General features: G+C 39.0%; 2 protein-coding genes across 2 annotated transcripts; both read left to right on the forward strand.

Annotated features, from left to right (window-relative positions):
* Positions 1-5,303: 5,303 nt before the first annotated feature.
* Positions 5,304-40,862, forward strand: LOC306994023 (FYVE, RhoGEF and PH domain-containing protein 6-like). The gene is made up of 21 exons (XM_079604299.1): positions 5,304-5,436; positions 9,690-11,523; positions 12,350-12,449; positions 19,855-19,919; positions 20,245-20,275; positions 20,451-20,602; positions 22,009-22,165; positions 22,476-22,563; positions 25,890-25,940; positions 26,076-26,134; positions 26,223-26,294; positions 26,380-26,448; positions 26,813-26,896; positions 27,125-27,204; positions 27,454-27,556; positions 27,634-27,780; positions 29,702-29,810; positions 29,899-29,996; positions 30,835-30,969; positions 40,277-40,419; positions 40,524-40,862. The coding sequence occupies exons 1-21, from the start codon at positions 5,424-5,426 to the stop codon at positions 40,558-40,560; spliced, it is 3,627 nt and encodes a 1,208-aa protein (XP_079460425.1). The 5' UTR covers positions 5,304-5,423; the 3' UTR covers positions 40,561-40,862.
* A 173-nt stretch (positions 40,863-41,035) lies between these two features.
* Positions 41,036-53,697, forward strand: hic1l (hypermethylated in cancer 1 like). Its single transcript, XM_079604300.1, has 2 exons — positions 41,036-41,187; positions 48,836-53,697. Exon 2 carries the CDS (start codon positions 48,867-48,869, stop codon positions 50,220-50,222), a length of 1,356 nt encoding a protein of 451 aa, XP_079460426.1. The 5' UTR covers positions 41,036-41,187; positions 48,836-48,866; the 3' UTR covers positions 50,223-53,697.
* The last annotated feature ends 18,392 nt before the right edge of the window (positions 53,698-72,089 follow it).

Here is a 72,089-nt window from a genome sequence, read left to right on the forward strand (position 1 = left end):
CGCAGCAGACAGGCGGGGGAAACTGCAACCCTTTGCTGCTTGAAGGCGAAGATCACTGCACCGCGCCGTCACACCAGCGATTCTGCTCTCCCGGTAAGGTTTGTTGTTGTTCTCTAGAAGGCTTAGGAAATCAACAGTAGTAACTGAGGCTCCGAAGCGAAAGGCGATGATGCAATGTTTACTTCCGGCTTTATACCCGCGCTGACGGGCGGGTCCGCGGAATGCAAATGTTGCATGCCAATGTTCATTGGCTTTTTGTTAGTTTCTCGAAGGTAATAGGCTCCCTAGCGTGATCCCAATTTCGTCAGGGTAACCCGACGTACGTCGGAGTTCCCTGGACGAAAGGGAACAATAAAATGTCTCCTCCTTATTCTATCAATTAAGTCAGTATAAATATTAGGCCTATATGAATGGTGTCTATATGAGTGTGTCTGTTGTTTCTCCCCACTATCTTCCGGGAGAGAGTGCGAGGATCTTTTGAAGCTGTATAAAGATGTATTGGATTACCAACATGTCTATGAGTATTCTTTTTATACATTTATTCCTGTCATCTGCGTACCCTAAAACACTCTGGTCGCCGTTACAAAGTGGCGGCTGAACTTCTGGATCTACACATGTCATCGGTAAATCTGATCACGGGCATGTTGCACTTTTATCTGAGGTGAGAATTGTGTGATTCACTCCAGCCACGGACGATGGCTGACTAGCGTGCTAACCGCGGGGACCATTGTCACGATCCCACACAAGAACACAAGAGATAGATCCAATCGCAGTAGTCTTTATTGAGAGTAATCCGAATACGGAGTCAAGTCCAGGCATGGGTCAAAAACCAAAAGAGAAATCCAACATACAAGGCAAGAAACAAAACACAGAAGTGGCGTGATAAATACAAGGACTCCGTGACACATACTAAAACAGACAGGGTATATATACACAGGGAATAGACAATGATAATGGGGAAATGGCTGAGTGCAATGATCAGTGATAAGGAAACAGCCGAGTGCAATGAGAAGACAAGGATCGTGGGAAATGTAGTTCAATAGTGTGATGGACACCGTGGGGAAGGAGGACATCTAGTGGTGACCCAAGGAACATAAACCAGACACTGTGACATAACCCCCCCTCTACGGAGCGGCTACCAGACGCTCCAAGACGTGACCGACAAACAAGAGTCCAGGCGGAAGGTGGAAAGGTGGAGGATCAGGGGGTGGGATGGGGGGCCAGGTCCATGGAGGGGAACAGGAGCAAGGGGGAACGGCTTAAGCGGCGGCCAGGGCGAAACAGACAGTCCATCGGGCTGCCAGGGCGAAGCAGACAGTCCATCGGGTGGCCAGGGCGGAGACGACCCCTCGGGCGGCCACGGCGGTGAAGACCCCTCGGGCGGCCACGGCGGTGAAGATCCTTCGGGCGGCCACGGCGGTGAAGACCCCTCGGGCGACGACCACTCGGGCGGCCACGGCGGAGACGACCAGGGTGAAGACGACCACTCGGGCGGCCACAGCGGAGACGACCAGGGTGAAGACGACCACTCGGGCGGTCACGGCCGGAGACGACCAGGGTGAAGACGACCACTCGGGCGGCCACGGCGGAGACGACCAGGGTGAAGACGACCACTCGGGCGGCCATGGCGGTGAAGACCAAGGCGGGACAGGGACAGACCCTGGCTCAGGAACAGTCACAGACACCAGCGGCTCAGGAACTGCAACAGACACCACCGGCTCAGGAACTGCAACAGACACCACCGGCTCAGGAACTGCAACAGACACCACCGGCTCAGGAACTGCAACAGACACCGCCGGCTCAGGAACTGCAACAGACACCGCCGGCTCAGGAACTGCAACAGACACCGCCGGCTCAGGAACTGCAACAGACACCGCCGGCTCAGGAACTGCTACAGACACCGCCGGCTCAGGAACTGCTACAGACACCACCGGCTCAGGAACTGCTACAGACACCGCCGGCTCAGGAACTGCTACAGACACCGCCGGCTCAGGAACTACTACAGACACAGCCGGCTCAGGACTGCTACAGACACCACCGGCTCAGGAACTGCAACAGACACCGCCGGCTCAGGCACTGGAACAGGCACCGCCGGCTCAGGCACTGGAACAGGCACCACCGGCTCAGACACTGGAACAGGCACCACCGGCTCAGGCACTGGAACAGGCAACACCGGCTCTGGATCAGCTGTGCAGGCGACTGGCTCTGGATCAGCTGTGTAGGCGACCGGCTCTGGATCAGCTGTGCAGGCGACCGGCTCTGGATCAGCTGTGCAGGCGACCGGCTCAACTGGCGTGCCGTGAACAGTCCCCGGATCGACAGACGTGACCTGAACACTCCTGGGAAAATCTAGGATCTTGAATAGTGTAGAGAAATATCCCAATAGAGTTTCAGCGGCTATGGCGATAGCGGGCAGTTCAGGGACGGCCTCCGGGATGCCAGCTGGCTGTTCGGGCACTGCCTCCGGGAAAACAGCGAGCTGCTCGGGTACGGCCTCCGGGAAAACAGCAGGCTGCTCGGGCACTGCCTCCAGGAAAACAGCGAGCTGCTCGGGTACGGCCTCCGGGAAAACAGCGGGCTGCTCGGGCACGGCCTCCGGGAAAACAGCAGGCTGCTCGGGCACTGCCTCCAGGAAAACAGCGAGCTGCTCGGGTACGGCCTCCAGGAAAACAGCGGGCACAGACTTTAAACGTGAACCTGTGATAAACACTGAATGGCGCTCACGTGCGCATCAAGAATTATTTCTATAGGTATATACGTTTGAATATATATGCGCAGGTTTGTAATTCCCTGCAAACCATGCCTAAACAAACTACTTGTCTTAAATTTTGATACAGAATTTAATTTGATCACTTCAGGGTGTATGCGGGCCAAATTTCCCCACAATGCTTTATCTGTAGAATGGTAAAGGGATCCTCCATAGGGAGAGGCTAGTTGGCACTTCAGCACTGCGTTGTCATCGGGTCCAGGCGAAGGTCCTTCGTCAGATCTGGATATGGCCTGAATCCGGCAGGCTGCGGGAAAACCTCGGGATAAACAAAGACACTAAAATTAGCGTAGATTCCATTCTTCTTATGATGTAACCAGTACATCAGGATATAAGGGAAGTGTTCCCAGTTCAAAACTGGGATGGTGAAAAGAATGGAGAAAAAAAAACCTTGGGAGAAACCAGGCTCAGTCGGGAGGCCAGTTCTCCTCTGGCCGACGAACGAACATTGTATGATTATGATTCGGGCAGCATTACAGGTCAGAAGTCAGATTGTATCAGAACATTCAGAGTACTTATCCATTTCCATCTGGTTGGAAGTCGGAGTCATCACGCCGGTATGGAGACGAGTTTGTTGAGGATCAGTGCCGATGGCTGTCGTGTCGATGAGGCCTGGCACTTCAGGGATGCGTTGTGGATGGGTCTAGGCGCAGGTCCACCACAGGGGAGAGACTAGTTGACACTTCAGGACTGCGTTGTCGTCGTGTCCAGGCGAAGGCCCTTCATCAGATCTGGATACGGTCTGGATCCGGTGGACTGCGGTGAACCTCGGGATAAACAGAGAGACTAAAATTAGCGTAGACGCCATCCTTCTTATGATGTACCGAGTACATCAGGATATAAGGGAAGTGTTCCCGGTTCTAGCTGTTCTAAACTATGCAGCCTAACATTGAGTTATAGAAGTCTATAATGCATTATGTGAATGCTAGGTCAAAGAGATGTGTCTTTAATCGCTTTGAACTGACAGAGTGTGGTCTGCTTCCCGGACAATGGTAGGAAGACTGTTCCAAAGTTTTGGTGCTAAATAGGAAAAGGATCTACCGCCAGCAGGCGATTTTGATATTCTAGGTATTATTAACTGGCCGGAATTTTTAGATCGCAGTAGACGTGAAGGACTATAATGCGTTAAGAGCTCGCTCAAGTACTGCGGAGCAATATAAAATATTTAAAAATTATACAAAAAATTCGGCTTTGCTCACATGAATAAATTAGGTTATATTTTAATATATATTCACAAATTATTTTAATTTGTAATACTATTTCACAATATTACAGTTTTACTGTATCTTTGATTAAATAAATGTAACATAGGAGACTTTCAAAAACATTACAAAGGCTTTCAATTAGCACGACATTATTCATATACTTTATTGTCAATAAATAACTTGAGAGGGCTTTAAAAACACACATAGGCCTAAACCACATTGTCACAATCATGTGTTTGTTGTCTTCATGAGGTCTTCAACTTTGGAGACCTCCATGACCGATTTAAACAAATGAGACAGAGGACAACTATGTAGGCTACAAGAAAAATCATTAACACTTTACAATAAGGTTTCATTAGTTAACATTAGTATACTTTATAATTACATGAACTAAGAATGAACAATACTTCTACAGCATTTATTAATGTTAATGTTAATTTAAACATTAATGCACTGTGAAGTAACAACAAACAATGAACAACATATTTTTTATTAACTAACATTAAGAAAAATTAATAAATACTGGAACAAATGTATTGCTCATTGTTAGTTCATGTTTGGTAGGCTAATACATTATCAAATGTTAACTAATGAGCCCTGTTCTTTTACCTTTAGTTTTTCTGCCAAAGATCTCAAACGGACATTGGAGTATTTACAGCATGGTTTCATGACTGCGTTCACCTTTGTCATGGCGAGCCTAGTTAAAATTGCGCCCACAGATCAGATTTTAGCAGTGGCTCGTTATGGAATAAGCGCCCTTGTCTGATTAGATTTGAGGACGCTGACTGGCTCAATTTTATGTCATATCTTTAAATACGGCCCTGTCTCAAATGGCACATTCATATGCACTTTCGGTCTCGTGGATTTACAATGGCCGTTAAGTTCATGAGACGTTAGGGCAGCGATAGGCAACTCCGGTCCTGGGGGCCACTGTCCTGCAGAGTTTAGCTCCAACTCTAATTAAACACACCTGAACAAGGCAATCAATGTTTTCAAGAAATCAATGTTTTCAGGATTACTAGACAGATACAGGCAGGTGAGTTGTTATCAGGGCTGAAACTAAACTCTGCAGCACAGTGGCCCTCCAGGACGGAAGTTGCCTATCCCTGCCGTAAGGTGTCCCATTTGTCATTTTAGACTTCATAAGGGTGCTCGCGAGCGCTCCCTTGCGGTCGATATGCGCGCTCGATGCACACTTTTGCCGAGCCCGCGCTGATGCGGATCAACACAGCCAGGCACGCACTCAATGGAATGGCGAATTAGGCTACTCTACTATTTCCAAAAAGGCACGTGTGTATGTAACCCGCCCTCTCTGAGCCTCTGAAAGAATTTGATCACAGTCTTTCCTCATTAAACTGGACTGGAAACGTCTCCTTGAATGGTAGTTGAGCTTCTAGAAAACTGGTACTGTGGTCACGCATATCTCATGAATAAGTGAATATTGTGGGAAGATGAAGCGCACAGGTGAGAGTTTTTTTTATTTTTTACATGGATCATTCATACTAAGTCACAACTACAACCATTTTAATAGTAAGCCGATGTTTACTTTTAAGAGGTTTTTAATAGGCCTAAATTGTATAATTTAAAAGTCAAAGTGCAAAACATAGGCCTATCTGTCACCACTGGAAAGTTTATTTTATATACTTGTTGAACTGACTTTTTAAAGGCAAAAGCAAAGAGACACTGACTACTCTGTCCCACGGATAATATATCAAATATTTCTGTAACAAATGAGTTTTCTCTAGAAGTGTTTTTGTTTATTTATATGTTTTAAGAACCTAGTTCAAGCATAAATATTAACTGGATCAAAAGTCTGACAGCTATTCACATACCATTTATTTTGAATGGGTCTTTTGTTTGAAAATTTAATAGAATAGCCTATGCTAGGCTATATAAATCTTGCTGAATTCCATTGGAGCTATATTTTTAAGTATACTTACTAATATCAATGTACTATAAGTTTACTTGTAAGTGTGCTGTTTCAATACTTGTGACTAAATTGGCCCACTTTTTAGTGTATAAAAGTATACTTTTAAGTAGGCTATACATTTTCACACGTCTAGTACAATTATGTGGTTTTGTTTCATTAACACAGTGTATACTGTATAGGTTAACATGCCCATATGACAGATTAAAACAGATATAAGATTAATATAATATCAGATTTGTCTAGTTTTAAATAAACACACAAAAAACAGTGATGAAAAATTTACTTAAGTAAGAAATGTACTTTTACGTTCAGTGATATCTTCCAAAGATTTTTTAATTTTGGAGCAATTCTTTTCTCTATATAGTGTTGATATGACAACTTGTAGAATCATGCTAGCATGTGTGGAACTAGCCCTGCGTTAGGTTGTGTCCCGCTCACCCCTACACAACTAGTTTACAACTAAGTTTTTCATTGTACTGCATATACTGAACTTATAGCTTATAAGTGAACTTATAGTTTACTATTCAAATACTTGTAGCACATTTTTATAGTTTATGAAAGTACATTTTGAAGTATACTCTAAATAAACTTAGTAGTAGTTTTATACTTCAATTATACTTGTAAGTTTTCTTTAAATAAACATAACATCATATTTAAAGTGCAAAAATAATATAGTTGACTATAAGTATACTATGTTCTTAGGTATTAGTTTACTGTACTTTAGCTCTTTCCATTTTAAAAACATTTTATTCTAGCTGCATCCTTTTTTATCAACACTTGAATGTGGGTAAGAACACATTCATACGAATTGTTTTCATAAGAAAAGCATCATTTTAAACAAAAAGCCCCAATGTGACGAACCCCCCCGGAAACCCCCCTAATGTGGAATGTTGGTCCACTATTGATATAAAAAATGACCTAATAAAATAAGGTAATGTTAATATTGTTATAATATATAGCTATAGCCTATAATTCTCATCTCACACATCTTGATCTGCATTCAGACGTTTTTTATTTATTTTTGCTACAGGACGTTTTTGCTATAATGTATTTCATATACCGTAGACATATTATATGATATGATATATCAGTAACACTTTATTTTACAGTGTCCTTGTTACATGTTGTATGTTACATGTACTTACCATAATAATAACAGTAAATTATGCATAATTACATGCAATTATCCCTCAATGAAACCTAATCCCCTAACTCTACATGCTGTAAATTATTATTACTCAGTACTTAAATATGTAATTACATTGTGACAATGACACCTTAAAAAAAGTGTAACCGATATATCTTACATTTTATGCAATGTGGAAGAAAAAATGACTAAACAAAAAATAAACGTATACAGCCATGTTATCTTTACAACAACAGACTGTATTTAGTTTAATCAGTCTTTATTTGTATTATATAATTCACATCAAACAAACAACATAGTTCTTATTAACAGTGATTAAAGATTATTTAACGATAAGATCGAAAAATTATTGCACAACCATCAAATAGGGGGTAATATGCACTAAGCATTTAACAAAAGAAGAAGAAAGAAGCAGTATGGCGCACTTTTTCTTAGTGTCCGTTTCCATGGTGACTCGTCGATTCGTCGCTCTGTTGAGAATGTCTGGTGTGTTAACCGTTAACATACTCTGAGTTGGATCAACTGTGTTTTTGAAACCTGCATACCTCGAGTAAGCAAGGTTTGGTTTAATCAACCGAGAGTTCAGGGTATGTTTGACGGTAAGATAATCTTGCTTTCTGGAATACACCCCTGGATCAGATTCAGAACGATGATCAAAACACAGATGAAGAAGATCGAGTCCATCAACACCCCTAAAGCCTTACAGCCGTTTCCACATGGGTTCGACTTTTTATTCTACATTAGGCAGCTTTGATTTATATGCTGTTTGATGATTGTGTTAATTTACATTGTGTAAGCAATCTTCTATCACTTTTTCTGCTTCTTCTTCACCTGTGTTTTGATCCGGAGATTTTGTACTAGAAGATGTGTAATAGCGCCCCCTACCGTATACCGAAAACATGGATGGTGGGGAAAGAGTAAAGTAAATTTGAAGCAAATTCCTATACACTACCAGATTTGCCTACAATCTGGCCTACACAAAAATGCACATACACAGAATTAGGAACATATATGTTTTCTTCATAAATCAATATTTTCAAACAATGTAGGTTTGAAAACTATGTGAATAAAAAGTATTTAATAGACTACTCAATCAGGAGGAATGTACAGTATACTTAGAATACTTAATTATACTTTTAAGTATATCTCGATCAAAAGATTGAGTACAAGTACAGACCAAATATGTATACTAAAGTGAAATTTTAAGTATATTTCTGAGAAGGACATAAAAAGTAGACAAAGTATACTTTCTTGTTTTTAGTTTAAAAGACATGTACTAATAGCACACTTGAATAAACTTCTTTTTCGTTAGGGATAGCCTACTGTACATTCCTCCAATGTAGTGATCAATGTAGAAACTGAAAATGACACCACCTTTAAAGTTGTTAAAATAGAGTTTCTAACCTTTCAAGTCCTTATCCTTTCTGTTTTGGGTTCTGACAGACCCCAAGCCTAATGGATGGTTCAAACAATGATTGACACTTAATGAATTTAACAACTTAAATAATGTTTATATATAATATTACTAATACAAGTTCTAAAAATGTTACATTATATTTCAGGTATTAAACAAATACACATGGATTTTCTATTGTTGCCTAGATTTGTAGTTTGTAGTTGACAAAAACAAAAATGAATAAAAAACATCTTTCCAAGAAAGTATATTCTTCACTCTAAAAAATGCTGGGTTGTTTCAACCCAATTTTGGGTCAAATATGGACAAACCCAGCCGTTGGGTTACATTTTTTTAATTAAATTTTTAACCCAACATTTGGGTTTGTCCATATTTGACCCAAAATTGGGTTGAAACAACCCAGCATTTTTTAGAGTGTTTCTTTGTCGTAAAACGTGTTAAATCTTCTACTAGATATTAATTCAGAGAAAAATATAGTATTAATATTATTTTGATACTCTAAAAAATGCTGGGTTGTTTCAACCCAATTTTGGGTCAAATATGGACAAACCCAAACGTTGGGTTAAAAATGTAATTTAAAAATGTAACCCAACAGCTGGGTTTGTCCATATTTGACCCAAAATTGGGTTGAAACAACCCAGCATTTTTTAGAGTGATGGGAGATTGAAAAAGTACAATTAAACAAACATTCACGAGAAAGGACCACGCAACAACCATGAATGTTAGAAATGATTTATTGAAGAGAGTTGGGGATGAATGAAGGATGAAGTGGGGAAAATGGGTGGTAGTCATATTGATCTGTTATTGAGGAGAGTTAGGTATGATTAGGGAAAGGATGAAGTGGAAGGGGAAAAGTGATGATAGTCAGGTTGATCTGGGCGTCTGTTGTTGGCGGCCAGGAGACTCAGAGTGGGGCATAATCTCAGTTAAATGTAGGCCAAGTGATTAGGACCCCCGATACAACCTGGAAGGGAAGAAAAGAGAGGGATGGGAAGAGAGGGTTCGAGAGAACGAGACAAACAGGACTGTAAGGGGCGGCCCAATATAAGAAGGTTTTGAGAAGTCAGGTCACTGGTTGAGGCGTGGGCCCACTCCCGAACCTCAGTTAACTAGTCAACTCTATGAAAAAGTGTATCAGGGACAAAATGTGGTTTAATGGTGAACTGTATTTAAACCAGAGTGTTCTTTCCTTGTTTTTCTGTCCCCGTGTGCTTTTTTTTTCTTAGTGGGTGATCCGAAACCACCGGTGGCTCCAAAACCAAAGGGTTTCCTAGCACCAGTGCAAACAGAACATCCACCTGCTTCCAAGTTGTGTGTTTACCAACAGGACTCACCAGCTGTTAATAGTAAAGTTAAGCCTGAAGTAGCACCAAAACCATGCCTTTTCAAACCTCCCTCTCCTTTAAATTCAAAACATCTCACATCCAAAGAGGTCCATCAACCTATACAAGAAAAGTCTGACATCACAACGAATGTTGGCGTTCTAAATTTCAGAAATGGAATGCACACTGGGAACAACAAGCCAAAGTGGGATTACATAATTCCAATCTGTGTATGCAACGACCGAAATTGTGCTGATTGCGCACCGAAGGAAAACAACCAAAATGTTAATCAACATGGGAATAGTCCTCATCCGTGTAAAGCAGGAAATACAGAAAGTTCATCCAAACCTCCGCTGAGAACACCGGAGGAAGAAAAGCATTTGGTGACACCTATTTTGTCAAAGTGCGTCTCTGGACTCCGCTCATTCAATAACAATAAATTCCCTCCAATTGAAAAATCTCAGAAAACATCCCAGATCCAGAACAAGGAGCATTTGAAGGCAAATCAGAGTGATTCTGAGATGCAAACGACCAAGAAACACCAAGAAAACATGGTCTCTATCGTTAATTCCTCTGTTGATAGTGGCCAAACACCAGAGCCTCTAAAACGCAGTGTGCCTTATAGTCCGTCCCCTACTAAGCCTCTTAAGAAAGCACCACCGGTAGCCTTGCAGCGCAAACATAAGATGGAACAACCCAATGTTATCCATCAGGAGTCAGCGGGCCTTACCAAGTTCACTGTCTTACCTGTTGATGTAAACAATCCAGATCCATTATGGAGAGAAAGTCCTAACAAGATGAAGATCAATGCTGTAAGACATTCTAGAGAGAACAAAGGTCCTCAGGCCATAAGGAGCTTTACATGTACCCAGGGCACCCCAGCACCTGTCCCACCCCAGAAAATCCCTCAGCTGCAACTAATTAAAACCCAGCAATTTGTTGTACAGGGGACTGAAAATAAAGAACAAAATCTGTATGTATCTTCTGAGGTATCAAGCAATACCCATCTGAAGAAGTCCTCCCAGAAACCTCAACCTGATGAGCATTGGGTCTACGATAACATTGGGTCTACAGAACTTTTACTAGATAGACTTCCTAAAAAGACTCTGGCATTCAAAGGTCCACTGAGAAATGATGGTCACATTAATGCAATAAATACTGAAGGAAATCCCCCTCTCGCATTTGAAGGACAAATTGCCAATCAGAACCAAGCAAGTGATGTGCCAAAAAAGAAGACCGGCTTCACTCTCAAGCCTAAATCAAAGTCCTTATCTTCAGCAGATATACGTAAACCTGATGGCCTCAATAAGACCTCCTTTCTAAGGATCATGGACCTTGACCGTGTCAAAAAGGTTCCCAAGTTATCTGTCAAGAGTGCCCTTGATCTCACTCCAGTTATGAATGAGCAGTCAGTGGATACAGAGGAAAGCCACTGTGAAATCTGCTCTCATACACTGGCGTTACTGCACAATGGTCACCTTGATGCGAATATACCTCGAGTTGAGCAGAGTGTGGATGAAGATCTTGCAGAACATCTAGAGAATTCTGATGAATCTGAACATGCATATGAAGATATCCCAGAATATGAAAACCTGCCTCCTTTTAGCACTACAAACGCACAGGATGCTGATAAATCCCAAAATCAGCCAACGATGTATGATGACGATGGTATTTATGAAATTCCAGATGTGTTCCCTGAACACTACGCAGACACCAAAAAGCAGCAGTTTCTTAAAAGGTACAATTTTAGCCGAAACCGATGAATAATTAATGAGAACGTTGAATAGTTGAGATGAGGAAAGTTGAAAAGTAGCAAATTGAAGTACTGAATTTGATTGGCAAAATATAGAATTATAGAAAATAACAAATTTTTAACTAGTAAAGTAACGTTTTTGGCGAAGGCTTTGAGGTTTTAGAAAAAAGTAAACATCCTTGACGTTTACGGGCCTTATTAGGGGCAGATATTTATACTTTGATTTTATCATCAACTTTACAAATGTATAAATTTAATTCAAAATCTATACCAATAATAATAAATCCCCTAGTCTTGGTTAAAAATATACAATGGCCCTAAAAGGTATTTGGACACTTAAGCAACACTTACAAATTTACGGATGTAATTTTTTTAATGTAATTTGATTTTGATTGGATCAACAATTTAGTCAAAAACAAACAGATTTCGCTGGAAATGACCCTGGGCTATTTTTACATGCAGTCTAATTTGATTTAGGGCTGTGTTCTTGTTAGCAATCCAATAATTAGACACTTCGTGGCTAACAGAAAAAAAAAACTTTATGTAAATACAAAGTTAAGAAGTTTAGTTTGATTTATGTGACACCTGTTTGACATGGAATTTAAAGAATGGTTGCAGCATTCTAGTTGTTGAATCATTTTACCTTTCACCGACATCTAGTTCATACTACAGATTCATTAGATTACTATTGACTCTTCTGCTTCTAAAGCTATTATGGCGTGAAGAACCGAAGTTTGTTGTTTTGGACATGTGACACCTCTTCAGTTCAACTCACATACTTTTAAAATCTGGCTTTTTGATTTATTTTTAGAAATGAGTTTGAAGAAGTGCAAGAATTGGAGGATATGCATTCGGAAGAAGAGGAATCCAGCTCAGAAGAGGAGGATAACACCATCAATAGAGAAAAACAGGTACTGTATTCACATTCACAGGATATTAAGAAATATTTAAGGGTGTTTTCACAATTGGTCATTTTCAGGGTTCTGAGCACGGTTTGGGCCCATATGTGGACACCAAATGATCTCTGACCCTTTTTGATTGCTCCTGTCTGCCTCGCTGTGACTGCTGCTGCTGTGAGTTTGTTTGCTGCGTCTAAGCCTCGTATTAGCTTCGTATTTCTTTCTGTTTTGAACCATCATTTATTATAAATTCTAGTTGTTTATACTACTAAATACATCTTACTCAACATCTCAGATTAACCTGACATTGCTAGCTTCCGTTATTGTCAGCACAATACGCTAACTCGCTAGCCTTTTAACGCACCACCCGTGCGCTCAGTTATTTATTTTTCTCTCGCGCGCCCGCGCCTTTGAGTTCATAAAAGCCCAGGTGAGTAAGAATCAGTCAACAAACACGGTGAGTAATGTCTTCTCCTGTTATTGTCACCTGCACTTCATGTCACATGTTTACCATAGCCTTCTCTGTCGGCAATATAGGATTTATATGTGATAAATGCAAGGAGACAGTCAGGCTGACGGAGAAGATTTCAGAACTAGAGACACGCATCCAAACTTTAATCGAGAATAGTAAGAAGAGTGCTAGAGCTTTAGATACTATTTTGGATGCGCCTAGCCTAGTGAACTCTTTACATGAGTCGGTTCCGGCTGAAGTAGAGCCCGTGCAGCAGGGCAGATGGGTGACAGTGAGAGATCGCTGTAGTCGCGGATCAAAAAAACCCTTTTCCGTTCCGATAACAAATCGATTTGCCCCGCTCAGTGAAACACCCACTGAGAATTATTCTGATTGTGCCCTAGTTATTGGCGATTCTATTACACGGAACGTGAAAATAGAGACACCAGCCACCATAGTCACATGTTTGCCGGGAGCCAGAGCGCCTGACATCAAAGCAAATTTGAAAGTGCTGGCTAATGCTAAACGTAAATTCTCTAAGATTATTATTCACGTCGGCACTAATGATGTTCGACTTCGCCAGTCGGAGATCACCAAAATTAATATTAAAGAGGTGTGTGAACTCGCAAGTACGATGTCAAGCACTGTAATTTGCTCTGGCCCCCTTCCTGTTCGCCGGAGTGATGAGATAGTTAGTAGATTGTGTTCACTCAATGGCTGGCTGTCTGGGTGGTGTCCGCAGAATAATATAGAATTCATAGACAATTGGAAAAGTTTTTGGGGCAAACCTGACCTGTTGAAAAGAGATGGTATTCATCCCTCCTGGGATGGTGCTGCTCTTCTCTCTAGTAATTTGGCTCATAGTCTTAGAGCTAAAACATGACAATCTGGGCCTCAGGTCAGGAAGCAGACAGACTGGCTTACCCGACCGTCTGCTAGCGGCCTCACGTCACCAAGGTCAGATAAATCCCATCACATAGAGCCTCTTTCACCGAGATATCATCATATAGAGACTGTGTCTGTTCCCCGAACTTGGAAATCCAAAATACGTTCAAACCCATCTAAGGTTAAAAATTTAATTGATGTTCAACAAATAAAAAACAGATATAATACAAATGAGCAAATGATAAAGCTTGGGTTGCTGAATATTCGATCTCTTACTTCAAAAGCGCTAATAGTTAATGATATGATTACAGATTATAACCTAGATGTGCTGTGTTTAACAGAAACCTGGCTAAAACCAAACGATTACATTGCTTTAAATGAGTCAACCCCACAAGATTACGGTTATAAACATGAACCTCGTCTGAAACGCAAAGGAGGAGGTGTTGCTGTAATTTATAGTAATATTTTCAAAACCACTAAGAAATCTAGTTGTAAATATAATTCTTTTGAAGTGTTGGTGCTTAATGTAAAAATATCTAGTGTAAACGATAAATCACGTTTGAAAATTCTGCTGGCTACTGTATACAGGCCACCAGGGCACCATACAGACTTTATCAAAGAATTTGCGGACTTTCTATCAGAATTAGTATTGGCTGCAGATAAAGTACTAATTGTTGGTGACTTTAATATACACATAGATAATGAAAAAGATGCATTGGGATTGGCATTTAAAGACATTATAAACTCAATTGGAGTTAGACAACACGTGTCAGGACCGACTCATTGTCGTAATCATACTTTAGATCTAATACTATCACATGGAATAGATATTGATGCCGTTGAAATACTGCAACAGAGCGATGACATCTCAGATCACTATCTAGTCTCGTGTAAATTACATTTAGCCAAGGCTGCAAAGCCGACTCCGTGTTATAAATATGTTAGACCGATCACTTCTGCCACTAAAGATTGCTTTATCAATAATCTTCCTAATCAGTTTCATCATCTCAGCATCCCGGATAGCTTAGAAGAACTTGATATTGCAACAGAAACTTTTAACTCTCTCTTTTCCAGCACTTTAGACACAGTTGCTCCGCTGCGCTTAAAGAAGATTAAAGAACATAGTCCAACGCCGTGGCACAGCGAGCACACTCAGGCCCTTAAGAGAGCAGCCAGAAAAATGGAGCGCAACTGGAAGAAAACAAAACTAGAGGTGTTTAGGATTTCATGGAAGGAGAGCTCGATTGCTTACAGAGAGGCTTTAAAAGCTGCTAGATCTGCTTATTTTTCAACCCTATTAGAAGATAATAAACATAATCCTAGGTATTTATTTGAAACAGTGGCTAAACTAACGAAAAAGAAAGCTTCAAGCCCAGAAGTTTCCATGCAACACAGCAGTAATGACTTTATGAACTTCTTCACTTATAAGATCGATAATATCAGGGACAAAATTATAACTATGCAACCGTCTAATACAGTATCGCATCAGGAAGTGCATTGTAGTCTCCCTGAGGGAAAATTTGATTCATTCATTGCTATAGGAGAGGAAGAATTTTGCAAACTCGTCAAATCATCTAAATCGACAACGTGCATGTTAGACCCTATACCGACTAAGCTGCTGAAAGAGATGCTTCCAGATGTCATAGATCCTCTTCTTAATATCATTAATTCATCTTTGTCTCTAGGATACGTACCAAAAACCTTTAAGCTAGCTATGATTAAACCGCTTGTTAAAAAACAGCAACTTGATCCTACAAAGCTAGTCAATTACAGGCCGATCTCTAATCTGCCATTTCTGTCAAAAATATTAGAAAAAGCAGTATCCTCACAACTGTGTTCCTTTCTTGAAAGAAATGATATCTGCGAGGATTTTCAGTCCGGATTTAGACCGTACCATAGTACCGAGACAGCTCTCGTTAGAGTCACAAATGATTTGCTCTTATCATCCGATCGTGGTTGTATCTCTCTATTAGTATTACTGGATCTTAGTGCTGCATTTGACACCATTGACCACAACATCCTTTTAAATAGACTCGAACATTATGTTGGCATTAGTGGAATTGCACTAGCATGGTTTAAATCATACTTATCTGACCGTTATCAGTTTGTAGCAATAAATGAAGAGATGTCTTATCAATCACAAGTTCAGTATGGCGTACCACAAGGCTCAGTACTAGGACCGCTGCTGTTCACTCTGTATATGCTACCATTAGGAGATATCATTAGGAAACATGGAATTAGCTTTCACTGTTATGCCGACGATACTCAGCTGTATATTTCTTCAAAACCTAACGAAACCTACGAATTCACAAAATTAACGGAATGCATAGCCGATATAAAAAATTGGATGACTAGTAATTTCCTACTACTAAATTCAGAAAAAACAGAGATTCTAATTATTGGACAAAAAACTTCCACACGTAATAACCTAGAGTACTGTCTAACACTTGATGGCTGCTCTGTTAAGTCTTCGTCGTCGGTTAGGAACCTGGGTGTGCTCTTTGATACCAATCTTTCATTTGAAAGTCATGTGTCTAGTATCTGTAAAACCGCTTTCTTCCATCTTAAAAATATATCTAAATTACGTCATATGCTCTCAATGAATAATGCAGAACAATTAGTTCATGCGTTTATGACCTCAAGGCTAGATTATTGTAATGCTCTACTGGGTGGTTGCCCTGCACGCTTAATAAACAAACTACAGCTAGTTCAAAACGCAGCAGCTCGAGTTCTTACTAGAACCAGGAAGTATGACCATATTAGCCCTGTTCTGTCAACACTGCATTCGCTGCCTATTAAACATCGGATAAATTTTAAAATATTGCTGATCACTTACAAAGCACTAAATGGTTTAGCTCCGCAGTACTTGAGCGAGCTCTTAACGCATTATAGTCCTTTCACGTCTACTGCGATCTCAAAATTCCGGTCAGTTAATAATACCTAGAATATCTAAATCGACTGCTGGCGGTAGATCCTTTTCCTATTTAGCACCAAAACTTTGGAACAGTCTTCCTACCATTGTCCGGGAAGCAGACACACTCTGTCAGTTCAAATCTAGACTAAAAACACATCTCTTCAGCCTAGCATACACATAACACATTATAGACTTATATAATTAGGCTGCATAGTTTAGAACAGCCGGGACCGGGAACACTTCCCGTAATCCTGATGTACTTGGTACATCATAAGAAGGACGGCGTCTACGCTAATATTAGTCTCTCTGTCTATCCCGAGGTTTACCGCTGTCCACTGGAACCAGGCCGTATCCAGATCTGATGAAGGACCAGCGCCAGGACACGACGACGACGCCGCTGACCTGAAGTGTCAACCAGTCCCTCCTCCTCTCCACTCTGACTTCAAACAACCGGAACTGGACAAATACTCTGATTCATTCTGAACTTCATACACTGTTTACTCATTGGCCAGAGGAGAACTGGCCCCCGACTGAGCCTGGGTTCTCCCAAAGTTTTTTTCTCCCTTCTGTCACCTGATGGAGTTTTGGTTCCTTGCCCCTGTTGCCTTACCTTCTGGCTTGCTTAGTTGGGGACATTCAATATTCAACAATATTATAGATCTGCCTTAAAGGTGGATGATGATGAAATTATTTTTTGTATTATTTTCATGTTATCACTGTGAAGCTGCTTTGATACAATCTGTATTGTAAAAAGCGCTATATAAATAAAGATGACTTGACTTGACTTGACTAAAGCAAACCGAACCAAGACCATCTCAGGAGGTGGCCAATCTGACTTCTGACCTGTAATGCTGCCCGAATCATAATCATACACTGTTTGTTTGTTGGCCAGAGGAGAACTGGCCCCGACTGAGTCTGGTTTCTCCCAAGGTTTTTTTTCTCCATTCTGTCTCCTGATGGAGTTTTGGTTCCTTGCCGCTGTTGCCTTGGCTTTTGGCTTGCTTAGTTGGAGACATTTAATGTTCAACAATATTATTGATCTGGCTTACTTAAAGGATTAGTTCACTTTTAAAAAAATAATTTTGCTGATAATTTACTCACCCCCATGTCATCTAAGATGTCCATGTCTTTCTTTCTTCCGTCGAAAAGAAATTAAGGTTTTTGATGAAAACATTTCGTCAACGGGCTTTAAACGTCACCAGACGATGAATAAGGGTCTTATCTAGCGAAACCATCGGTCATTTCAAAAATAAATAAAAAAGTTTAAGTTTTATAAGCACAAATGCTTGCCTTGCTCTGTTCTGTGATGCGCGTTCGTGATTTCACGCAATTACGTTGAAAAGGTCACGCTTGACGTACCGAGTCAGTGTTTACAAATGTGCGGAAGGAGGACCATATACACATATTCAAATGTCTTTGTGTCAGTTTATCGTTTAAAATGCCCATTTCGTGTGCGTATCCTGGGTGTTGTAATATTAAAAAGCCTAAAAGAAAATGTTCATCAGGACAGAATTTATTTTACTTTTCATAGAAGCGTGACCTTTTCAACGTAATTGCGTATTACATGACGTCACGAATGCGCATCACAGAACAGAGCAAGGCAAGCATTTGTGCTTATAAAACGTAAACTTTTTTATTTATTTTTTAAATGTCGTTTCGCTACAGACCCTTATTCATCGTCTGGTGTCGTTTAAAGCCCTTTGAACTGACACTGTCATTTGGACCTTGAACCGTTTGGGGCCCATTGACGTCCATTATATGGAGAAATGTTCTCATCAAAAACCTTAATTTCTTTTTGACTGAAGAAAGAAAGACATGGACATCTTGGATGACATGGGGGTGAGTAAATTATCAGCAAAAGTTTTTTTAAAAGTGAACTAATCCTTTAAGGTGGATGATGACGCAATTTTCTTCTAGAAACAACTTTGTTGTATTATTTTTATGTTATTACTGTGAAGCTGCTCTCAGCTATTCACTAAAAACATACATTGTGAAATTCATTTGTAAATTCCAAATTATTTTGGTCATCAGATGCCCGTACATTCATCCTGTCTGCTTCTGCTGGCAGATCTCTCCAAATGATTTATTCATGACATGCACTCGTCTGTGATTTCAACCGCTTCCAAACTCTGTGAGGGAGACACAAATGTGAACGTCTTGTTTTTATTTTTGCGTTAAGCCGCAAGATATTTAATTATATTATTAAACCACTGCATGGAATGCTTAACATAATGTATGTTCAATAGTAAATGGAGTAAATAATGGCTAGTTCTCATAATGCCTGATTTCACCAGTAGATTGAATAAAGCAACTGTATGAACACAAAGATGTCCCCATTATTACTTAAAGAGATACTTCACCGATGAGCATTGTATCAGTAAACCCGGTAGTATTTTTGAATGACCGTGCTTCCCTCCCTCATGTCCCCCTGAGACGAGAGATTCTTGTATTGTGTGTCTGGAAAAAAAGGCTTTTTTAACCAGAGGCTAGAGACTAGAGCTAATAGTAGGAGCTAGTCCCGCATGTTTTCAGCCCGCCCATATCGGGTTTTCGCAAAACTGATATAAATCCGATCAGTATTTAAATTAATTTATCAACTAAATCGTCACAGAGACTCACGATAAAACGACGTCTTTTCAGTTTCGAGTCAACTCGTTAAATCATTTCTTCCGATACTGCTCTCTGTAACCAGTAGGCGTGGCTTGGGAGTGACCTCGTAGGGCAGCGAAGCAAGTGCATTCTGGGAGTTGTTGTCTTTCATGAGCCAAAAATACCAAAAATACATTTTCTAACTTTTCTCAGTCTAGAAGGCACCAACTTCTAAAATAATTTCTACTACTGTACATAAATTACCCAATTTAAATACACATTCATCTTTCCAGCGGTGAAATATTCCTTTAAGTGGACCAAAAAAGGATCTGAGCTTTTAAAGGGGACTCGAGTGTGAAAGCACCCACAATGTTATGAAATCTTCTAACACTTTATAAGATATAACAATTCATTGTTCCTAAAAGATAAATGTTATATATTTATAGAAATATTACAGAACAGCATATGCAAAGATAAAACGGTCAAGTGCAATTTATAAATGCGTTCTATACATAGTTTGCATAATTAACTACAGCTAAATATTTAGTTTTGATGGTAATATTCAATTTTTTTTCTAGACTGAGGAGAAGAAGACCAATAAAACTGAACACATTGTAAATGAGATCTTGTCTTCAGAGAAAATGTAAGTCTGTTTTATTCAGTCAAACCTTTTTTAAAGGATCATTACCATGTTATTCATAACATGTATGCTTTTTTTTTTTACTGTGGAACATACAAGTAGCATTTTGAAGAATCTTCATCCAGCCCTTTTCCATCCGGCCCTTTTTTAGTTTAATTTCATGTGGGTGTTACTTTCTGGAAAAGAGTTTCATCAAATTCTCCTTTTGTGTTCCAGAGAATAAAGAAAGTTTGGATCTTTAATGTTTGCATAAATGAGTCCTCTTTTAATAAATGTATATATTTTTATGTTTCTCTTTATTATACTTTTTCTCTTTCTTTATTCACAGATTTGTGCAAGTACTAAAGCTCCTCCATGTAGTAAGTGTTTCCTCTATAACTTGTTGATCTGATTTAGGTGCAGTCAAAGACTAAGTACAAAGACTGGCCATTATCAGTGCTTTCGTTGTTACTGATGGTAAAATGTCATTATGGTGACTCCTAAAATAACAATTTACTTTTCTATAGTTTAATCTCACTTCCCTAAACCTTGCAGGATTTCCGTGAAGCTGTACTGAAGGCCTCCTGTCAGGCGGGAAAAGCCGTAATCGACGAGCGAGTCGTGAACCAGATCTTGTGCTCTTTGCCTCAGCTGTACAAGCTAAACTGCGACCTGTTGAACGAGCTGGAAGAACGGGTTGCTCACTGGTAATGCAAATGCACCAACACATACCAGAAAGCAGCAATCTTACATACCTTCTTATTTATATTTAAACAATGGGAAGTCAGCCTTACAGTATCTGTACTGTGCATTTGTAGGTTTGCCGTGATTTCATGGAAATAGTCACTGTAGAAACTGTTGAAAACCACATCATGTTTATTATAGCTAGGCTAGTGAAATAAATATGGGTCAATGGCATATAACAGTGGCATATATATATATATATATATATATATATATATATATATATATATATATATATATATATATATATATATATATATATATATATATATAATTAACAACAATTGATGTTCTTAAAAAAGAGTGCCCCTGCTCGTCATAGAAAATGTGTTTTCAAGTCTTTGTATTTATGAATTGCAGTTTTAATGTAGTGACAAATATGAGTATCACATCATTGACCTATATACTCTTTGGGTCTAATTTCTTAAAGCATTTTACTCACAAAGGGTCTGGAAACTAGATATGACCAGTACCGGTAGTTTTCAAGTCATTGAAAAAAATGGCATTCTACATTTTTGGTAACATTTTAGTTTAGGATCCAATTCTCATTGCTTATTAGCATGCATATTACTAGGATATTGGCTGTTTATTAGTACTTATAAAGCACATATTAATGTCCTCTGCATTACCATATACTCCCTCAATCATAACTCATACCTAAACTTAACAACTTCCTTACTAACTATTAATAAACAGTAATTAGGAGTTTGAGGCAAAAGTCATAGTTAGTGAGAATTGGACCCTAAACTAAAGTGTGACCAAATTATTGATAAAAACTTAATGGTTCACTGTAAAAAATGTGGCTATAACAACTTAAAAATTTTTGAGATAACTTAAATATCCAACTTAACTAAACTGAACTAAAGTTAACTAAACTTAATATTTTAAGTCAAGCATGAATACATTTCACATTTAAGTTGAAACAATGTTGGATTTTAAGTTGTTATAAATAATCGCAGCAATTTTTTTACAGTGTTTATTTAAAAATGAATATTTAAAAATGAATTGGCCTGTTCTGTCATCATCTACTCACTCACATATCATTCCAACCCTGTACGACTTCTGCAGAACACAAAATAAGAGATTTGCTAAGTTGCTCTTTAAATCTTGAGCCACTGAAAATCTTGACATGTGCACTTGCCATCCTGGAGAATTAGCAATGTCCTTTTCAACATTCCTTTGAGTCTTTTCAATTAAATAAGTTGATCTTGTTGTCTGAATGATTCAAAAAGGGCAATCTTCAAAATATCTTTTGAGTTCCATGGATGATCGAAAGTTACACGGGTTTGGACAATATGTGTAAACAATTATGTCAGATTGTATTTTTATGTGAACTAGTCTATTTATAGAAGTTTCCTTGTTCAAACAGGAACAAGCATTGTGTTGTAGCAGATATATTTGTGAAGAAAGGACCTTTTCTCAAAATGTACTCCAATTATATTTGTGAGTTCGACAAGAATGTGGGACTTCTAGAAGAGCATTGCCGGAAAAACCCAGCGTTTGCCAAAGTCGTCAAAGAGTTTGAGGTATTCGAACCACTCCGACCTGTTTTTAGTTCATACCTAGATGCCTTTGTAGTGATGTGAATAGTCTCTTGGGTGTTTTTGTTTGTTTGTTTTTTTACATTCTTAAACTACCCTAGAAAAAAAAAAATACTAAAATGTATTTGAAATACATTTATTTTATGCTAAGTATACTTCAAATGCAGTTACATATTTATTGACTTATGTAATATAAATACCCTACAATTGGAATACTAAATTGGATAAACTGTAGCTACTAACACAAATTCATCATCTGTCTTTCTTTCTCTGTCTTACCTTCTCAATGATGCAGAGCAATCCGTGCTGCGCTAACCTCGCAGTGAAACATTACATGCTTAAACCTATCCAGAGGATTCCACAATATCAACTCCTCCTTACTGGTGAGAATCTTTACACTTTAAGAAGATTTTATGAAGGAAATGCGAGTGCTTTTCTACACAAAAATCCCTGCCACAATGCTAGGGTGTTGCTATGCAGTTGCTTAGGGGTTCTGAGTGTGGCAGTGCAGTTGCTAGGCTATTGTAGGTGGTTTCCAGGGTGTTGCTATGTGGTTGCTAAGGTTTTCTGAGTAGTTTTGTCAGCACATTGTGGTGCAGTTGCCAGTGTGTTGGCTTGTTGCCATATGTCACTAAGGTGATTTTAGTGTGTTTTTATAGCACATTGCAATGTGTGTTTGACTGAACTGACATTTTTGTACGTGAACAATGACACTATTGTCTTTTTAGAGCTGCTTTACATCACAATGGAATTTTGTTCACATCCTTGATCATTATTTTCCTGTTTTTCACTGTAAAACTTCTTTGAAATAATCTTTATTGTATGAATCACTGTATAAATAAAGATGACTCGACTGACTTGGTTGCAACAATTTTTTGGCCAGGTTGTGTTGTTCTATGTGGTGTTTCAGTTAGTAGCACAATGTATTGTGGATGGTTGCCAGGTTGTTGCTATCTGGTTGCTAAGCTATTCTGGATGGTATTTAGCACATCATGCAGTAAGTGTGGTTTTAGTACACGTAAGAGGTTAAGAGAGGTTTTAGCTCATTGCAGTTGTTAGCACTGATCTGTATAATGAGATATAATATAATAAACTGCCATCAGCCGGAAGTGTTCGAGCGGCCATCTTATTATTCCCTACCGACAGAGGGCATCATTGAATAACAGCCCAAACATTGATCTAAAATCACCCGATTTCCAGCATCTCAGTCTCGCAGGATTAGTTTTACGATATATGTATGTAAATTAAGATGTTGTCTGTAATGTTTATGGTCTTTTTGGAAAGGATAAGTCCTATATTGAAATCGTTAATGGGTGTGTCTACTGCACACTTCTGACAAAGGTAACCGACCTAACGCAAAATATATTTCTTTATGTATGTAACTATGGATGAAATATTAAACATGAACATACAGTATATCTGTTTAGCTGTAGGAATTTATTAGAAAAGCCTATACATATTAATAAATATTAATACAAGCCACTGTTACTATATTGCACTATATTGTTTTAAAATTCAAAGTTTACCATGCATTGTCTTGGAAATAAAGCAGTCTGTGTTATTTGACTGAATAAGTTATGATGATGTGTTTTTTTATTTCCTGATTGAGCAACATATTTCAGATGCATATTTCCCGCCAAATCGATCCAATGACAGTTTCCGATAAGGTTTACTGCGTGTCACTGTCTTTTCAGTGTGAAAAAGTAATTTAATTCCATTTAAACGTTTATCTGGGAACATTTATTAAAGGAGTTGTGCACTTTAAAATGAAAATTACCCCATGATTTACGCACCCTCAAGCCATGCTAGGTGCATATGACTTTCTTCTTTCAGACGAATACAATCGGAGTTATATTAATAAACACCCTGGTCCAATATTTGGTGTTTATATTAATAAACACCAAAGTAGTCGATTGTCGAGTTCACGCGCGTGATCATAGGTAACTAAACCTATGCGCGTGAACTTGACAATCGACTACTTTGGACTTCGACCAAAAACAGGATGTAAATACAGGTATTTGCGCTGGCTGAAATAACATAATTTTTATTCATATCTTTCACATCTAATGCAGTCAGATTCACCGTGTTCACTCTGAAGGAATCATCTAACATGGCTGGGCAATTCTATGACACATCAAGGATGTTAAGAGGCTAAAAGCAGGTTTAAAACTTGCCCCATTGAAGTCAACAGGGTGCAAATTTTAAAGAGGATAACACGGTGTAGGCAACACTGATTTTTGTCGTTGTTCTCTGTATTGACAGCACTCCAAATTTACAAACAAATGAGCTCAATTTTAAAATTGAGTTAAAGTGTGAAAAACTGTCTGCTAAATATTCTGTATGATGATATACCCGCTGATGGCTTTCAAGTTTCTGGAACGATGAGTCCAGGTTTGCAGTGTTGAATTGGCTTTAGCCTCCCTTTGCTCTTTCTCACTCGGCCTTCTTTTTGTGAAGGCAATGTTTATTGTCTACAAAGTGTGTTGACAACAGAAATGTTATTTATGTATTAGTGTTACTTATATTAGATCAGATCAGGTACAATCATTTTATTAGACAAGAATTCTTATTATCTTCCAAGAACGTGGATATTTTGCACAAGTTGTTAGCACTATTAGAAAACCAGGACATCACCGACAGAAATACAAAAACAAACTACTGTAGCGTTTCGCTAATAGAAGTAAACAGACGGATTCGTTCTCCTTCTGAGGCTTTATTCAAGAACTGCAGGGTTACTGTTATGGCCGTAACCCACGCCGTACATAACATGAAGAAGAACTCTAGCTCGCTTCTCTGGCTGTTTTAAACTCACTCTCCACTCTCACTTCCCGCTCTGAACTCTCTCTCTCTAGCCCGTTAACTCCGCCCCTTAAAGTGAACCAGGGACTAACAGATAGAACCACTTCTTATTCCATTAACACTGTTGAACAACATCACATTAACTAGTGTTTCTCAGCATTTATAATGACATTACACTACCAAATTACTAATTTCGTGGATCAACCACTGTCTGTAATGTGGATTGTATAGGGCATAGGGGCAGTGGCTGTAGCCGCCGGGACACCCCCCTGTGTACGGCCCCGCTGGGTTTATACAGATTTCCTTTATGATTTCCTTTATCTTTATGCAGATTTCCTGAGTAAGAGCAAGAGTAACAGTGATGCTTGACTTGGCAAACACCATAAACAAGGACACTTGTTGTAACATCCAAATATCTAAGCACAAGAACAGCTTTCAGAACATTGTTGTGTGATGATATGTCAGATATGTTGGTGTTAATGCTTTTATTTTACTACAGCAAACACATACAGAAATCTGATTTGTGCGCCACATGTTTTGTGTTGTGTAAGCTGTAGAGGCTTAATGATAAAAAAATGTAAAAAATGTATTTATTAATGTTAATGCACTGATTACATAACTAAGGATTATTGTAGATTATTAGAATTACTTTACAGTGAGCTTCTATTGGTTTGAAACTAAAGGCAGCATGGAGGGAGCGTTTGCAACACGTGATTATGTTTGCTGAGTAAAAGTTTGGATCATGCAAGCAGGATAATGGCCGCTGAGACTAACCCTTACGCGACTAAATCAAGCTTAGAATGGAAATTGGCTAAAAATGAGCTAGTGAAATGGCAACTTCTTATTGTTTATTATTAAAAATATATATTTTTAAATTACTCATATTTTTTTATATTTATTTTTTCCTCAGATTATTTGAACAATCTAGATGAAGAATCCCCAGACTACAGAGATGCAGAAGGTGAACAGAAACGCTCTCGAAATCTTCCATTATTAGGCACACCTTTAAATCCTCTAAATACACACAGTACAACTAAAACTTGATCTGAATCTTCTATTATATTAATTTTTTATATATCTTTATAAATATTTACAGCTGCCCTAGTGATAGTAAAGGAGGTGGCCAATCATGCCAATGCATTCGTAAGACAAGGGGTAATTCAGAATAATTTTTTAACTTTCTAAAAGATCCATAACTTTTCTTGGTAAATCTTGAGAAATCCAAATTTTTGTTTACAAACAGGATAACTCCCAGAAGCTCTATGAGGTTCAGTGCCGCTTAACTGGGAATCATGTGATTGTCCAACCAGGAAGGGTATGTTAACTACAACGGTTCACTCTTGTTAAACTATTTCAACAGTACAACTGCTTTAGAAATATATCAATGTATGTTTCTTTAGGTTTTGTTAAAGGAAGGGATCTTGATGAAGCTCTCCAGGAAAGTGATGCAGCCTCGAATGTTCTTCTTAGTAAGTGACAGTTGTCACAATTCTCATTCAATTTGATTAAAAATAACATGAAACAATATTCACAATGCAACTGTATATGAGACATATTTCCAAGTGAAACACTCTATTCAGTGTGCAGGGCTTCATTTTGCCATAGGACTTCATTTGTTCATAGATGTTAGGGTATGATAGTATTCGTGAACAATATAGAATACAGAAAAGAAAATCGAATCAAAGGCAGAACTTGTGGTGTTTTTTGCACCAACTTTTGCACTATAACTATAAAAAATAACATATCTAATAACAAATAATATATCTATAACATAAAAAAAAAACTCAAATATCTTTTTCTCTATAAAAATGTATTTCTATTGTATTTGAACAGACAAACGATAGTCTTCTTTATACCACGCAAGTAGCATCGGGCAATTTCAAACTAAACAACATACTCTCATTGGCTGGGATGAAGGTGAGATCTTTATTCTAAATTTATTATTTCGTCACCTTCCTAAAATAATTGCCTAAGTCATTTGAAAATGAAAAGGACTTAGGCAATTATTTTAGGAAGGTGACAATATTAAAATTAAAAATAGTTTTATTCTTAATTAAACAATTGTCTTCAATCATTTTAGTAAAAAGTGCAATATTTATATAAATTTCATAGTCTTTTTTCTGTTATTATCTGTATTTTCCTCAGGTTAGTAAACCTAGTCAAGAGGGGTATCAAAATGAGCTGAACATTGAGAGTGTCGAACGATCTTTCATTTTATCTGCCAGGTGAGGATCTTTAAAAAGTTTTAAACCATGTGGGTCGATGATGTGATGCTAATTTTTTGTCCGGGCCGTTGAATTATTCGAAAAATTATTATTCCTTACTTGGTATGACAAACGCGTAAATAAATTATGATAGAATTTTAAGATTTTTTGCTCAAATTTTCCCAACGATATGTGAATACTGACCCTTATTTATAACAAATTCATGTGTATGTTTCTGCTTTACAAACTCTCGTGGTTTTATCCGCAAAGCTCTGCTGCATGTCGAGATGAGTGGCTACAGGCTATTTCTACTGCAATCGACGATTACACCAAGAAAGAGACCACCTTCACCTCAGTTAGAAACCCTGAGATGGTAAACTAACTCATAAACATTATTATAATCTTCATGTGTGCAATTTTGTTGTAAACTAAATCAATGAAATTTTCCAGGCAACCCAAGACGTTGTAGACAATAGGGCCCAGCTGGGAACCATACGCCCAATATGGATCCCAGATCAGAGAGTCACCATGTGTAGTATCTGCACCTCTGAGTTCACCCTCGCCTGGAGACGCCACCATTGCAGAGCCTGTGGGAAGGTGAGAAGATGTTGCTCCCTTTAGACCCCATTTACATCTGACATCAAATTCCATTCTTGGTAATCCAATCACAAGCATCAAAGCATGTCCACTGAAGGCGAGTTGCAGGTGAACCCAAGGGCAGTTTTATTTGAATACAAATATGAACAAAATACAAAATAAACAAAGAACTGGCTTGAAACATGATCTTGAACATGGACTTAAAAGGTTAGTTCGCCCAAAAATAAAATTTCTGTCAATAATTACTCCCCCTCATGTAGTTCCAAACCCGTAAGACCTTCGTTCATCTTCAGAAAACACATTAAGATATTTTTTATGAAATCCAAGGTTTCTGACCCTACATAGGCATCAACGTCATTGCAACTTTCAAGGCCCAGAAAGGTAGGAAAGACATTGTTACAACAGTCATGTGACTACAGTGGTTCAACCTTAATGTTATGAAGTGACAAGAATACTTTTTGTGCGCAAAACCCCCCAAAAATAATGACTTTATTAATCAATCTCTTCTCTTCTACGTCATTCTCCCATGCTGTTGAAGTTGTGTAAACAGCACAGCGCTTACTATTACTATTTCACTATTGGCCGACACTGGTCACGTGAGCACCACGACATGCTTGTGATGCTAACGCAGGAGCTAGCCAATAGTGAGGCGGCGTTCTGACGTAGAACCAGGAAGCGCTGCACTGTTTACACCCTGTCAACAGCGTAGGAGAATGACAGAACAGAACTGAGAAACCACATGACTACATCAACCAATGACAACATGACAACATGACACATTCACAAGGGGAGCATATGGCACAATCGTGACGTCAAAAACTGGAATACTAATTCACCAGTGGTTCCCTTGTGATTTTTCCTACGGGTTTTTATATTGAGTTTTTATATTTATGAGTAAAATAAGGTCAGTGGTAAATATCAGTTGACGTTAATATTGAACATTTTGTTCTACAACGTAAATTATAAGCACCCATATTGAAAACACGAATTTTGAAGCTATGTTTATAAAAAACATTACAAAAACATGTTTCTAATAAATAAATAGGTGTGTGTGTAATTTACATTGGCAAAACGTCCAAGTATCGTCAACTTATGTTTACCACAGATTTTATTTTATTCGTATATTGAAAACCCCATAGGAAAATTAGTCTTCCGGGTTTTCACGTCATTCTTGCAACAACTCTACTAGCGACACCGGTGGCCGTTAAGTGAACTGCAGCCAGCAACTTATTGCTCGTGCATGTACAAGAGACGTGATTCAAGACAGATGAGGGAATTAAAGTTACACTGTTATAATAGTTTGATTATAAAGTATATTTGAGACTATAGATAGAGTATATATGTGAGACTAGTTTGAATCCCCTTTCTTTGTATGACACATTGACATAAGTAAATTCAAATCAAGTCACCTTTATTTATATAGCGCTCTTTACAATACAGATACCGTAGTTGAAGCAGCTGTACAGTGAGAAATGAATGCAACAAAGGTTGTTTTGGCTGAATAGAAGCTCTAGAAGAAAGTCATTGTCCAGTTTAAGTAAGTTTAGTGTTGATTCATTTCCATTGAAAAAAAATATATTAGTTTAGTATAATAGTATAATTAGTATAATCAGTCTACAGGCTTTCATAGACAGATGGCAGGGAAGGTCTTGTTTTCTAAGTTTTGTTACAAGCTGTTCATACGTTGGCAATAAAATTTTTATTAATACATGAAAATGTTATAAAATTTAGCCCCCTTTATAATTCATATTAAAAATTCATACGATTTTAAAAATACTTTTTACTTTTTTATTGTAAGATGTATTTAAGCAAATCGTTCTTATATATGTGATTGTAAGGAAAATGTTTTTTTCAGTATTTATGTTGCATAATTGTTCAATGATGCTTATGTGCGCATGCATGCTTTTCTCTTGGCATGTAGGTTGTATGTCAGGCCTGTTCGACTAATGAACAGCCACTGAAGTACATGAAGAATCGTCTTGGGCGAGTTTGCGATCTCTGCTCCTCTGCATTGCAGCAGATCAATTCAGGTTCAACACTGTCTGCTTTAATGTATTTTTATGTATTTGTATTGATTTCTATAAAATAAGAGCCTGTGTGACTTTTTTCTTATATTAGGCGAGGAAGCACCCAGTCATATGCCTCGTTCACCTACGAAGTCCCCTGGTTCCTTTCCATTCAGAAAGCAGAAGAAAATACCAGCAGCCCTAAAAGAGGTGATGATCCAAAGAACTGCAACTATCTTTTAAATGCCAATCAAAACGGACTTAATCTGAGCTAGATAATAAAGACAGTTTCCAGTTCACAGTGTATTGAGCCATTGACCATGGTCTTGTACCGCCTTTAGCATACTTTATCAAATTATCTTAAAGACATGTAATATGTGATGAGTGATATTTAAATCTATAATTTTGTGTAAATAATGCTAATATTTGATTTATCAACCATGCTTGAGGGATTTAATTAAAACGTGATATGTTTACAAGTATTTTTGGCAGATGAAAATATGCAAAAAATAATAATAAAATCGCGAAATTTGAAACCCCCGTTGAAACGAAGAGTTTCAACAGGCAGAAAAAAATCTCAAAAAATTTGGATGAGAAAATAAGACAAAGTAATAAATGAACAAATTTGGCAAATTGAGAGATTAGTTTTTAAACACTATTTTGTTTTCGGCCTGACTGATTAAAAACAACCGTGAAAACTGGAAAACGGACTACTATATATCTGACTAGTATGAGTTACATTTATGAGTTAATTTCACACACTACCGTTCAAACTTTTTTTTTTTTTTTTAAGATGAGAAATGGATTGCTTGCTTTATTCAGCAAGGATATATTAAATTAATCAAAAGTGACAAATACATTTATAATGTTACAAACGATTTTCAAATGAATGCTTTTGAATCATTAAAAAATATAAGGCAGCACAACTGTTTGATAACAATAAGGTTTTTATTATTAAAAAATACCTTTTTCAAATAATTAAAAAATCTTAGCAATCCCAAACTTCTGAACAGTATGTCAGTAAATCGAATCCATTCGTTAATTCTAGGTTTCAGCGAACACCGATGGGTCCTCAATGAGCGGCTACTTGGACCTCTCCAACAGGAAAGCCAAAAGGAAACCGTGGAAACGGTTCTGGTTTGTCATCATGAACAAAGTTCTGTACACATATGCTGCCAGTGAGGTAAGATTATATAAAAAAATATATCAAATCTATACAAAGATTATTTAGAAATATAATGAAATAAATGCATAAATGAGTACACCCCCTCTGAGCATAAACATATATTTTGGTAACACTTTACATTGTTAACATGGACTAAGAATTAAAAATATACTTCTACAGTATTTATTAATCTTAGTTAATGTCAATTTCAACATTTTCTAATACATTAATAAAGTTTTATTTGTTAACATTAGTAATGCACTGTGAACTAACATGAATAAACAATGAACCGTCGTATTTGAATTAACTAATGTTAAGAAAGATGTAGAAATACTGTAGCAAATGTATTGCTCATTGTTATTAATGTTATAGTTAACTGATTTTAACGAATAGAACCGGATTGTAGTGTTGCCGATATTTGTATTAATATATTTATTAATGATCACTATTACGATTCATTTAAAGATAACATTTTTGTATTAAACGTACTAGGCTATACTTAATAAAAACAGAGAAAAATGTCATAAATATCTGTAAAATAAGTAAATTGGCCAAATTTGCTTAAATTAATGGTTGCAAAAATTAGTTCACTCTTGATTAAATCCAAGAAACAACAAGTAATATTCTAGTACATCCTCCAAAAATGTAAGTATACGGCTCTGACCCTTCTTGGCATTGAGTGTGCAAATTCACGACAAACTTTTACATCTGATGTTTAACTCCTGGAGTTTGACCTTGAGTGATGTTTGATGGGGAGAGCTGGTCCCCCATAAAGTCCCGTGACATACTACTGAAGGATTTTCACCTTGAGAGAATGTATAGAGTCATTGTCATGTTGAAAAAGTCTCCAACAATGCATGGAATAAGGAGAAGACTGACTAAGATTACCTCCCCCACTCCTTCCGCACAACCAGGCTCTTCTCACTGCAATTGACATTCTACTGACTATAAGTAACATGGCAACTACAAGTCAACTTATTCTCCTAACCCGAACCCTAACCCTAACACCTACCAGTCTACTAATACTCCAATGAGAGTTAGTTCACATGTAGTTGAAAAGTTACTTCTAGTTAGTAGAATGTCTAAAGTGGACTATCGAAATAAAGTGTAACCGAATAAACTTCTATAGATATTTAACCCATACGAATTTTTAGGGGCACCAATAATTGGGGCCGACGTGTATCAGAGAAAAACCTTGATTTGATAATGTGATTTCCCCCCACTTTCATTAGTTCTCTTACGAGAGGTTCTCTCGTACTGCGTAATATAATTATTGATGAGGGAATTAGAATTATCTAGATGAGGGAACGAGTACTGCGTAACCTGCCATGATCGCGCCCCGAGCTCACTTCGCTTCAAGCGATGAAAAACCAGCTAAGCAGCCCCCAAGCCCTTCATTTTATACGCTAAGCCACCCCCATTCTGGCGGGCTATGACGCGTGAGGGCTCGAAGCGCCCTCATTGGGCGTGATGTCGCGCCCGGCTCAGTGGTAGGCTGCTGCAGTTGCCGCGAGGCAGCCAATGGGCATGCTAGTCAGCCTGCTCTAGGTCTGCCTGCTGCTACACTGCGTTGACAATGTATACAAAATTTAAGGATAATTTTTTGGCTTCATATCTCGAGCAAAGATGACTTTACCCGTTGCGTAATTCTATTACGCAGTACTCGTTCCCTCATCTAGAGAGAACGTACTCGGTTACTAACGTAACCTCGGTTCTCTCTAGGAGAGTTCTCTCGTACTGCGTCGAAAGACGCTACGGGAAAGATTTATTTTTCGAGATTGAAGCCTAAAAATTAATCCTTAATTTTGTAAAATATGTAAAACGCTTTTCTGTAGCATACAACCTTAGGCGGAGCAAATCGCGCGCCCATTGGCTGCTCCGCCAGAAAAGCACAGCCTATGCGAGGCCAGTGACGCTTGACCAATGAGGACGCTCTGCGCCCTCTGCGTCACCTCCCGCCGAAACGGGCGTGGTCTAGGCCTATAAATACAAGCATAGCTGTCTTCCACTCTGATTTTCGTCACTGAAGCGACGCAGCGTGGGCACGCATGGCCTGAGACGCAGTACTCGTTCCCTCTCCTAGAGAGAACCGAGGTTACGTTAGTAACCGAGTACGTTCTCTTACGTAGAGTTATCTCGTACTGCGTCGAAAGACGCTACGGGAACCTCTGTAACACGCCGTGCGTGCTCTTGGACCGACACAGACACCCGAGGGCGTGTGCGCCCTGGCATACAAGCGCCTACACCAAGAATTTATAGGGAGAGCGGCTAGAATTAGCATCATCCCTTTATAATAGCGCCCCTAAGGGCATAATAACATATATATGTAAATAATAGATATATATGAGGGGTCATAGCATGCTCATGGGACACATTGTCAGTGAGTGATGCTTAAAACATTGGAGTGACCTGGGCCGCAGCACGGGGCAGGAACACCATACATAGTCTTCTAGACCGAGAGCAGTTTAGCCTGCAACGCAGGAACCTCTAGGTTATAGAACCTTATAAATGTAGACGGGGAGGCCCAGCCTGCCGCCATACAGATATCTTGTAACGAGATCCTGCTATACCAAGCCCACGAAGGCCATGCCAAACCTCTAGATGCGTAGGCCAGCGCAATGGCGTCCACTACCCATCGAGACAGACTCTGTTTCGTCGCGGCTCGCCCCTTAGAACGCCCACTGAACGAAACGAAGAGCTGCTCCGTCTGTCGAAAAACAGCGGAGCGGGACACATAAGCTCTTAACCCTCTAAGCGCCAAAGTCGCAAAATTGCGACAAGACGTCATACTTAATAAAACAGGCTGTAGATCCTAATATGGTGTAATATCCCATTTGTATTCCCTACCACTAGATGGCAGACATGTAATACTTTGATTCAAGACCAAAATGACGTCATGTTCCTATTCAAAGTATTGGAGAAAACAGCAGAGCAAGTGAGCGCTCTTGTCATTGATGCGGAAGCAGTTCAGTTCAGAGCGTCTGAGTAAATTGTGAGATTTGTGAGATAAAATCATCAAATGGCTAATAAAAACTTTTGTGTTGCAAATGTTATTCGCCGATTCTGACTCTGAAGGGGAATATTTGCCTTTTGAAAATGACGATCGCGCTTCTCCCGGTACATCTTTGCCGCGAAATGGTGCAGCTCGCGCTTCTCCCAGTAACGTTACATTTTTGCCGCGCAGTGGTGCAGCTCGCGCTTCTCCCGGTACATCTTTGCCGCGCAGTGGTGCAGCTCACGCTTCTCCCGGTACATCTTTGCCGCGCAATGGTGCAGCTCGCGCTTCTCCTGGTACATATTTGCTAGTATGGTATGTTAGACGATGTCAAAGTATGCATAGGACAGTTATGGGGCAACGTGGGGAGTCGCAATGACAATGACAGTAGTTCGAGCAGAGCTATGCGCACTCGGCGCGCGCGTGAGGCAGATCTGGCCGCGCCCGTGCGCTCGTAGCAGGAGCAGAGGCGGTGTGCCACGGGGCAACTAAACAGGTCTTGTCTACTTGTGTTTGTGTGTCATATGAATAATATATATATATATATATATATATATATATATATATAATCAGAGTGCCTACTGTATGTAGTAAATGGAAAATCTCTACAACAAAAGTCCAACCACTACATGCATTCGGTTTGTTTCTACCATTTATTAGTAATGATTTACACAGTTTGTTTACTACTTACTATTTACCTGAGCATTCAGTATTGTGCAATATAGCATACAGAAGGTGAGGGACATTTTGGGGGGAAAGAAGTGCTGCATTTTATCATTTAAACTTGTGACTTTTCATGAAAATTCTATAATCCATGACGGCCGCCACCATATGACGTCATAATATGCAAATTAGATGGGAAAATGTAATCCCTACATAAACTTTGGGTCATCCTTAATATTTCTCTAATTTACAGAAAGTATCTATCTTTTATTACTTTTAAGATATAGCCTTTTGAAATTAAGATGTCAAAATCGAACGTTTTAAGAAAAAACCTCTGGCGCCTAAAGGGTTAATGCCCTGACCGGGCAAAGGGAGCTATTTCCGTCCTCAGAGGCCGGCAGAGCCGACAGGGAGATGACCTGAGCCCTGAACGGTGTGTTGAGGGACTTAGGTACGTACCCATGCTTCGGTTTTAACACGACTACAGAGTCGTTAGGCCCGAACTCCATACAAGACGCTCTGACTGAGAGTGCTTGTAAATCCCCCACACGCTTCACTGAAGCAAGAGCCAAAAGAAACACGGTCTTGAAAGACAGGTGCTTCATGTCAACTGAGTGAATAGGCTCGAAAGGGGCCCCTTTCATAGCGTTCAACACCGTAGAAAGGTCCCAAACGGGGACTGAAGGAGGCCTTGGAGGATTTAACCTCCTGGCTCCTCTAAGGAAACGGACCACCAGGTCGTTTCTGCCCAGTGAACGGCCAAGCGTTGGATTAACGAACGCTAATATGGCTGCCACATAGACTTTGAGCGTGGATGGGGTTCTACCCTTATCCAATAGCTCCTGCAGGAAGGAGATAATCTCTGTTTCCCCACACTGAAGGGGTGACAGAACTTGGTCTGAACACCAACCAGAAAACACAGACCATTTGGAAGCGTAGAGCCGTCTAGTAGACGGGGCCCTAGCCTGCTCGATCGTGTCTAACACTCCCTGTGGGAGGTTAGCGGGTACCCGTTTATGGCCCACACATGTAGGGACCAGAGATCCGGGCGAGGATGCAAAATCGAGCCCTTGGCCTGCGAGAGGAGGTCCCTCCTCACTGGAATCGGCCACGGGGCAGTGCTCTTCAGCCGCATCAAAACTGGGAACCAAGGTTGATTCGTCCAGTATGGAGCAACAAGTAGCACTGAGCATCCGCTTTCCCTGATTCGCTCCAGCACCTGAGGCAGGAGTGAGACAGGAGGAAAAGCATAGAGCGGACGGCGGGGCCAGACACTGGCCAGCGCGTTCACGCTCTTTGAAAAGAATTCCGGGCAGTGAGCGTTTTCCTGGTTTGCGAACAGGTCTATTTCCGCTCTGCCGAACGTTCTCCACAACAGGCGCACTGTCTGTGTGTGTAGCGACCACTCTCCTGTCGGAACGTTGTTCCGTGAGAGTCTGTCTGGGCCTACGTTCAGGTGACCTGGCATATGCATTGCTCTCAGCGAGCGCAGGTTGTGCTGGGCCCATACCAGGATGCGTTCCGTCAGCCTGAAGAGGTTTCGGGATTTCACGCCACCCTGGCGGTTTATATAGGCTACTACCGACATGTTGTCCGAACGGACCAGGACGTGGTGCCCTTTTATCCGAGGACGAAAGCGCCTCAGCGCAAAGTCCACCGCCATCATTTCCAGGCAGTTTTATGTGCGGTAGTCTGACTCGTTCTGCCCACTGGCCAAAGAACGGTCTGCCCTCGAGCAGTGCTCCCCAGCCTGAGGTGGACGCGTCCGTGGACACCACCTTCAGGCTCGAGGAAGTCCCCAGGCTTACATCTGACCGGTACCAGTCTGACACTCTCCATGGTGTCAGGGCTGAAATGCATTCCTGATTGACCTTGAGGCGATAACGACCGTGAAACCATGCTCGGCGCGGTACACGCGCTCCCAGCCAGAACTGCAGTGGGCGCATGCGCAGCAGGCCCAACTGTAGTACTGCCGAGGCTGAGGCCATGAGGCCTAGCATTTTTTGAAATCTCTTGAGCGGCACTATAAGGATTTTGCCATTTGCAGGGTGTTTCGCCTGCGCTGTGATGACAGCCGCGCTGTCATAGACAGTGAGTTCAGATCCAGTCCTAAAAAGGAGACCCTTTGACTGGGAAACAGTGAACTTTTCTCCCAATTGACTCTCAGACCTAAGCACTCGAGGTGATTGAGTATTAGGGTCTTGTGGAGAGTGAGTTCTGAAGGTGATTGAGCTAGAATCAGCCAATCGTCCAAATAATTCAGAATTCGAACGCCTCGGAGTCTCAGGGGTGCCAGCGCCGCGTCCATGCACACTATAAATGTACGAGGTGCTAGGGACAGGCCGAATGGCAGGACTGTGTACTGATATGCCCGGCCCTCGAAGGCGAATCTCAAAAATCGCCTGTGACGTGACGCAATTTGTATGTGAAAATACGCGTCTTTCAGATCTATTGCCATAAACCAGTCTCCTCGGCGAATCTGCGCGAGGATTTTTCTGGTCGTGAGCATTCTGAACTTTCGCTTTGTTAGCGCTTTGTTCAGATGCCTCAGATCTAAAATGGGTCTTTCTTCGGTACCAGGAAATATCTGCTGTACAGACCCCCTTCGCTCTGAGCTTGAGATAAAGGCTCTATGGCCCCTTTACTCAATAGCTTCGCTATTTCGGCTCGAAGTAGATGTGCTACTTCTGCTTTTACCGTGGTTTCGACTCTCGCCGTGTAACGGGGAGGGCGTCGATAAAAATGTAGCGAATAGCCTCTTTTTATAGTCTCTAGCACCCATTCTGAGACCCCGGGAAGTCTTTCCCATGCATCTGCACGCGTGACTAGGGGTTGAATGTAATCTGGGCCCTGGTCGCGAAATGGCGGCGACACGAGAGCAACCGTGTGCTGTAACATGGACGCCGTGGCGTCTGAGGCGGGGGGCACGTTTAACACAGCTGGTATCCCGCGCGCGCTCGACTCTCTGAGTTGAGAGAGAGAGCGCGCGGGGCGAGCCCCGTAGGGCTCGTTATGTTTGTGAATAAATGTGGGCGCGTGGTAGCGGGCACATTTATAACACCGGGGATACTGTGTTTTTGAACTGACTGACCGTGCGTTGGTTTCGTTTTTACAGAAAACCGCGGGACGTGCAGTGTGTAGTGGTTGTGGGCACTAGATAGTGGGCACGCTCACTACATGTGATGCAAAATCGACATGAATCGATTTCTTTCGTGCAGACCCTGTGTTGTACGGGGCTGTGCTTGCACGGGTTGAAAAACCGGGCTCTGGTCGCGAAATGGCGGCGACACGAGAGCAGCCGTGTGCTGTAACATGGGCGCCATTGCAGTTTTTCGTATGATGCGGGGGCGCGCTTAATCGAGCGGGCAGCCCGCGGGCGCTCAGCTCTCTCAGCTGAGAGAGAGAGCGCGCGGTGCGAGCCCCGTACGGCTCGGCATGTTTGAGAATAAATGTGGGTGCGTGAACGCGGGTACATTTATAGCACTGGGAGTACTGTCTATTAGAACTGACTGACCTTGCATCGGTTTCGTTTCATAGAAACCGTGTGACATGTAGCTTGTAGTGATTGTGGGCACTTGAAAGCGGGCACGCTCACTACATATGATGCACAATCGACATGAGTCGATTTTATGTGTGCAAGCCCTGTATTGTGTGGGGCTGTGCTTGTGTGTACGAATGGGCACTGGGTCGTGGGCATACAGTTACACACATTACACCATCAGCCGTGGCCGGGACACCGTGTAGCACTGAGAGTACTGTCTATAAGAACTGACTGACCGTGCATTCGTTTCGTTTTTACAGAAAACCACGGGACATGCAGTGTGTAGTGATTGTGGGCACTGAAAAGCGGGCACGTTCACTAACTTACATGTGATGCACAATCGACATGAGTCGATTTTATGTGTGCAAGCCCTGTATTGTGTAGGGCTGTGCTTGTGTGTACGAATGGGCACTGGGTCGTGGGCATTACGGATACACACATCGGCCGTGGCTGGGACACCAGAAAATACATTTTCAGATTTACCTGGGACATTTGTGTGCTGGCAAACGGGCCTTGATGCCGGTTTGGTGACTGCAAAATACACTGGCACGGTCGCGTATGTTGGGACTGTGCGAGCGAGACATTTTAGTGAAATCCGGCCATGGCGGGATTTTAACACTGTAGCTTTCCTCGAAGGCTGAAAACGGGGCTTTCCGGGACTCCGCGATTTCTTCGTGAATTCAGGAAGAAAAAGGCGCGGGTCGTGAGGACGGTAACGTACGCAGCCATCCAGCCGGTAAGCGCATCGATGCTGGTCTTTCTTCGTCGACGCTCACGACCGGCGGGGGAGGGGAGGTAGATGCATACAGGATGTAGCCGCTTTGGAAAGTCTCCCCCTTCTCGGATTCTCTCTCCGAACAGAGAAACCAGAATCATCATTGCATTTTAAACTTTATCACAAAAAAATGCTTAACTACATTTTCAGAGCAAGTGACAGCCAGAACTTTGAAAGGTAAATTGATATAAAATATGAAGGTACACGTGTAGTAATAATTACATAATAATATTACATTTAAATATAATAATCATCTTATATAATTTTTAAAGGGCTCGTCCTGCTGAGGTGCTTGTATCTGACGGCTGTGGCGGCTCGAATCCAGTCCTACGATGCGTGTAGCTTCGTGAAGAATAGAAAATCGGAGTGGAAGACAGCTATGCTTGTATTTATAGGCCTAGACCACGCCCGTTTCGGCGGGAGGTGACGCAGAGGGCGCGGAGCGTCCTCATTGGTCAAGCGTCACTGGCCTCGCATAGGCTGTGCTTTTCTGGCGGAGCAGCCAATGGGCTCGCGATTTGCTCCGCCTAAGGTTGTATGCTACAGAAAAGCGTTTTACATATTTTAAAAGATCAAAGGATAAACAATGCAGATTTATTTTCACATCATTCTTTGATCATATTTACCAAGGGTGCCAATAATTCTGACCGACTCTATGTATATTTAATTTGGAGATCTCCATTCATGAAAAAAAAGACAGTTTGCTGCAAATCCCAACAAGTTAAAATCCCAACAAGTCAACCAGAAACCTTGAGATAAAGGATTAGGTTGTGTCAGATAAAACTATTTTGATGAAAGCCTACTAAGACAAACGTTTGGAATTTGGCATGGCAATGATGGCAATGCACGTGAATTGAGCACAATAATACCAAGAAGGTGTATTAATAAAATAAATCAGAAATATCAGAGTCTGAAACGGACTGAAATGATCAGGGAGGGAAATGCTACTCCTATTTCTAGTGCTTCTGGTGTTTTGAAATGATAGTATCTCTCCACTGACTTGGTTGGTCTGAGTTTCTGAGCACAGAAATAGTAATTGATGTGTAAATCTGGCCAATCATGTGTTAACGTGTGGTTTCTGTCATCAAACTTCCAGCAGTTTTTTCAGCTTTAACTTTTTTTCTCATCAAATGATTAAGTAAATTAAGTTTTAAGTAAAGGTTGTGTTATGCTGCTATATTTTTGATTTATGACCACACTTTATTGTATTTAATCAACTAATGAATCCACTGTTACCAGTTCATTGTACTATACATGTATTTTATACACTATATTATAACTATTTTCAGTTCAACATTTTTTGTTATTTATTTTGCCTTTATATATTATTGTAATTGTTGTATCCATACAGGATGTAGCCGCTTTGGAAAGTCTCCCCCTTCTCGGATTCTCTCTCCGAACAGAGAAACCAGAATCATCATTGCATTTTAAACTTTATCACAAAAAAATGCTTTACTACATTTTCAGAGCAAGTGACAGCCAGAACTTTGAAAGGTAAATTGATATAAAATATGAAGGTACACGTGTAGTAATAATTACATAATAATATTACATTTAAATATAATAATCATCTTATATAATTTTTTTCTTTCTCATAGATGGATTGAAGCTTTCCAGGAAGCCACGGTTCTCTAACCTTCTCTTCCTAACAGCCTTGACAACAACTATCAGACCAGATCTTCATACAAAAGTTGTTAATATTGTAATACACACAATATTAAAGTTATCTCATGACTAACTTGTTTAAATTTGCGGCTCACCACGTTTGTATGCCCAATTGTTACAGTGAAAATTGTGAAGTGAGTGTTTTTAGTTATTAAATTCATAATATATCTGATAATGCTTTTGCATAATATAGGAAAAATCATTTTATTAAGCAGTTATATGTATCCTTTACAAGTGCACTCAATAAATTTATTTTTATAGTTTTTTCTTTCATTTCAGTATTTTGTCATTTTAGAATGTGTTGTTTTAGAATATTTTATATTGTATTCCCAATTAGTCTAATATAATTCTACATGTATTATATTCAACTATTATCACTCATCTGGCACAGGTGAACGTATTTATAGTATTACAAGCTTTATGTGGCACTCCGAGAGAATAACCTGAGGTAATACTATGGTAATGCCTCCAGAAGGACAGGTAGGGGGTGAGACTGATCTGAACTGGGTCAGGGGTCAAACTGCCTACGTCACAAGCTCCTAAGATGGCGTTTTGATGACGACGGGAGAAGTAAGGACCCCTGCCCTTGTTTAAAAGGTATTTGAAAATAAATGTATATTTGTTTTCGCATATATATGATGTAAACAAACGCGTTGTGTTGAACTTAAGAACTAATATTGATTATTAAAACACAAACGGCATTAAATGCATAGCGCGATCCGCTTACCTAGCCCACAGCAGCCTTGCAAGGTATCATTTCCTGTTGTTGTTTTTTTTACTTTAAACGAGCTTAAAAATTGTTCAGTGTTTGTCTCATTGTTAACATCTATACTATCATCCATACTATTCAGGCGAGGCAGAGATGATAAAATAATTAATTTGGCATACGCACGTAAGCACGTCTGGAAAGGATTGGTATCCGCAGTTCCGCATTTATTAAGAAACAGATACGTGTATTTTTTTACCTAGGACCCACCGTGTGCTTTAACGAGCTCGGGCGTGTTATTCACGAACATGCTGTGTTTTCGACGAGTAGCCTATATGTTGATGTTCTTTTAAATATTTTGAAATGAAACCAAAACTCGATTTAAAACGCGTGTAGTTTCGCAATTGTAATCAAAGACCAGCCCCAATTAATTAGCACATGCGCGTTTGGACTCGTTATCCGTAACCCGTAGTGTTTAAATGTTAGATTATTGTTTGTGGATCAATACAACACCATACATGCCTCAAAAACGCCCAATGACTCTTAATATACTTTAATTATGACCATAATGACTAATGTCCCTTTGAAAGTGAACAAAGCTTCTGCTAAAATGCTGCAGTTTGTGCAGTGTTTATCAATACTGTAAAATCATAATCAATAATTGTGTTTCTTTAAATAGGGTAAGCTTTATACATTTATTTTTTGTATTTCATTGTTAACCTTTTTGTGGACTGTCTTGGCTGATATAAAGTTACCACCGTTTAATTTCAGTAACAATAACTTGAAGTGACTTTTATGGCAAAATCTGCGTACCATGGGTGTTTCTGGTAAGAGACATTCATATATCTTAATGCCTTCTAAACACTTCATGGCCACAACTGAGGGACAACAGTACAAATCACATTTGTGTTTTGTTTTTCAGTAGATACATTGTTGGCAAACTCCCATAAACCATTGTAATCGATCATAGTTGGTCACACTACTACACTCTCAAACTACTCATTTGGTGTATGTGAATATTTTGCAGTCAACCTTTGTTTAAAGTGAACATGCTTAACATCATTTTCTATTAAACCATTATTTTCGGTTCATATATTTCTTCCCCAATGATTCATGATTCAAAAATGAAAATAATGTCATTAATGACTCACCCTCATGTCGTTCTAAGCCCGTAAGACCTCCGTTCATCTTCGGAACACAGTTTAAGATATTTTAGATTTAGTCCGAGAGCTTTCTGTCCGTCCATTGAAACTGTATATACAGTATACTGTCCATGTCCATAAAGGTAATAAAAACATCATCAAAGTAGTCCATGTGACATCAGTGTGTTAGTTAGAAGTTTTTGAAGCATCGAAAATACTTTTTGGTCCAAAAATAACACAAAATAAGACTTTATTCAGCATTGTATTCTCTCCCGGGTCTGTTGTCAATCTGCGTTCAGGACTCCGCAGTGACGCTGCTGACGTAAGACGCTGATGACGTGTTATCTGGTGCGCCCGAGCTTCGTTTACAGTCTGAGGGAGACGCACGCTATATTCAAGCTATTCTACATTGTTTGCGTGGATATCATTTTTTTAATGGTGCGTAAATGTGCATGTCGCGGATGAGACACTTTTACAGCGTGCGTTTCCCTCAGTCTATAAATGAAGCTCGGGCGCACCAGATAACACGCCATCAGCGTCTTACGCCATCAGAGTAACTGAAGGATTGACAACAGACCCGGGAGAGAATACAATGCTGAATAAAGTCTTATTTTGTGTTATTTTTGGACCAAAAAGTATTTTCGATGCTTCAAAAACTTCTAACTAACCCACTGATGTCACATGGACTACTTTGATGATGTTTTTATTACCTTTATGGACATGGACAGTATACTGTATATACAGTTTCAATGGATGGACAGAAAGCTCTCGGACTAAATCTAAAATATCTTAAACTGTGTTCCGAAGATGAACGGAGGTCTTACGGGCTTAGAACGACATGAGGGTGAGTCATTAATGACATTATTTTAATTTTTGGGTGAACTAACCCTTTAATGATTTTATTGTGAACAAATTTAATTTTGATCTGTCACTACTTCCATTTAGGGTTGGGTGGATACAAAAATGTTTGGCGTCAGTACGAGCATTTACATTTAATCATTTAGCAGACGGTTTTATTCAAAGCTACTTATTAGCAGAATGTAATACCTCTGTTTCGATACTACATTTACACCATAGGTGACTAGCAGCCTCAAAAGATAACTGAATTAAAACAATTGCATTAAGAACAGTTGAGAAACTCTGCAGTAACAATGTGTTGCTTGTTTTTAAGCATAAATATATAAACAGTACTAATCTGTCCTCCATACTTGTGAAACACTTAAAATTGTATTTTTTTCCCCCAATTGAATTATAAAAAAGTGCCATTTCCTATAAAAAGAAAGTGAAAAGTAAGTGGCACATCTTTTAGTTTGCATTTACGATCCAAGACGTAATGCACACAGATCTATTTTGACATACAGTATCATCAGGATTTTGTTGTTTTTTGGTCTCGTCCGTTGCTATAATAATCACTATCGATCATCGCAGTTACGAATCTCAATCCACCATTTAAATGAGGTTGTCAATCCAGAAACTTTGAAACGAAGCATGACACAACAAGTGAGCGAAGAGCGCTCACATGATAATCACTGAAGCTCAGCGCCGCCACCTTACTGACTTACAAAACTCACGTTATAATCAATCTCTTATTTACACAAGATAGTGGTAGGCTAAGATTTAAGATAAAAAGATTTGGTCTTTTAATATTAGCCTTTTGTCTTAATCCATTACGTTAAGCATTTTCTTTATAACGAGGAAACATTCGATGTGAAACTTTGTGTTTTTGAGTTCATATTTTTCTGCTAGTCTGTACAAAGCGACGTTTATATTAATAACAACATCACTTTTTTAAAGCCATATTAAGTGTTTTACATGGGGAAGAACGCAAGATTACGGTGCGGTTGTGTGTTTAGTAGGCTACTGCTATCTAGTGGTAGCAGCTTTTCTCAGAATGTGTGTGTGGATCGTGAAAGGCTAAACCGGCGGAATAAAAGACTAGGGCTGTTAAACGATTAATCGCGATTAATCACTTCCAAAATAAAAGTTTGTGTTTACATAATAAATGTGTGTACTGTGTATAATTATTTTGTATATATAAATACACACACGTTCATGTATACAGTCATGGCCAAAATTGTTGGCACCCCTGGTAAATATGATCAAAACTGGCTGTAAAAAATAAATCTGCATTGTTTAGCCTTTTGATCTTTCATTCAAAAAATTGCCAAAATTCTAACCTTTCATTGAAGCAAGAGAATTGAAAGTGGGGCTAAATCACATTATGAAATAAATGTTTTTCTCCAAAACACGTTGGCCACAATTATTGGCACCCTTTTATTAAATACTTTTTGCAACCTTCTTTTGCCAAGATAACAGCTCTGAGTTTTCTCCTATAATGCCTGATGAGTTTGGAGAACACCTGACAAGAGATCAGAGACCATTCCTCCATACAGAATCTCTCCAGATCCTTCAGATTCCCAGATCCATGTTGGTGCTTCTTCTCTTCAGTTCAGTCTACTCATTTTCTATAGGGTTCAGGCCAGGGACTGGGATGGCCATTGCAGATCTTGGTTTTGTGCTCAGTGACCCATTTTTGTTTTGATTTTGATATTTGTTTTTGGATCACTGTCCTGTTGGAAGATCCAAACATGGCCCGTTATAAGATTTCTAGCCCCGGCTGTTAGGTTTCGATTTTTTATCTGTTGGTATTTGATCCAATCCATGATGCCATGTATCTGAACAAGATGTCCAGGACCTCTGGCAGAAAATTAGGCCCACAGCAGTAAAGATACAGCAGAGTATTTCATTTTACACATGGGGTACTTTTTTATCCCTGTGTGCACCAAACCCATCTTAAGTGTTTGCTGCCAAAAAAGCTATTTTTTTGGTTCCTCTGTCCATAGAACGTTTGAAAAGTACCTGACACTACTGGCACTTCAAACGGGACGGGTTCTATGGTCAGATGAAAAAAAAAAAAAAAAAAGCTTTTTTGGCAGCAAACACTTAAGATGGGTTTGGTGCACACAGGGATAAAAAAGTACCCCATGTGTAAAATGAAATACTCTGCTGTATCTTTAATGCTGTGGCCTAATTTTCTGCCAGAGGTCCTGGACATCTTGTTCAGATACATGGCATCATGGATTGGATCAAATACCAACAGATAAAAAATCGAAACCTAACAGCCGGGGCTAGAAATCTTATAACGGGCCATGTTTGGATCTTCCAACAGGACAGTGATCCAAAAACAAATATCAAAATCAAAACAAAAATGGGTCACTGAGCACAAAACCAAGATCTGCAATGGCCATCCCAGTCCCTGGCCGGAACCCTATAGAAAATGAGTAGACTGAACTGAAGAGAAGAAGCGCCAACATGGATCTGGGAATCTGAAGGATCTGGAGAGATTCTGTATGGAGGAATGGTCTCTGATCTCTTGTCAGGTGTTCTCCAAACTCATCAGGCATTATAGGAGAAAACTCAGAGCTGTTATCTTGGCAAAAGGAGGTTGCAAAAAGTATTTAATAAAAGGGTGCCAATAATTGTGGCCAACGTGTTTTGGAGAAAAACATTTATTTCATAATGTGATTTAGCCCCACTTTCAATTCTCTTGCTTCAATGAAAGGTTAGGATTTTGGCAATTTTTTGAATGAAAGATCAAAAGGATAAACAATGCAGATTTATTTTTTACAGCCAGTTTTGATCATATTTACCAGGGGTGCCAACAATTTTGGCCATGACTGTATATTCAAGAAAAAATTGTTATTTATATATAAAATATTTATAATTTATATTATAATATAATATATATATATATTTATATATATAATATAAATTATATATAAATCTATATACATGCAAATATTTCTTAAATATACACAAGCATGTGTGTGTATTTAAATATATCAAATTATTATACACCGTACACACACATTTATTATGTAAACAAACTTTTATTTTGGATGCGATTAATCGTTTAACAGCCCTATAAAAGACTCAATCCAAATGAATCAGAGGCTGCGTTTACACTTGGCGTTAACATGCGCCCTGTATCCGGATGTTGTCCACATACACATTGAAAAGACAAGTGGAAACGCGTTTCTGATGGGAATGTTATCCGATCAGCGTGTCCAGGTCCAGAGGTAGTCGAGGACGCATTGTGATCGGATCTCAGTGTATTGTAAACGCATTCCAGCCACCGTGTGTGTGTGTGTGTGTGTCTGCATTCACAGGTGGACGTCATATAAATCTCCGCCCAGTTTCCCCACGTGCTGTCAGAAAATATTGACCAGACGCAGTTTAGACAAAATAAACTTATTTGAACCTTACAATAAACGTCAATATTTAAAACAGTTTATTTAGACTTATATGATAGCTACTGTGTGTGTCATTTTTCATTTTAATTGTGCAACATTATCTGAACAAGGCGATCGCCTGTACAGTCACAGCTGTGATCAGTCATGAGATCTTAATGAAGAGCGTGCGCTGCTTTGCCAGAGGAATAACGGGAATAAACTTTTTATTTTTTTATGTTTTAAATGTTGAATGTTTTTATTGTTTCAGCGTGTTTATTAATCTCCCATATAGTCATTGCACGCTATAACCTTAAACCTCGATTATTGATGACTTGTTTGACATTTATTTTTGAATGATCAACTCTGGAAATATTCCTTCATTCAAAAATGTAATTTGATCTAAGACTGGAGATTGCATTGGAAAGTAAAGTGAGTGAGTGAAAGCAATTGGGACATTGCTTAATTTTTATCATCTTTACTCTTAATTTGGTGTCGTGCTACAGACCTAATTAAAATATTATGCAAAAAACAGAAATCCAATCGGTTATCCAGATACAGAGGCTACTTAATATGAACAAATGTAAATGCACCGTGTCCTGATTGGCTAATGATCCGATCTGCTTGATTGGATCATGGTGATCGCATGTTAATGCCAAGTGTAAACGCAGCCAAATAGGATCGACTCGGAAACGAGTTTGTGCATGCATGTGTTAATCATTTTGAGACTAAATTCATCCCATAGAAGCCCTCTCCCCTGATATATCATTGCACACGTAGCTCAACCGACTCAAGAGACGACCTGCAGGGAAGATGAGCTATTCTACAAACACATTTTTTTGTCATGCATAAATATATATTTTTTTGTATAAGAATGAATAGTTATACTAATGTTTAGATGACTGGCTGTAATTTGTGAGAGAGTTTTAGCCATCTTCTCTAGCTTGCTAATAATTGTCATAAAATCATTGTCTAATAATCTGACTCGAGTTACAGAACAGGCAATAACAACATTAGCTGATTGTTTTTGTGTCAAGACGTGACAACTTAGCAGAGCGCCCCGCAATGTTAAAGTCCTGCCCACACATGCACAGTGTTTTGTGATTGGCGGAGGCTACACACCCACTGGCCAAAGATTGTCATCAAATTTATTTTATTAAAATTGAAAGCTGTCAATTTTAACATTTATTAGGCTCCAAAAAAATCAAACCTTTTATTTTAAGTGAACTTAAAACAATCTTCACATAAGTCCATAATAAATATTTACCTGTGGCTTTTTTCTCACGACTCTTTACATTAATTTAAGACTTTATTTAACTCATTTAAGAGAGCTCTTATGAGGATACTCAACAAAACAGAAATTGTGGCATAATTGTGTGTTATTATTGGTTCACGTGCGAAAGAGAAGTCTATTCTGGCGCGCGTCGTTCTGTGCGTCGTGTGTCAGCATGACATTTACAGGCAGCGTGTTCTCTTTTGTCATGTCGCGCTTGATTGGTTTAAAAGCAATTGAATAAAGAAGAGCGTGATCATATAATGTATCGCTAGCCAAAGGATGACTGAAAAAAAAAAGGATGCTGTGTTAATTGCGATAAATATTTTTAACGCGTTAAACTGAAAAACATTAAATGCATGCGTTACTGTTGACAGCACGGACATAACCGATGTGTTTGTGAATACGCGGCAAGACGGACGTTGTGACAATATTTTTGTGTGTATTTGACCGTAAGTGCAACAAGCCATGAAAAAGAGCCAGCTGTATATGTACGCACTAGGAAATTATGCGCAATACACGCAATTCAACGCCGAAAACGTGCGATTTTTATTGTAAATTTGTGTGCATTATTTGTTGTTATTAGAGACATCTAAGATTGATGGTACATATTTTTTTTTACACATTTTAGCAATTTTAAAATGTTTGATGGAGTTTTTACACGACGACACCCCTGCTCTCGCCAGATGGCACCCCGGTTGCGAAGCGCTTTTCTAGTGGACCATAAATAATGATTGAGAGGCATTATTTTTGTACGAATAATCTTTATTTATTCGGAAATTTTTATTTTTCGGAAATTTTTCATAGAGCACCTTTTAAGGCAAAGCAGATGTTATTGATGATCCTTGAGAGTCTGTGTCACACCAAAATAACATTTCATCATCCTTTCTTACAGTGACACCAATGCAAAACATCAAGGGTAGGCGATGGAGCTCCCCAACTACGCCAGTCAACTGCTTCTCCAGCTCAATCAACAACGCTCAAAGGGCTTCCTGTGCGATGTCATCATCATGGTTGAGAATACACTCTTCCGAGCCCACAAAAGTGTCCTCGCCGCCACCAGCCACTACTTCAAGTCCCTTGTCCTTCATGATAACCTCATCCACCTTGACCCTGATATGGTGGATCCAGCTGTTTTCCAGCAAATTCTGGATTTCATTTACACCGGAAAATTGTCAGATGAGACTTTTGAGGCTCTGGATTTGAGCTCTCTGCTCACCACAGCTAACTTTCTCCAGCTCAATGACCTCGCAAACCTGTGCTCCACTAAGATGAACCAAAATGGATCCCTCAATAGCGTAGCATGTGGGAGCTCCAAATCTTTATTTCGCCTGTATGAAGACCACTCGTCAGACACTGAAACATACACGTGTATGACTCCTCCCAAAAAAAGGCATAATGCTGAAAGTAAATGTAGGAAAAAGCAGGACTTGGGGTTGGATTTGACTAAGAAGAATGTAAAGTCTGAGACGAATGATACGTTTTTTCTTTCTAGAACCATCTCCAACAATATGCAGCTAGGAATAAATGGGAAGTGTGTTCCAAAGAAAGAGAAGTGGATAATTCCTTTGGATGGAGCTCAGGAAAGAAAAAGGGAGGGATCCCGAAGAAAATCCAAGGTCAGTGGTTACATTCCTCTTAGCAGGGTTGGAAGTCAACTAAGCCAGAATCAGACTTTCACTTTACAGTTGTCTGTAAAGAAAGAGAAAGGAATTGGAGGGAAAACAGACGAAGCCGATGGCCAAAAACCAAACAATGGCAGCACCAATTTTGTATATCAAAAGGAGACCTTTCTCAAAGAAGCCGAAGGGGACAACCCTTACGTTTGTATTCCATGTGAAAAGGGTTTTCCCTCCTCCGAGAGTCTCAAGTCCCATGTGGAAAGTCATTTGGATGGAGACCTGGATGTGAAGGTTGAGGATGAGGAGGAAGAGGAGCGTGATGGAGTCACCAGAGTCTCGCAAGAAGCTGCTGAAAGCCTGGAAAAAAGTCCACGAAAGTCCCTCAAAGATGTTGACACCTTGCGTCCATTCCCTTGCAACATTTGCGGCAAGATGTTCACACAGCGCGGCACTATGACCCGCCACATGCGCAGCCACCTCGGTCTGAAGCCATTTGCATGTGAGGAGTGTGGTATGCGCTTCACCAGGCAGTACCGTCTCACTGAGCACATGCGTGTCCATTCAGGGGAGAAACCGTATGAGTGCCAGGTCTGTGGTGGGAAGTTTACGCAACAAAGAAACCTCATTAGTCACATGCGGATGCATACCTCAGCATCTTAGAACAGGTCAAAGAGCCCTAAACTTGGAGAATGCAGAGACCAACAGTTCTCCATAGTGCTTTGGTTTAGGTTACTTTAACCAGGGTTCAGTTCTCCCACAAGTTCTCCAGAACACTACAAAGATGAATCTAGATCTTCTTTATAGTTTTAGCTTCATCCACACATCTTCTAGAATTGTCCTCTTATCTCAAAAAGGAAACTTCTGTAGTCTAATCTAGGGTACGATTTTGGCAACGTTTACTTTATAATCTAATTTAGGGTTCAGTTTCAGCCACAAATCTTTAAATTCTACAATGATCCTTCTAGCTCAAAAATGAGACCGCTGAAGATCTAGAGTAGGGCTATGTTCACACGGTCAGTCCAAATTAGATTATTTGTGTATCCGTTTGTAATCTGATCTAAATGATTGACTGTCCACACAGTGCATCGCAACTGTTCGTACCTGATGTGTGTGTCTTTTGCCGCTCTTTCGTTTTCCGGTTTCTATGGTGATGATTTGTGTTAGTAGGCATATGGCAAAACCAACAGCAACGTGGAGGGTTATGCAATACAGATGTTGTCTTATTTACAACTTGACAATGTGTAGCCACCGCGCGGGACATATGGCAAAACCAGATTCAGTACGGATCTCGATGTATATGAAACATCTGAGGCAGCGGCAGAAACATAGGAGGCTGGTATGTGCGGCTTTAGTCCGTGCTGCCATGTCTCCATTATATTTAAATGTTATGCTTGACCGACACTTTGCAACAACACAACCTTGTTTCTGCAGCGACTTTCAACATGTTTGTTATAACAACGTCTGACATGTTTACATTTTACGTGGCCTTAGAAAGTGACATAAACAAAGAAATGCAATTTAAATAGGATTACAAACCACATATGAATGTAGCTTTCCACCCCCCGTTCACATCTGCTTAAATATGATCAGATTCAATCGGATATGCACAAAAATCTGATTTGGACTGACAGTCTGACGATGCTTAGGTGTAGCTAACCTGGAGGGCTGCCTTCCTGCAAACTAGGGTTTCAACCCCGCTCCAATCTACTGATAATCTGGTTCAGGTGTGTTTGATTAGGGATGGAGCTAAACCCCTGTAGAGCCGGATTTGAGAAACCCCGATCTGGAGCAGAACTGTGGCCCTACAGGAGTTTGAGTTCAGCACCGCTGGTCAACAGCGTTCTTTGTAGATTTCTGAGAATTTGCGGCCAAAACGGAACCCTATATTCTCTCAAAAGGAAACCTCTGTAGCCTATTCTAGTGATCAGGGTTGGCCACAAATCCTCTAGAACACTATATGAAGATTAATTTAGTTTACCCTTTGAGCTAATCTAGTATTCAGTACGGATCTCGAGGCCTTTAGGATTCTATAAAATAATCCTTTAACTCTTCTCTACACTGATGTCCTTTTTGAGCTAATCTAGGGTTCGTTTTCATCCACAAATTCTAGAAGACTTTAGCTGCAAATGAAACTTCTGAACACCTAGAGGATTTCTGTAGCATTTAATTTTTCTACTCTCAAAAAGAAAACCATTGTCGTCTAATCTCGGGTTCCGTAAGGTTTCTCTACAGTTCACTTTTTTTTGTTTTAGATAATCTAGAGTCCAATTTTGCTCGCAAATCCTCTAGAATGCTACATAGGATTATCTCGATCTTCGTTGAAGAATGGCGATGCCATTTCCCGATCAGTATAAAAATGCCAACTTCAGCCAATACCTGCTGTTATACCTCTTTCTATGAATTTCTATACATTTTCTTCTTGTGCATGAATTGTTTATTGTTATTGTTAGTGTGTAGCTAAACAAATATCAAGTTGATCCACTTAGTGATGTAGTTTTGATCTATTAAAACGAAAATTACCTCAAATTGCTAGTAATTCTCTCCGAACTGAAACAACCGAATGTTCCTGGTGATACCAGTTATTTTACAGCAGTGGCTTGCTATACCTCTCGAATGTAATTAGGAAATTGTGATATAGTTTAGGCTTCAGAAACTGACCGCTATAATAAAGCTATCTGGTTGTTTACTTGAATACACAAACTTGCTACCTCAGATTAAACCAAACCCTCTGATTAGCCTGTATGAGATTAAGACTACATGTTGGATAAGAAAACCTACATGCCGTCTTCCATATTACAGTCACTCTGTCTAGTTTAATAATGAGCTTAAACTGACATCCGATCCAGAACAGGGGAACACACACTGCCTGTTTTAATGTACACTTTTCAGGGGGTCAGGTAATACTTCACTGTATCTGAGCTTGTGAAGTCCTATTGCTTGAGCAATTAGGGTGTTTTGATGTACAGTTCCAAAGAAATATTGAATGTTGAAATGCTGAAAAAAATACTGTAAAACTATATAACCAAATCTATATTCTTGCTAAATATTTAAGTCTAATTTATGCTTCTTTCAATTCAGGTTTATATTATAAATCTTTTTCTTTTCATTTTTTTTTCAGGGGTTTTCCTTTGGGATTTTATTATTATTATTATTATTATTATTTTCCAATGCTTCAACCAATGGCTTAATGTATACAGCATGTTTTCTTGTGGCATGTGCATTGTTCTTATGATTTAAAAAATGTTAGGTTTAGCAGATTGCATTCTTGCATTTAGTGTTGAAATGAGACCAAAAGCTTCAAATCAAAACCTACTGTAAATATCTTTGGGTATCTTAATGTAAATGACATGTTATTGTTATCAGTTAATGCATTACTGAAACTTTTACTTGTTCAGATATGATTTTCTTGCGGTTTAATAATATAAACCATGTTTCTTTTAAACTACCTCTGGTTGGGTTTCTTCATGCTGGAGGGCTTTTTAAACCACACCGAATTCTGAGGTCGTTTTGTAGTTAGTTGCCTGTTCTGGTAATATCAACAAGGGTACTTTAAATAATAGATCAAATTATTTAATTTGCTGAATTGCCATTACAGGCACTCGTTGTTCAGTTGTGCTTGCTTTTTTTCTCCTCTCTCTTTGCTTTATATGATTGTTTGACATTGTCTGTAAATCAATATAATTCTAGAATATTCAGGAACTTTTTATTGCATAATGGGGCTTGAAACTGAACTTCAAAACTGTGACTACGCTTTCATTTGCATCCTCTGCAAACCTCAGGGAACATTTTAGGGACACATCCCAATGAACTTTTTGAACCATAAAGCACCATTAACCAATGTTTTTTGCAGCTTTTTTGATTTAGACACGTTTCTATATTCACTATAACTGACACAATATGCCTTCAGAAGGTTTGGCAGCTCTTTCCATTAGCAGTACAGGTTTGTGTGTACGTGTATGGTTTTGATGTGGTTTTCAAATGCTTTTGAAATGTCTTTGTTCAAAAATAATGATACTAAAGTATTTGCAACTTGTTTATGAAAACCAAAGCACATTTTCACTCTGAAGAATTGAAAGTCCTGTTGTAAGTAACATTGTTCTCAGTTATGACATGAAATAAAAATTAAATGCTGATCAAATAACTTGCTTTTTATTGATGTGGGTTTGTACAAGAAAAAAAAAAGCTCAAGCTTATGCAATATAATAATGTATAATCTGCCATTGAATGCAAATATTATAGCATCTTTGAAAACTATTTGCCACCAATAATTGACTTAAAGGTTTAGCTATGTTGGGGAATAATTTATGGCTGTTGGGAATAACATCAATAAACATTTATCAATAAAAACTAATACATATTTTCAATGCCGAGAAAGTAAATCTCTAAATAAAATATGTAAAACACCTGACAGACTTGACTGGACAAAAAATACTAGAACGATCTATAAAAGGGCTATCTATATTATAGAACGATTTATAAACATTTCTTGAGAAGACTCGGGTCACCCTTTATATTGGCACGGCCATTAGGCCTATATATTTAAAACAGTAATATCCTATACTAAACCTAAACCAATCTTGACAAACTATATATCATTTGAAAGCTTACAGTCTCTAGTTTTCATCAGAGGAGCCGTAATTTATCAATTTGCAACAATAATATTTTCATACTCCTAAGGCGTGTTCAGACCTTTATTTTGAAATAGTGATGAACATGAAAAATCATGATAGAATGGTAGAAACCTCAGTTTGTTTTCATGCCAAGAGTTCAAAAGATAGCATCCCTTTAATTATTTTAGAAAAAAAAGGTCTGAAAATGTTTTAAATATAAAGAAAAAAATTATAGATTCACCATTCGTGGCAGCGAGCTATAACGCACATATGTGTTCTTTCTGTTTCTTAGAGGTTGAATTCATTTCAAAATCTGCCAAACTTCCAATACTACTTCTGAATAGGATGTCTACTTCATAAATTGTATGAAAATTGTAAAAATAATGGTTCAGATCACTCAAACAACATATGGAAATGGAGGCGCCCTTATATGGGCAGTAATGTCAACTAGTGGAAAAGTTTGGTACTGCGCCCAAACTAAATCTCACCGAAAGCTTATTTTTTGAGATATCAACCCTAAAATTTGAAACACAACTTTTTTTGCAGTTTTAGAGTCCACCAGGTTTTGAAAATATATATTTTATATAAAATATGAATAATTTAATTTTTAACGTTGTACATTTTCATAAACTCAAACTTCTATAACTTTTTTCTTAATTTATTTCACTTCTACAAAAATCTGCCAAATGTCTTCTTAAAAACAAGACCAATCTTACATCTATATTCCTAAGCATTCTTGAATTACAACCATTTAAGTTCGGAATGGGCATTTTCATGTCTAAAAAATTGGGGCGCTTGATAAGGGGTGTAGCGAGATTCTTCACATGTCTGTCGCCGCTAGTGCCCTGTTTTACACCGTTGTGTGTTGGGGGCACTGGGATTAAAGCTGGAGATACCAAAAGGCTGAATAAGCTTATTAAGAAGGCAGGCTTTGTCATTGGAGTGTTTCTGGACTTGCTTGAGGTTGCTACAGAGAGGAGAATAATGTCCAAGCTGTTGACCATCACAAACAATACCTCACACCCCCACCATGACAGGCTTGCTGGAATGAGAAGTACATTCAGCGACCGACTGATCCATCCACACGGTGCAACAGAGACCGCTACAGGGGGTCATTTATACTGTGAGACTTTACAACTCATCTGTGCCGAGGTATCATTAACCATTCAGAATTAGGTCACTACACCATCATGCAGCTGCAGTTAATTATCAGACATACAATATATTACTGCTTTTATTGTTTGACCGGTTTCTATTTATATTTTACTCTATTTTGTCTTTAAAACTTCAAACAGGATGATGGCAATTTGTTTATTTATTATACAGGTGCTGGTCATATAATTATAATAAAAAAGTTGATACACTCTAAAAAATGCTGGGTTGTTTCAACCCAATTTTGGGTCAAAAAATGGACAAACCCAAACGTTGGGTTAAAAATGTAATTTAAAAATTCAACCCAACGGCTGGGTTTGTCCATATTTTACCCAAAATTGGGTTGAAACAACCCAGCATTTTTTAGAGTGTATATTTAAAGAATTCAACTTAAAAGGTGAAACTAATATATTATATTCATTACATGCAAAGTGAGATATTTCAAGCCTTTATTTGTTATAATTTTGATGATTATACAGCTTATGAATCCCACAAAATCAAAATCCCAGAAAATTTTAATATTACATGAACTCACACAGTACTTACACAATAATACCACGGTCACTGAACCAGGTTTTGGTTCCTTTGGCAGTGTGGGCCGGTGCAAATCCTGCTGGAAAATGAAGGAAGCATGAAGTGCTCTGGAAATGTCCTGGTAGACGGCTGCGTTGACTCTGGATTTAATAAAGCAAAGTGGACCAAAGTCCTCTTTTCTGATGAGAGCAAATGTTGCATCTCATTTGGAAATCGCGGTCCCAGAGTCTGGAAGAAGAGAGGAGAGGCACACAATCCACGTTGCTTGAAGTCCAGTGTGAAGTTTCCACAGTCAGTGATGGTTTGGGGTCATGTCATCTGCTGGTGTTGGTCCACTGTGAGGTCCAAGGTCAACGCAGCCGTCTACCAGGAAGTTTCAGAGCACTTCATGCTTCCTGCTGCTGACCAACTCTATGGAGATGCAGATTTCATTTTCCAACAGGACTTGCACCTGCACACAGTGCCAAAGCTACCAGTACCTGGTTTACGGAGGTATCCCTGTTCTTAATTGGCCAGCAAACTCGCCTGACCTTAACCCTATAGAAAATCTATGGGGTATTGTGAAGAGGAAGATGCGATACGCCAGACCCAACAATGCAGAAGAGCTGAAGGCCACTATCAGAGCAAGCTGGGCTCTCATAACACCTGAGCAGTGCCACAGACTGACCGACTCCACCTCACAGACTGACCGACTCCACGCCACAGACTGACCGACTCCACGCCACAGACTGACCGACTCCACCTCACAGACTGACCGACTCCACGCCACAGACTGACCGACTCCACCTCACAGACTGACCGACTCCACGCCACAGACTGACCGACTCCACGCCACAGACTGACCGACTCCATCACGCCACACACTGACCGACTCCATCACGCCACACACTGACCGACTCCATCACGCCACACACTGACCGACTCCACGCCACACACTGACCGACTCCATCACGCCACAGACTGACCGACTCCACGCCACAGACTGACCGACTCCACGCCACAAACTGACCGACTCACGCCACAGACTGACCGACTCACGCCACAGACTGAAGTCCGACCATGACCCAATTTGGACGTCATATTGACATTCAATATTTGACCTTTGAAATGGGTCATTTTTTGGACGTCATTTGGAAGTCTATGACAGGTGCAGGAAATTTACATGATTAATTTAATATTTTTTATTTACAAATATCAACATTGTTCTTATCAACATGATTAATACATATGAAAACACGTCCTCCACACTTTTGAAACATGGGACTACAGTTACAGAGGTTGTGTAAAAACAACGTAAAATTTGTCTAAATTTGATGTTGAAAAGACGTCCACAAACGACAACTATAAATAACCCTTACACGGAGGTCCCACGGATGTCAGCATTAGATGTGCGGTAGATGTTGAAGAAAGACGTCGTCTGGCGTTACAAAACAACCCCTTCAGTGGACCGAAATTGGACATCCAAAAATGTCATAGAAAAGACGTCACTCCGACGCCACATTGCGCAGTGGGTTTCTTCTCTGAGACCTAACTTTTTATTGATCTGTATAATTGTTATTTATTTTCCCTTTTATCTGTTCTAAAACATCAGATACATCAGAAAAAATCTAAAACATGTCACTGAATTTCTGACTGATGTTCATGTTAAAAAAAAGCAAAAAAAGCAAAACATGTTGAATCAAAAAGTAGTCAAGCACACTGAACCTGTAGAATGTTAATCATACTGCAAAATGTATATCATTTATATAGCATAAAAATTGTAGACACTTTATACGGCACACAATGCTTTTCCAACAGAGCCAAAAGCTCTTAGCAACCGTGCTTCATATCTTGTCCAGTGGGTGGCAGCAAGACTCCACACAGTGATGGAAGTGATCACCATTATTCATCAAGCTTTTGGAGAGGGAAGTTTGGGAATGCTATAGTTTCAGTGCTTCTTTGTTGAGCTGACAGCCTCATTGCAGCTTCATCACCAGTAGAGACCTACCTGAAGATCTCCAGATCTGCATGCTCACACAAGCAAGCTGAGTCCTCTTGTCCTAAACCGTCACTGAACTTAAGATAAGGCCCAGTGTTTTCACATGTAAATGTCTGCAGTGTATTGTTAGCACAGAGTGCCTGAGAAGATTTCGTACGGGGTGTTATCTGATGGCGTGCAGGCCTGCAGTGTCGGACACGCAGACAGGGTTCAGAGAAGAGAATAGAACAGCTGGCAGCATCCCACGTGCGGGAGAGCAACACTCGGAGCAGGGTGGGAACTTGCACACTAAGAAATCGACAAACATAGAAATCCCCTTTGTGGCATTATCAGAGAGCGGACAGCTTGTGCTGTGCACACACAGACAAGTACACAGTGAAAGAAACATTCAGACCAGTTGAATAAGAAAGTCTTGGCTCACTTTGGTCTTATCTCACTTTTGCATAGTGTTTGCATAGTTAAAGTTTCAGTGACCCGCATCGTCTTGTTTTCTTGTTTTAACCTTTCAAACTTAAATTTAAAAGGTTAAATTTTTGTTTTTTAACAACCTAAAAACCTAATAGTAATCAGGTGAGTTGATGTGAAAATGTAAAAGGAATCCACACATAAAATATATAATAATTTGATAAGAAAAACTGACTTTAATATTGAACATGCATGCAAACACTCTAAAAAAATGCTGGGTTGTTTCAACCCAATTGTGGGTCAAATATGGACAAACCCAGCCATTGGGTTAATTTTTTTAATTAAATTTTTAACCCAACGTTTGGGTTTGTCCATATTTTACCCAAAATTGGGTTGAAACAACCCAGCATTTTTTAGAGTGAAGAATCATTAAAGAAGCTTTATTTTTAAGAGAAACATTTAAAGGACAAATTCTGTATTTTACACTTAAAGCCCTGTTTTCAGATCGTTTCTGATGAAATTGAACAGTTAAGATTGAAATGTGGAAAAGATGCATTCCAACAGGTTTTATAATAGTTTTTGTCCAACTCTATTGACTTGTATTGGATGTGCTGTGAGGTACGGTATTACAAATACTACGTACTTCTACGTACATAAAAACTTATTTTTTCCCCTTATTTCCAAAGACCATAAAATTTGTCCTATCCCAATTTAAAAACAATTTGTTACAATCAAACCATTTCTTTAATTCTGTCATTTCCCTTTCAATAATTGCCATTAATTCATTTAAATCTGTCTCAGTCCTGAACACAAGTGTGTCATCAGCAAACAACAAAACAATCATAGCTTTGGAAGCCTCAAATATATCATTAATAAATAATATAAAAAGTTTAGGGCCAATTACAGAACCCTGGGGAATTCCGCATACAACAGTTTTACAGTCCGATTTTTGGTTTTTAAATTGAACATATTGACTTCTATTACTTAAGTAGCTTTTAAGCCATTTATATGTCTGACCCCTTAATCCGTAGTGTTGTAATTTTGTCAGCAATAGTTTATGGTTGACAGTATCAAACGCTTACAAATACAATATTTTTTTTCTTTAGGTTAAATCAAACTTAAATGTTTGAGTAGACAAAAATGGGCCAGAAAGTAGCAACATAAATGTCACTTCTAACGCTGTAAAAAAGTGAATGTGTTGTACTATCATTAAGCACAAAGCAGGTTGCGTCTCCTGAATGTCCAGGACTCGGTATGTTTTAACAACGAATGTCAATGTAGCTACAACAAAAGAACTAGGCTATATCGAATGTCACTTTTGTCCTGTGCATTCCAGGTTGCAAGGTGGAAACTGGCTGAAAAAGACAAAAATCTGCTGTAATTGGCCCTCGCACAATAGAGGGTAGTGTAAGGGTCAATGGGGCTTATTGTAAAGTAGCTACACAACGAAAGCGCATTAAAACAGAAGACATAATGCAGAGTGGTTGCTGGCAGTAAAATCAGAACGTGTGTAAATTCAAATGACCGGTGTTACACTTTATCAAGGCCCTGTTCTTGTCTCCTCGACGTCCCCGTGATATATGACTTTCTGTATCAGTAATAAATGCAATGTGCTGTGTGCGCACTCGCCGAATACTCTTGTGTAGCCCATGTTCTCGCAGACGCATTTATCAAAAACAGCGCTTTATCAGCATACTGCTTATGTTCTCTTATAAATATTCCTACGGCCGAAGTGTAGCTAGGTCAGAAACACACAGGCACAAAAGAATATGGAGAATAAAAGGCAGAAAGTGTAGCGCTGAGAGGGCTGATGTGATTTGAGTTGGGCTTTTGTTCCCGGCCCTAGCCCCGGACACCCTCCCCTCAGTGGGACAACGGCGCGGAATGAAGGCCTATTCAGCGGAGGGAGTGGTGTTGGGTGAACACCCCCCGCATCTTCATACCCTCGTCCCATCCTGGTCACCAGCAACTCTCTGTGTTTGTGCCTGTCAAAGGGGCCGGAGGGATCCACCCCTGAACTCAGCCATCACTCCGCACGCTGTGTCCACACTGCAAGTGATTGACGGGACGGGACACAACTAGAACACTCCCATTACAATCAACAAAGCTGTGGACAAAAAAAAAAAAAGTTTGGAAAGGACTTCTTTAGCATCTGCAACAAATATTTCTTAAATAAATTAAGAAAGTGAACCAGAAAAAAAGTTATAGAAGTTTGAGTTTATGAAAATGTACAATGTAAAAAATCGAATCATATTTTATATAAAATATATTTTTTCAAAACCTGGGCGACTCTAAAACTGCAAAAAAATCAAAGCGAAAAATCTGCACAAGTTGTGTTTCAAATTTTAGGTTGATATCTAAAAAAATACGCTTTCAGTGAGATTTAGTTTGGGCGCAGTACCAAACCTTTCCACTAGTTGACATTACTGCCCACATAAGGGCGCCTCCGTTTCCTAATGTGGTTTTTCTTTATATTTAAAACATCTTCAGACCTTTTTTTCTAAAATAATTGAATGGATGCTATCTTTTGAACTCTTGGCATGAAAACAAACTGAGGTTTCTACCATTCTTTCATGATTTTTCATGTTCATCACTATTTCAAAATAAAGGTCTGAACACGCCTTAGGAGTATGAAAATATTCTTGTTGCAAATTGATAAATTACAGCTTCTCTGTATTTATATTGAAAATCAGTCAACAAATATGAAAACTAGAGACTGTACGCTTTCAAATGATATATAGTTTGTCAAGATTAGTTTAGGTTTAGTATTACTATTTTAAATATGTAATGACTTTGGGCCCACCGGTGACAGTTATAACTAAGCAATGGGCAGCTTGTATGATAAAGAGTATTGACTGTACAGCCTACTCTATAATATTTGATAGGCCTCTCTAAATTGTGATTAGATCAAAGATTTTGCTGTGAAACTGTTTTTTTTTTTTTATAAAGTAAAGTTAAGAATAACTTTTATGTTTTTGTGTCAAATGCATTTTCTGTTTTGATTCAGTTTTTATTGAGTTCTGTGTGTCTGTTTGCAGTTAGTTTGGTCATTAACTCATATCTCCTCTGTTCCCCGCCTGTGTGTTTCCTGTTTCTGATTGATTAGAGCTCTCAGTTCAGGTGTACCTTGTTAATTATCTCGTTAGCTCCTTTGTTTGCCCGTATTTAAAGGGCACCTATTATGACATTTAAAATGTTCCTAATGTTGTTTAGGGAGTCCCCAACAACAGTTTTACATGCATGCAATGACAAAAAACACTTTTGTTGTCGTATAATATGCATTTATTTTTACCTGATTTGCTCATCGACTCCCAAATGAATCGTTCAACGACTCACTTTTCAAACCCCTCCTTTGCGCGACGCTAATCTGCGTTGATTGGTCAGATGACCCAGCAGTGTTTACATAGATAATACTTATTGTTTAACACGGAGTACAATTATGCTTTTATCAATTAAATTGTGTTATAATAATTATTATAGTCCACTGCTTTGTAGTTTGTAGTAAAAAACTAAAAATAAGATAAAGAATGTAATGTTATGTTAGCGAGCATATAGCCCAGAGTTCATATTGTAAAAGCACAATCAGTCTTTGGTTGCGTTAGCCCGATGCATAAACATAACGTTTTTACAAAAAAAATAAAAAAATGTAGTTACGTTACTACGAGGTATTACTCTATTCTTTAAGACAACTCCGAAAACAACGACAAACACTTCACATATCTCAATACAATTGTCATTGAAGACCTAGAAGCTAAACGGTGCTTACACAACAAACAAAATAATTATTAAGCATGCTACATAAAACATAAAAGCAACAATTATTAATAACACTTACAGGTTGTGATACGGAGGAGGAAGCTGATGCAAATACACTTGGAACTGAACCTTCCTTCAATATCAGCCGGCTCGCGAATCCCAGTTTGAGTGCATTTAAAAAGCAATCGTCTTCAAAATGGCGCGAGCAAAGCACAAGGCTCGGACTATACTTCTGTGGTATAGTTGTATATATGAATTGTAGCCACTTAGTCTTCAAATGCTCCTCCTTGGGCAGATGAAAAAAGTTTGGTTTTGAGTCGCACTGCAGAACACAGCGTCTCGTCGCCCTGATGTTTTCCCTGACCTTGGAGCGCAATAAGTGGGCGTATCGTATTCAAATAACTTGACAAGTTGACGTCATCTAGTCAGAGAAAAAGCTTCGGTCTTCTAACGATTCATAAAAATGACTCCGAGTCGACTCTTACTTTTGAAAGACAATAACTTTATATACGGTGCACTTTCATATTTCAAACTTTGCAGGATGTTTTTGTTCACTTAGATCTATGTTACACACTACATGAAAGGTACATTTCAAAATTCCATAATAGGTGCCCTTTAAGCTGTCGGTTTCTGTCTGTTCCTGATCTTGCATTGCTGTTGTTTTACGCTGATGTGCACGTGGTGGTCATTTCTCCCAGTTATTCTCCTGTTTGTTAGATTAAAGCCAGTTGGAGTATGTCTTTTGTCATGCACTTCTTCGCAGCCACCTATACTCTGTGACAACTTCATTATACACATTTTTTTTTTTAGAAACATTGTGTTAAAATGTATCAGATGGGATAGATCATGCTTTTGAGTAACATTTATCTGTACATCTCTCAATCATAATTTGTTTGCATTTTCATTATGTTTTTTATGGAAAATATGATTTTTTTTTTTTGTCTGTTATAAAGATCTCATTGTACTTTTTGGCCATAGCAACTGCACATAATTGACCGTTTGCAAAAGCCACGCCCCCTAGTTATTGTTACTACGCCCGGCAAACAATTGAGAACCAGGCACATAGCCAGGGCACGACAGAAAGGGCTGAAATATGCAGTGGAGGGATATGTTCAAAATGTTAAAATAAGCAAAGACTGGAAGATTACAACAATCGAGGCAAAGGTGTAATATTACCGTTCTCAGTCCAAGAACGAGAAACCTCACGACAATGTTATGCACTGCTTTCGGTAACAATGCTAGATGGAACCACAACTGTTAAGTTCAGTTTTGCAGATTTTATAGCCTCCAGTGACCGTCAATCTCTTGCTAAATTATCTGTGTCGATAGCAATAACGTTAGCGTTATGTGCTTGACAGGCTAACAGCTACCTTACAGGCTGCCTGAATTTCCTACGGAATAATAAAGTATCTAATGTTCTAACTGTTACTTTCGATAATAATGCTATATAGAACCACAACTGTTAACTTAAGTCCAGTTATACAGATTGTATGTATTTAGCTACTTAAACTACTTATTGATAATTGATATGCTAAGTTAGCTCGCTAGCTTTACTTACCTTAGAGCAGACATACGTATGCATATTAATCTTCAAGGCAGTTAGCTGTGAGTGAGGTCTCCCACACGGCTTAATCCAGTGTCGGCATCTTTCCGCTTGGGTCTTGGGCTTGTGGAAATGCGGAAAAAAAACGACCCCTCCCTTTAAACTTTTGGGGTATCTTGCAGGCGCGTCGTTTCACCATTTTGCTGAAATTGCAATGTTTGACGGGGGTTCTTTTCCTTAGTTACAGTTGCTGAGCTAGGATTGGACGAGGACCGTTCGAGGGCGGGGTTTTGCGAACGGTCAATTACATATTTTTGCTCAGTTTGGGCCTCTGAATAAAATCGATGAGCTCCATTTTATAAGCACAAAAGTCTTATGCATCAGATACAAAAAACACATATGCAATCTTTTAAATAAGTTGTCTATGTAAAAAAAAAACTATGTACAGTTTTTTTTGTTTTTTTATTGATTGTAAAGTTGTCTAAATAGTAGTGGGACTACTTTTCTTTGTTGATGCGCTTCTGGTTATGCATTCTTCATGTAATACCTATGGTTGTACATTTGTGTGTAAACAGATTCTTTCTCGTATCTTTGCATATATCATGTCAAAGTTATGTGTGCAGAATACTCCGGCTAACAGAAGAAGCTGTGTTATGGCCTCCTCTTATTCTACGGTTATTAATGACCTTCTCTAGCACCGCTAGACCCTAAGCCATCTGGGGGTCTCTTCCCTCCTGTGTGTGTGTTTTCTCTGTCTTTCTGTTCAAGTGTGTATGCATAGTTATCTTTGTGAGGACCAGTTTAAGTTTTATAATTTTAATGCTGACTGCTTAACTATTAATTTAAAATCTATTGCTGAATCATGGCTCTTGACTTTGTTCTTTTCTCAAACTTTGTTAGCTTTTCCCCAAAAAGTATATATATATATATATATATATATATATATATATATATATATATATATATATATATATATATATATATATATATTCAATAAATCAACTATTCTGCCATCTTTTTCCCACAGGTATGGGGATGAATTCTCACTCAGATGAAAAAAGAGGAGAGAAAGGGGAACCAGGGTGGATATTTTTAGCCTAGACCTTGTTTCTGATTTGTGACCACCAAAAGCAGACTCGTTTAGCAAAGCAGACATGAATAACCATTGTAAAAAAAAAAGTAGAGTCTCACTATAATGTAGAGTCTAGCATCTGTGGTATAGTGGGTAGTATGTGTGATTGTGGCATTATGCTCAAGAGGTTCAAATCCTGCATGCGACATAGCCTTATCCTACCCCAACTCGATCTCACGGCAAATTTTACGAGTTGGCTAATTCGTACCAATTCATACGATTTTTGCTAAATCGTATATATTTTACGAGTTGCCAAATTGTATGAATTCGTACGAATGACCTACCCCTGACCCCGCCCCTAACCTACCCATCACGTGGTTTTAGACTAATCGTATGAATTTGTACGAATTAGCCACCTTTTAATCACTCGGTCATATTCGTGCGAATTGGTCGTGAGATAGCGTTGCCTATCCCCCACTTTTTTGTCTTTTGACCTAACTATATTGTAGAAGGTTTATTCAGTTTGGTAGATTTTGGACTGTGCAGGTTTGTTAAAAAAATGTGTCAACCCTGTTACATGACATTTTTACAATGCAATGTGTAAGTTTTGTGTAATTTTTTACAATGTAATGTGTTTTACAATGCAATGTGTCAGAGTGGAATCTTTCAGACCGTACCACAGAGACAGCTCTCGTTAAAGTCACACTTGATCTTAGTTCTGCATTTGACACCATTGACCACAACATCCTTTTAAATAGACTCGAACATTATGTTGGCATTAGTGGAATTGCACTAGCATGGTTTAAATCATACTTATCTGACCGTTATCAGTTTGTAGCAGTCTTATCGATCACAAGTTCAGTATGGCGTACCACAAGGCTCAGTACTAGGACCGCTGCTGTTCACTCTGTACATGCTACCATTAGGAGATATCATTAGGAAACATGGAATTAGCTTTCACTGTTATGCCGACGATACTCAGCTTCGATAAGTCTTCGTCGTCAGTCAGGAACCTGGTCTTTGATACCAATATTTCATTTGAAAGTCACGTGTCTAGTATCTGTAAAACCGCATTTTCCATCTTAAAAATATATCTAAATTACGCCATATGTTCTCATTGACAAATGCGGAAACAATTAGTTAATGCGTTCATGACCTCAAGGCTAGATTATTGTAATGCTCTACTGGGTAGTTGCTCTGCGCGCTTAACAAACAAACTACAGCTACATGCAAGCAGAAGATTAACATTTAGAAAGAATTTTAATAGATGTATAAAGTCTATAAAAAAAAATATGTTTCATATTTTTACAGCTGGATCGACACATTATGTTTTAACCCTGTCTAAGTCTTTTAAAAATGAGTAAAAGATAAAACCACATTCTTCCGCAATAAAACATATCTAAATTTTGACATATGCTTTCAATGAGAAATGCGAAACCGTTAATGCGTTCATGACATCAAGGCTAGATTATTGTAATGCTCTACTGGGTGGTTGCCCTGCACGCTTAATAAACAAACTACAGCTGGTCCAAAATGCAGCAGCTCTAGTTCTTACCAGAACCAGGAAGTAATAATAATAATAATAATAATATGTTTATTTTATATAGCGCCTTTCAAGAACCCAAGGTCGCTTCACAATGCAATACAAATAGCAAACAAACAGCAAGCAAACAGATACAAAAGCCATCTGCTTATTACAGACAAACAGATGGAAACAAGCATGAAACTAATTGACAAGAATCAAAGAAAAACACATTGTACTATTTACCCAAAGTATACAATTACGACAGAGTATGTAGCAAATAAAGCTAAGAAAGTGGAGAACAAAGAAAACGGTGTTGAGGATAGGCCTACTTATTTATTGGGCAAGCTTGAAAAAAATGAGTTTTGAGTAGTTTTTTGAATGTCCGGATGTTGTCGGTGGCACGAAGATTCAGGGGCAGCTTATTCCAAAGCTTAGGGCCAACAACACTAAAAGCCCTACCGCCCACCGTAGAGAGTCTGACCTGGGGTACCACAAGTAGGTTTTCAGTGCTGGACCTAAGGGCCCGAGTTGGAACGTATGGCTGTACCAAATCAACAAGGTATTTGGGTGCCGGGCCATGTAAGGCTTTATACACTAGGATTAACAGTTTGAATTGGATGCGGTTTATTACAGAAAGCCAGTGCAGTTGGTGAAGGATAGGAGTGATGTGGGCAGATTTTTTATTATATGTGAGGGCTCGTGCAGCAGAGTTTTGTACCATTTGAAGGTGGTGTATTGCTTTGGTGGGTAGTCCGCTGTATAATGAGTTACAGAAGTCCAGTCTGGAAGTGATGAAAGCATGAATAACAATTTCCGCATCTATAAAGGTAAGAGAGGGGCGAATACGAACAATATTCCGCAGGTGAAAGAAGCAAGATTTGACAGTCTGACTAATGTGTGAGTGAAAGCTGAGCGTGGGGTCGAACAAAATTCCCAGATTCCGAACAGTTTTTGAAGGCCTAATCTCGATACCATCTATATCAATAAAAATGTCATGTCCGGGTGAACTCTGTGATCTAGGGTTAATCAACAGGATTTCCGTTTTACCAGCATTAAGCTGTAAAAAGTTAGAGGACATCCATGTTTTAAGTTCGTGGAGGCAGGAGGTAACTGAAGAGGGTGGAAAAGATGAGTTGGGATTGAATGTGAAGTAGATTTGAATATCATCAGCGTAGCTATGAAAGTTGAGACCATGCCGTCTGATGATCTGGCCTAACGGTACACTGTAAAACCTAACAGTAATATGTACTAAATCAAATTGAGTTCACTGCACTCAAATATTATTGAAACTTGAATGACTGAAATTGAACTCAAACTGAATGAGTTATAGAAAATTTCTATATCCCAGAATGATAATTGAATAATAATTGTATAATTAAGTGATGATTGAGGATTAGTGATAAACACCTGCTGTTAACAAGCCGAATCACTGAAGGAAAGAGAAACACAAGAACTACAACTGACTTCCAGCCACATCCTTAGATGAAATCAACTGAAGATAAAAGAGGAGGATTACACCAGTACACAAACAGCATTACCAGCTTCACTTATTATTAACCAGTTTGAATTATTATTATTATACAGTTATTATTATAATTAACAGAGGTTTAGATGTTGATGATTTGTTTCGTTTAAGGTCACCATGATGGAGATCAGCGTTTGCTTTAGTTGGGCTCTTGACCCTTGACTTTTTCCACATAAGGTTTTCTTTGGCTGCTATATTGTGTGTTTATATAACACATTTATAATGGTACAAAAGTCATGGAAAATTGTTGATTGTGTATAAATGGTTGAGGACTGATGATGACAATAGATCATTTTGTGACTTGATTCACTGATCTTATTCAGAGTCTAATCCCTGATAAAAAGGGCAACATATTAATCATTTTTTTTCAAAACTGTGTTTCAACAGCATAAGCGCCAGCAATTCTATGTTCATCAGACAATATGAATAATATTACAAAATGAATGTGCACAAAAAGTTTCACAAAAAATGTATTGTATTTCAAAGACTCACACAGACATCAAGATTCAGCATATGAACCTCAACAATGGTGACCATTAAAAACTATTCATGTTGCAATGCATGCTGGGTACTAGCATCATACAAAATGTATCCATTGCTCCCAGCACACATTGCGGCATGAATATTTTTTTATTGGTCACCGTTGTTGAGATTCATATGCTCATTCTTGATGTCTGTGTAAGTCAGTATGAAACCATAGAGGTTTTAAAAATCATATTGTCATTTCAATGGACCTTACAGTAAAATCAGAGTTCTGTTATAACAAACAATACAAGTAACATATAACCTGTTTACACAGAGATTAGGCTCTGAAAAAGATCAGAAAATCAAGTCATTAAATGTTGATTTGCATCATCTAAACGCAATAACATGTTTATATTTTCTTTTGGCTTATGTGCCATAACAAATGTGTTATATAAACACTCAGTTACAGCAGCCAGAAGAAAATCTGGTGTTATAAAGTCAAGGGTCAAGAGCCCAACTAAAGCAAACACTGACCACTATCATGGTGTCTTTAAATGAAACTCAATAAATCATCATCATCTAAACCTCTGTTCATTCTCAATAACAACTTCTGTAGATGCATGACAAAAGTAAAACTGGTTAGTAATAAGTGAAGCTGCTAATGTTGTTTGTGTAGTGGTTTGACAGGTGACCTCAGCGTTACGTTGGACAGACTGAACATGAATTTCCAGACTGAAAAGCCACGTAAAGTGTCTCTTTGCCCACAGATTTAATTGGATAATCATGGGTCATAATCCTCTTCTGCTGAGAACTTGAGAGATTTAAACATATTTGATCTTAAGTTGATTTCATCTAAGGCTGTGGTTGGAAGTCAGTTGTAGTTATTGTGTTTCTTTTTCCTTCAGTGATTCTGCTTGTTAACAGCAGGTGTTCATAATTAATGCTCACTAATCGCTTAATTCATCAATTAATTAATCACTTAATTTCTTGACTGCAATGTATACTTTTATTTAACTCAACTGAGATAAGTTCAGAGTACTCATAACTATTGTTTTTTATACACTTAATTAAATTGAGGTAATAAGTTTCCTCAAATGTAATGAGTTAGCTTAACTCATTGGATTTGAGTTTGTATATGATATTGCGAGCTAGCAGGAACTGCAAGTGCTCTGAGTTCATTTAAAGTTAGTCTTTTCAATTTTTTTACTCAATATAGTGAGGTTTCAGCTATATAAAGTATTTAAATGCAGTGTAAAGTTTAATTGCGTATTAAAAAATATCATTGTTTAGTGGACTCGATTAAAATAAGTTCAGAGTACTCATAACTATTGTTTTTTGTTAACTTAATTAAATTGAGGTAATAAGTTTCCTCAAATTAAATGAGTTAGCTTAACTTGTTGGGTTTTACAGTGTAGCAAGTAGATCAGAAATAGAAGCGGACCAAGAACAGAGCCTTGGGGCACACCGTGAGAAACAGACACAGAGCGTGAGCGATTCTTACCTATCTTAACAAATTGCTGTCTATCACATAGATACGAGGTCAACCACTGAAGTGCCGCACCCGTGATGCCTATTTCAGACAATCGTGAGATAAGTGTAGGGTGGCACACAGTGTCAAATGCTGCACTGAGGTCAAGGAGAACCAGAATACTACATGCACCAGAATCAGAAGCCAGAAGGAGATCATTTAGTACTTTTAATAGAGCTGTTTCTGTGCTGTGGTATGTACGAAAACCAGATTGAAGGGGTTCAAAGAGATTATGTCTCTCTAAGTGTGATTGCAGTTGTGCCACAACTACCTTCTCAAGTAGCTTGCCAACGAATGCAAGGTTTGATATTGGTCTATAATTGCTATGAGTGGCGTTGTCGAGGCCGGGCTTCTTGAGGATGGGAGTAATATAAAAAAGGAAGTGTGACCATATTAGCCCGGTTCTGTCAACTCTGCATTGGGTCCCTATTAAACATCATATAGCCTACATTTTTAAATATTGCGGATTACTTACAAAGCAATAAATGTTTTAGCTCCGCAGTACTTGAGCGAGCTCTTAACGCATTATAGTCCTTCATGTCTATTGCAATCTCAAAATTCTGGCCAGTTGATAATACCTAGAATATCAAAATCGACTGCTGGCGGTAGATCCTTCTCCTATTTAGCACCAAAACTCTGGAACAGTCTTCCTAATGTTGTTCGAGAAGCAGACACACTCTGTCAGTTTAAATCTAGACTAAAAACACATATCTTTAACCTGTCATTCACATAGCACATTATCAATTTCTATAATTCAAATTATGTAAAATGATTATTATGTTGCATAAACTAGGTCAGCCGGAACCGGGAACACTTCACATAACATCTGATGTACTCGTTACAACCTAAGAAGAAAGGCTTCCACGCTATATTAGTCTCTCTGTTTATTCCAAGGTTTACGGTACTCAGCCAGATCCGGCCCGTATCCAGATGGAGGACCTGCACCTGGACACGACCACAACGCAGCCCTGAAGTGTCAGCAGCCAGACAAGCAATTAGCGATGTGACATTAGCGATTGTATTTGACATAATTTATTCTAATATTCTATAAATATTCTATTTGGTCATCATGAATCATCAGTCATTATGATTTTGTGTTAACTGTGGTACATCTAACCATGAAGCAAGACAGTTGATTATCATTTTATATATACTTTTATACATATTCAGTTTTGTTTCATGGGAACAAACTGTAGGAATCCACCAAACTGTAGGAATGACCCAGAAGGCAAAAGGGCAATAAAAAATATTGTTAAGTATCTCCATTTTCAGTGTTACAGTTTCCATGTTCTAAAAGGTATACAAATGTTTAGAGAATTAATGAGTCATATCCAGACATGCTTTCTCTTTAGGAATTACTTGATCAGGCAACATCTTTTGTGAGATCTAAATCTCCAAAAAACCTTTGTTTCTTTGCCCAAATACTTTGTCACTCTGAATTTGGTTGTCTTCCTGTAACTGTACTTCAAGTAAAGGTTACTATAGTGATCTCCGCAGCTATTTCCTACAGACAAAAGCAGAACAATGCACCACTTAAGAGAGATGTCTTGCTTAAGCTTTGACCTGCTTTCTACCCCAAAGAGGAAGAGACGGTGCTTGCAGACACAAGGCCAAACACAATGGAGTCATAAAATATCACAGGGTAATACACACACACACACACACACACACACACACACACACACACACACACACACACACACACACACACACACACACACACACACACACACACACACACACACACACACACACACACACACCCCAAAACAAAGTGTCAACCCCCAGACAAATAAGCATCTGTAAATATTGTTGCTCAGGGTGGCAGCATGCTGAACTTCTGACCCCTTGGATAACTCCAGATGCCAGTCATTCAAGGCAATTTGGTCATTATTTGCATGTTACGGATGCATTACGAACTCCATTTGTGTACTATCCCTGCTAGATTAGAATGAGTGCCTCTGAAATCACAGTACATGGGTCAAATTGCCTGGATGATGGTGGATTTTCAAACTTTGTGAGCCAATGTTGCTAACATTGCCTCATGGAAAAGGAGTAGCGTGCAATGGTTCTCTTTCAGCTTTTTCAGTTAAAGGAACTTGGCAAGAAATGCAAGGCCCCAAGTTGCAATAACAGTAATTCTATGTTTTAACCTAGCATCATTTAACTAGATGCTAACAGTAGACAGAACGCAAACCCAAGTAATATGTGATAACGGGGCCTTTCATATATGATAGTATAAAATAATGAGGAATTGCCTACTAAACATTGAAAATGACATTTCCATCACTAATAAAGTAGCACCAAAAGTGATGTCCAGCCTAGACAAATTGACAACAAAAGGAAATTGGCTACCAATTAAAAATTTGTTAACGATTTGTAAGCATATTGCGTAGTAGTCAATTGTTTTATTTGTGATATTACAAAGAAAGAA

This window comes from Phoxinus phoxinus (genome assembly GCF_949152265.1).
Source record: "Phoxinus phoxinus genome assembly, chromosome: 25".
NCBI classification, from domain to species: Eukaryota; Metazoa; Chordata; class Actinopteri; order Cypriniformes; family Leuciscidae; genus Phoxinus; species Phoxinus phoxinus.

Bases quoted from the DNA above. Each gene is read 5' to 3' on its own strand.
- LOC306994023 (XM_079604299.1), top strand. The intron at 26,295-26,379 runs GTATGTTAACTA...ATGTTTCTTTAG, and splicing joins TGATTGTCCAACCAGGAAGG to GTTTTGTTAAAGGAAGGGAT. The intron at 26,449-26,812 runs GTAAGTGACAGT...GTATTTGAACAG, and splicing joins AGCCTCGAATGTTCTTCTTA to ACAAACGATAGTCTTCTTTA.
- hic1l (XM_079604300.1), top strand. From the start codon at position 48,867: ATGGAGCTCCCCAACTACGCCAGTCAACTGCTTCTCCAGCTCAATCAA.